The following is a 69,836-nucleotide window of genomic DNA, read 5'->3' as shown; positions in this document are numbered from 1 at the left end:
ATCCGGCTCCTCGACTGGGGAGGAAGCTGCGCGTCTTGCCCACCCGGTCCTCTCCAAAGAGCATGTAGAGCGGCTTCATCCCTGCTCTTCTGCTGCCCCACAGTGGACATCTGGAGTACTTCTATTCGCTCAAACCCGACCTTCCCTCAGGATATGGCCCAGTCCTGCAGAGTCCACGCAGGCTGAGCCGCATGCTTCAGGAAAAGATGAAAATCCAAGGCTTTCTGTGTCCCTCGGGTCCCCACCACTGCACTGGTGCCTGACCCCAATACTGGACTCTCAAAGTCTGGCTAATGGGGATGGATGCTGGTGTTGGAGATTTTATGGTTCCTTTTATCCCCTTCCCTCAGTCCCTTGTACCATGGCATGTGCCCCTTTGCTGTGGGAACCAATTCAAACTTTGTCTCTCTGACCTCAGTCTCCCTAACTTTGAACCAAAGCTCAAAGATATGTTTTCCCTGGCTTGTGGGGTCTTGGCCAAGAGTGTGGTTTTTTTTTTCTAAACATTTGAATTAGCTGTCAACACTTAAAAATCAGGATATTTCATGTAAAAATTCAGATTTCCGATTTCTGTTGCAAAGTGGAAAGTTCTGGAAACTGGGTGAAAGTTCTAGACCTTGCCCGTCTACAGTAGGTAGGGTCTGAGTAGAGAGGCTGCCCTGGGCCCGGCCCCAACATGTGGACAGGCACAGAACAGGCAAAAGGAGGCCCACAGCTTCCCTCTCCTTCTGACCCAGCTCCATCCCCTACTTCATCCACATTTGGAGGGACCTCCAGGACCACCAGGACAACTCTTCCAAGAGCTGTCTGTACCAACCCAAAAGAAATACAGTGTGGGCTCCAAAAGCAAGCCATGTATACTTTTTAGTTTTCTAGTAGTCACCTTCATAAAGTACAAAGAAATAGAACTAATTTGAATAGTGTATGTATTTAACCCAACATATGCAAAATATTATTTCAACATGTAAATCGTGTTTAAATTATTTGTATTTTATATTCATCTCCTACTGTCTTGAAGATCTGCTGTGGGTTTATAATCACAGCACATCTCAATTCAGACTGGCCACATTCAGAACTCTCAGCAGGGCTGCTCTAAAGACCCCCAGCCCCCAAATCAGCCACCCCTCAGCTGCTGGGAGGAGGTGTGAAGGAGGTGGGACCCAGGGAAGGAGCCTCAGCAGTTCCTGGAAGTGAACTTAGGGCAGACTGAAAAAGATGGGAAGACGCAGGCTCTGGGGGTGGCCATGTATGTCCCTTTGGCCCCTTGGGCTCCTCAGCAGGGGTGCAAGGGCACAGCCAGAGGGTAACAGAGCAGGGGTGCCTGGGCCCCAGGTGTTCAAAGTGGCTCTAGTTTGCCATTGTGCTCACCACCGCCTTTTACTCTCCCTACAATGAGGCCAAGTGTCAAAGGCCTTTTCCACACCTACGCTATCTCCTAATAAAGATGAAATAGAGAAAAGATGAGACAGAGAACAGAAAAGTAAACCACCCTGTGTTTATCTTTCAGTCTTCAGGGGGAGGATGAAAGGCCGGCATGTTTCAAAAAAGACTATGGTAGAGTGTAAGTCTCTGTGAATGTCAAGAACATCCCAGCATGTTTTAGGTGCCAACAGCATGTTGACTCTCCGCAACTTCTCACCCCACACCTAGTTTTCTGTTTTACCTTAGCTGCCCGGCCCCTATAGGTGCTTGAATTTTAACCTCCTAAACCAAAAAATAATAATAATAAAAGATCTCCAAGTTGCTCACATTCTTATCATTCCAGTAAGCCCCACAGGCAGACTGGTAGCAAGGAGAGGGAGAGTCAGGGAAACTATGCAGAAGCTGGCTACAGTGGGGAAGGTGACGGGCTGGGCCCTCCCCACAATGTCCACCAGGGGGCACCTGAAGCCTGGATGATGTGACGCTCGGGCCTCAGGTGACTGAAGCTCTACTGCCCGCCTGTCCCCCACCCAGTTGTGTGCCCACCAGCCTGGCCCTCTCCTCAGTTCTCTCCTCTCTCATCCCACAAGTTTACCCTAGCTTCAAAGGGTCTGTGCAGGTCAAATAATCTGGGAAAAACTTTAGGCTTAGAGTCTCTTTTTCCAGCCACACGCTGCCACCCCATGCCAGGCAACCCTGAGAAAATGACTTCCCCTCCTGGGCAGGGCCTCAGACCCCGTTCCTCACCTATAGAAAGACAACCTTCTTTCCTCACAGAGAACACACGAGAAGTAGGCGAGGTGGGGTAAGCACTTAACACATCCAAGAGAGGAAGAAAAAGCTGTGTGGAGCAGGGGTAGGGCCCGAGCAGGCAGGTGCCTGAGGACCCCACTCCCTTAAGGCCTGAGCCACCTGCTTCGGGGGGGCGGGGGGCACAGTCTGATGGGGAGTGCCCACACTGGGGTGACCCACAGACACGGAAGGGAAGACAACAAAGAATTCATCCGGGAAGGACTCCTGAGGGAAAGGGCAAGCATCACCACCTAGGGTTTATAGAACTCTTTCACATACATTACTGGGTCCCAGCCTCAAAGGCCCTAGGACGGGGCAGATCGTCCCCACATCACTGGCAGCAAGCTGAAGTTCAGAGAGGGTAGGCAGTATGCCACAGTCACAGACCAAGTGCATGGCAGAGTCGGTCTTCTGACGCTCACCCAGGACTCACCCCGGCTTAGCCAGGTGTCCCTATAAGGAGACGCCAGGTTTCTCTACCTAAAGCAGCACTTCTGCCACTTCCCGTCCCTGCACCCCTCCTCAGAAAAATTCTCCAGGGACACCATGGTTTCTGAGATCGAGTACAACTTTCTCAGCTTAGCATGCTGGGCTTCCAGGAATCATCAAAATATCCAGAAGATAAAACGGCAGGGTGAGAAGATATCTTGGTGACCACAGAGTCCAACAACTCGGTCTAAGAAGAGGGGACCAAGGCCCAAAAAGAGAGAGCTTTTTCCAAACACCCCAGAGCAAGTCAAGGACAAGACAGGGCTAGAAGCCAGTTTGCTTTCTCCAGCCAGCATTCTCTCTGCTCATCTTCTTGGCTCCTCTGGAAGCTAGGCACCTGAGACTCTACAAAGATTGGCTTCAGCTAATAGTAACAGCAAAACCCAGGATAACGGTGCCTCGGTGCAGATGGAAGTTTATCTCTCTCCCAACTTCCAGGCATGGAAATCATCTGTCCAAGGCCAGTATGGCATCCCATGGTACATGGACCAGGTCTCATCTCTCCTTTGCTCTGCCCAGGACGGCTTTTATTCCAGAGGTCACCTCATGGTCCAAGATAGCTGCTGAACTAGAGCCATTCCATATGCATTCACACCAGCAGAAAGGAGGAGTGAAAGAAACAGCTCACACTCTCTTCCTCTTAGGATACTTCCACTTCTAGCCCTTTGTTGCATGGCCACAGCTACCTACTAGGACGACAAAAGTATGTAGCCTTTATTTCAGGTAACCAAGTGCCCAAAGCCTTAAAGTGGAGTTCTAGTTATGGAGGAATTGGGGGACCACCAACTGTCAATGCTGCCCTAAGTCATCACTGAGTCCATCGTGCACAGTGACTCCTCACCTTGCCAGGTGCCAAACATCCCGTCCCCTTCCACCCCGAGCCTGACAGTGTCTTCCTCATCCCAGGTGACCAGTGACTGCTGACTGAGCAAGGGAAGTTGACTTTTCTGGGTAGTGCATTGTTTTCCGGGTAAGCTGGAAGTCGCTTCAGGCCAAGGACCCTGTCTTGGGTGTCCATGGATTCACTCCTGCCATCCTTGTTCCCATCCTCCAGGCACCGGCCACACACAGGTAGGCACATCTGCGTCAAACTTGGCCCCAAGTCTGCCTTCCCTCCTTTCCCAGGCACTTACAGAAGGCCTGATCGCTGCTGTGGGGGCAAGGCCATTTTACAGGTAGATGCCTTAAAAGACCAATACAAGAGCACCTGCGGGGCACAGGCAGTTAAGCGTCTGACTCTTGGTTTAGGCTCAGCTCATGATCTCAGGGTCAGAGATGGAACCTGGCATTGGGAACTGCGCTCAGCAGAGAGTGAGCTTCTCTCCCTCTCCCTCTGTCCTTCCAGCTCATAGTGTCTCTCTCTCTCAAATACATAAATAATTCTTTTTTTTTTAATAAATTAAAATAAAAGCCAGTACATCAGCAGCTTCTGGACTAGGCATGAGCAAATTGATTGGTTTTCCCCGAAAAGGAAGGAGGGGTTTCTTTGGTTGGGATTTGTTTTTTGTTTTTTTTTTAAGATTTTATTTTTAGGGTGCGTAGGTGGCTCAGTCATTAAGCGTCTGCCTTTGGCTCGAGTCATGTTCCCAGTGTCCTGGGATTGAACCCCATATCAGGCTCCCTGCTCAGCGGGAAACCTGCTTCTCCCTCTCCCATTCCCCCTACTTGTGTTCCCTCTCTCGCTGTGTGTGTCTCTCTCTGTCAAATAAATAAATAAAATCTTTTTGTAAAAACTGTATTTTTAAATGATCTCTACACCCCGCATAGGGCTTGAACTCACAATGTGAGATGAAGACTTGCACCTTCCACAGGGACCGGGCCAGCCAGGTGCCCCTGAAGAAGGAATTTTGAAATCTCAAAATGTGAAAAAATAATAATAATAATAATAATAAAATACAAAATAGATGACCATCACTATGGAAATGGCTCATTTATTCTTGTATTTAATAACTTTTTCCTGGACCACGGGCTGTGTGCCTACCACTCTGCTCAGTCCTGAAGATCATGAGAAACTAGGCAGGTGCAATGGGGTCTCTGTCCCTATGGTGTTTACAGTCCACCAGGCATGGCTCCCATGAATAAGACAGCATTGCGGATGAACAGACGGTTTCATTCTACAAGGAGAAAAATACAGGCTACTTTGAGAACTTATTATAGACGTAGCCCACCCTGGGCACACCTGGCTGGCTCAGTCCAAACAGCATGTGACTCTAGATTTTAGGGTCGTGAGTTCAAGCCCCACATTGGGCTAGTTATCGGGATGACTAACAATAAATAAAGAGAAAGAAAGGGGAGGGGAGGGGAGGGGGAGGGGGAGGGAAAGGGAAGAGAGAGAGGAAGGAAAGGAAGGTGGGAGGAAGAAAGAGAGAGGGAAGAGGGAATTAAGGAAGGTAGAAGAGGCAAGCCCACCCGGTCTGTGGTGTCTAGAAGGCTTTCCTGCAGATGCCACATTGAGGGCCCTGTGAAGAACGATATGAAACTCCTAAATGTGCATAGAAAAGGAATGTGTTCCAAGAAGACAGGACAGCCTGTGCAGTAGGCCCCAGCAGAAAAAGATGTGCTGGGAGCCAAGCCCTGAAAAGCCTGCACCACAGAATGAAAGAACACAGGAGGGGGTGGCCAGGAGGAGGCCTGAGCAGCAGGCAGAGGCCAATCAGGCCCAAACTGCCCGACACCCCCCACCCCCAGGGCAGGAGCCTTCGCTTGCATGTCGTCAACAGGAGGGGCTGCAAGCAGGAGACTAACCAAACCTGATCCGTCCTTTTAAAGGAGCACTCTAGCCAGGGGCCCATGGGAATCTTCTGTGAGCTGGGAAATGTTCTAGAAGCAGAACTCTATGAAGCGCTTTCTGCCTTTTACCGCCCTTACCGGCATACCCCAGCAAGAAAGGAACAAAGCCTTTGTTCTTTGATTGGCCAGACTGGCCCCACCCACTCTTGCGGGCCCAGAGAGGAGGTGTGTGACTGGCTGGCCCACCAGGACCACAGGCTGCAGCTGGGAAGGACAGTTGGGAAAAAAGTGGGAGGCAGTGCCACTGGCCGGATCAGGAGAGAGTTCTGTTACCAGAATCGGGGAGGGTATACATAAAGCAGCTAACACCCACCCCAGGATATGCCAAGTGGCAGCAGAGTGGCCGGCCCAGGGACTACCAACCATGTTCAGCCCTGTTGATCCCCAGGCCTCCCTTTCCTTCCTCCCTGGCTACTGCTCCCAGCACCTCCTCCCTTCCCAGGGCTATCATCTGTCTGGCCCTCACCCTGAGCTACTTTAAAGTCCCCCAAAGACGCAATTATGGCCCATCCTAGCCCAGAGCAACTTGGATGGGCAAAGCAAAACCTTAAAATGACAATGTATGAAGAGTGGCCCACAAATGCTTGGAAAACTCATTCTTTTGCTCCTAGAGGGTTAAGAGGTGAGAACAATAAGGAACAATGATTTATCTGCACTGGTCAAACGTGGGCCTTCTATACCTGTAGATTTCCTAGAAAACTAAAATTCAGTCCCATTGGTATTCTTTTCTAATACCAATCAAAAATTTAAATGTACCTGTACTCTGACTCAGCAATTCCAGGAATTATTCAGGTATCCCCACCACATACGATATGCCACAGACCCAAGCTTATTAACTGCAACTTTGTTGACAAAGCAGAAAATTTAAAAGACCCACCAACTGAGGATTGGTTACATAAACTGTGGCACTTGAACTATACGGGAATTAAAATTAAAACTTATTCATTTTTAATATTTTAATATATTATTAATATTTAAACATCATTTAAATTATATATTAAATATTGTATGTAATTCCTATTATTTAAATATTAAATATATTTAACAATAAATTTTAAATATTAAAAATTTTAAATTTAGGGGCGCCTGGGTGGCTCAGTGGGTTAAAGCCTCTGCCTTCAGCTCAGGTCATGATCCCAGGGTCCTGGGATCGAGCGTCGCATCAGGCTCCCTGCCTGGCAAGGGAGCCTGCTTCCTCCTCTCTCTCTGCCTGCCTCTCTGCCTACTTGTGATCTCTGTCTGTCAAATAAGTAAAATCCTTTTTTTTATTTTTTTTTATTTAAATTTAAATTTTTTTTAATTTTTTTAAAATTTTTTAAATATGGGATGCCTGGCTGCTCAGTCAATAGGGCATGGGATTCTTGATCTCGGGGTTGTGAGTTCAAGTTGTACTTTGGGTATAGAGCTTCCTTGCTTGCTTACTTACATATATACATACATAGCAGCTTGTCCATAAGTGGAATATTATGAAGCTTTGAAAAAGCAAGAGGCAGCAACTTACATACTAATATGGAAAGAACAAGTGTTGGGTGAATGTCAAATCGTGCCATATATTACCACATATAGTATAATACCCTTTGTGAAAAGTACACCTGTATACATGTACCTACTTGAGGGATGATACATACATAAACTCTACCTGAAATGAATTACAAGAAACAGGTAACGTTAGGGATGCCTGGGTGGCTCAGTCATTGAAGCATCTGCCTTCAGCTCAGGTCATGAACCCAGAGTCCTAGGATCGAGTCCCACATCAGTCTCCTTGCTCATAAGGAAGCCTGCTTTTCCCTCTGCCTGCCACTCCTGCTTGTTCTCGCTTTCTCTCTCACTATCTCTCTGACAAATAAATAAATAAAAATCTTTAAAAAAAAAAAAGACAGAAAGAAACAGGTAACTTGGTTACCCTCTGGGTGAGAAACCAGGTAGCTGGTGGGGAAGGAGGCCCCTTGTACTTAGAACTGTGTACAGGGAGAATGCCTGGGTGGCTCAGTCCGTTACCGTTAAACATCTGACTTCGGCTCAGGTCATGATCCCAGTATCCTGAGGTAGAGACCAGCATTGGGCTCCTTGCTCAGTGGGGATCCTGCTTCTCCCTCTGCCTCTTCTGCCTGCCACTCTGCCTGCTTGTGCTCTCTCTTTCTCTCTCTCACCCTCTCTCTGACAAATAAATAAAATCTTTAAAAATAAAATAATAAAATAAAAGAACTGTGTACAGGGAGACATCGTCCATTCAAAAACAAAAACAAGCTTAAAATTGTTCAGCTGTGTACGCAGTACAGACGATAAAATCTAGGATTGTATAAAAGCCCTAGACCAAGCATTGGACACCATTTCCATCACTTACAGTGTAACCTTTTGCAAATTCTACTTGCGTAAAATGGGGATTTTATTACCTGCCTCCCAGGAACACTGGAGAGTTGGAATGTGATGCAGCCCCAGATGTGCCATCAAGTAGGTACTTAAAAAAATGTTAGCTTCCATCCTTCCTCAGGGTCGTCTAAATGAGAATTGGGGGCCCAGCTCTTATATTTGGTGTCCCCTGAACGCTGAATGTGCTTGATCACATAGTGGGAACACAGAGACACTTCCTAGAAAGGAAGGAGGGAGGGGGAGGAAGGGAGGGAATTCCCCCCAGAGTTTTCCTGCCTTTCCCTGAGCAAACACCTGAGGTGTGGAAACACCAGGAGGCTATTGTTGGGGCCCTTAGATGCCCCCAACATGCCCACCTTGTGGGGGCGGGGCCTGATAAGATGGGTGGCTGGCTTCGAGAAGGATTGGGTGGGACACAATTTTAAAATATTGACTCAGGGCCTCAGGGGCCAAGAGGTCCCTCTCTCTGGGTGCCACGCCTGCTCTGGGCTCTGATACCACCCTGCCGCCTCCTGGGACCTGCTGAGAGTCAGTCCCACATGAACTGAAGGCTGCTTAGTCTGCAGGTTGTGATAAAAATGAATTTCTTACTTTGAGCTGTTGCCAAAAAATAATCATGTTCTAAACAATGGTCTTAGTTTGATCCTGGAAGAGGGAAGTCCTTTACTGTGACGGAGTCCAGAACTCTGGGCCTAGCCCTGGGAGCGGGTGGGGAAGTAGAAGGCCTGGGATCAGTCAGGAAGCAGCTCCATCGTCGAGCTGAGTAGCCAGGGAGATATCTGGAGAAGCCCGACTCTGAGAAGCCAAGGATCTGGGGACAGGACCCCTGAGACCCCATAGCAGTGCTAGAACTCAAGTTTCCTGCCCCCACTGTCCCCACAACTGTACTCTCTGCATGGTTTTTATTCTCCTTGTGCTTCAGAAGGTCAGAACTAAGTAAGGGTTTGTCCTCACTTTGTCCGGTGCTAAGGCGTCAGCGTGTCTGCCTGGAATCCCCGGGGTGGCAGTGGGGGGTGGGGGGGAGGGGGGTAGGACCAGAGGCCAGAGATGACCTGACCCACCCAGGTGTGTCTTCTCAACTTCTGGCCCCGCCCTAGACCCTGGAGGCTGCAGTTTCCACAAAGATGGGCAAACCCCTTTACACACTTCACAGAACATATACACACCCCTACCAACACAGCATGCCCTCCACATGCAAACACAGAAGGCACACACCCTTCACTCACTCAGCTGTATGGATAATACAAACACTGCATGTGGGAGCGCCTGGCTGGTGCAGTCGGTGAAGCGTCTCACTCTTGGTTTCAGCTCAGGTCAGGAGCTCAGGGTCGTGATCGAGCCCTGCGTGGGGCTCCATACTCGACGTGGCCACTGGAGATTCTCTCTTCCTCTCCCTCTGCCCCTCCTACTCCAGCTTGCACACTCTCTCTCTCAAATAAATCTTAAAAATAATGTTAACGCTGCAAGTAAAAGGGTGGCAAAGGAATGGCAAGGACCGGTGTCGGATGGGTGCAACCATCAGGGGAGCTGGGAAGAGCTCACTTATCAATGCCAAGTCCTGTGCGATCTTGGCTTCTAGAAACCGTGGGTGGGACACGTCCAATTGCTACGAATGGACTCTGGACTTCGGAAGAGGAAGGAAACCTGGGACTCCTTGGTCCCCCGCTGCAAAGGAATGAAGACGGTTAGAAGACATCGGTGGCCCGCAAGGAAAGGCCATGTGCCTGGCTGACGAGGAGGAGAGGCTGGGGAAGGGCAGAGTACAAACTCCAGAGCTTCCTCTTTCCCACTGGGCCAATTACTCAGCCCTATGTGCAAGCAGTCCTGGGAGGTCTGCAGAGAGGAAACTGAACTCTCTCCTGCTAATAGTATCTAAAACCCGCCTACCTGCCTCAAAGGGTTTATTGCACAGATAAAATGAAATGGGGTGTTTAAGAGCACATGCATGCCCAAGGTGTCACGTGGTTTTTTTGTGTTGTTTTTTTTTTTTTTTCAGCAAAGAGGTCTCTCTGGGAACAGCCGGAGAAGGCCAGACTTTCCTTCCCAGTGCCCCTCTCCATGTTCTAGCCATCCCCCACCCCAGCTTCTGAGTCCCAGGAGAGGCCTCCTGACCTCCTTTCCCTCACCCCATGGCCAAGGGCTGCACACAGCAAATGGGATGGGCAGAGCCGGCTGAGACTTTATTTGGGACAAGACACTCAAATTGGCTTTTAGTTGGAGGCATGGACAAGAAGGGGTACCCAGGGCAGCAGAACCGCCCCCAGGGGCAGGCTGAGGACTGGGACTGATTGAGTCTTAGGTGAGTCTCCTGTTCCCAATGCTTCCCTGCACAGCTCCTTCCCCCAAAGGCTCTATGGCAGCCATGAGAGCCGGGAGGCTGGGTGGGACCACAGTGGTTGTTCACTTGGACAGGACATCAGACGACTCAGACACCAGCTTCCCGTCACGGGTCTCAATCTTCTTCACCACCACAGCCTTGGAGGAGCTGCCACGGCTGAAGGACCCGGAGGGGCCAAAGCTGGACTGAAAGGAGCTCAGGCCATAGTTGAGGCTAGGGCTTGGGAGGGCCCCATAGGTCGAGCTCAGGCCACCTGGTCAGAAACAGAACAGCAAATGGGCACAGAAGGCCAAGCACACATCAGGCTCCATGCCCCCATTCCCTACCATCTGCTACATGGTTCCCAGGGCTGGGGAATTCACCCTGGCTCATGATTTTAGGATGGGTGGGGAAAACCGAGAGCTTTGAATTAGTTATGTGACCTTGGACAAGACCTCTAACTCGGCCCCAGCTTGCTCACCTGTACAAGAGGGAAATGACCAGTAGCTGTGTAAAAAGGCCCCGCCCTCCTGCCCTCCTGCCCTCCACTCCCCAGGCCGAGACACTCACCTGAAAAGCCGCTGGTGGTCTTAGTATGGATACTCATGTTCTGCATCCCAGACTCCAGCCTGTACCCAGAGGATACATGGGACATCAGAACCAACCCCAGGCCCTTGTCCCAGGACAAGAGGACTCAATTCCCACCCCTGCCCACCCCAGGTCCCAGGGCTAGAGCACCAGTCAGAGACCCCAGTACGCACCGGCTCTCCTCGCCCTCCAGCAGCTTGCGGTAGGTGGCAATCTCAATGTCCAGGGCCAACTTGACGTTCATGAGCTCCTGGTACTCGCGCAGCTGCCGGGCCATGTCCTGCTTGGCTCGCTGCAGGGCGGCCTCCAGCTCGGCCACCTTGCCATTGGCATCCTTAATGGCCAGCTCCCCGCGCTGCTCAGCATCAGCAATGGCAGCCTCCAGTGCAGCCCTCTGTGCAGGCAGGGGGACAGGTCAGCAGGTAGAGCAGAGTCTGGTTGCCTCCTCCTCCTGCACCCCCCCTCCCCCTCCCCTCTCTATTGGGAACCAGAGCCTCTCCCTGACCTAGACTAAGCAACTCCACCTAGCTCAAAGAAAATGCTACCATGGGCTTCAGAAGCAGGACAGGGAAACCTGAGCAGCTCCCAGGCACTTCCTTGCATAAACTTCTCACCTGGGACCCCATCAGGCATCATCCCCAGCCTAACTAACTGGACCACATCTCTGCTTTCAAAACTGCTTTAAAGCAGGAGAACCTGACCTTACCCTGATATATAAGACAGATAAAATAAAGCAGGCTCAAGGGAACCCAAAGGTTCCATCCTAACCTAAGCTATCTGTCCCACCCCTCTCTGGCCCGTCACAGCCCCAGGGACCTGCTCAGCACCGTTCCCCCCACCCAGGGGGCAGTCTGAGAAGTTGAAAGTCTGGTCTAGCATTCCTTTCCTGACCCCCGCCTCATCACTCCTTGTTGCCTTGTCTGCCCTCACCCAAGAGCAGACATGTCCAAGGATCCTCTCCCACCCCCAGCCCAGACAATACCTGGTTTTTGAGGGCCTCGATCTCAGCCTGGAGTCGGCTGATGCTCCGATTCATCTCAGAAATCTCCGTCTTCGTGCGACGGAGGTCATCCCCGTGCTTCCCAGCCAATGTCTGCAGCTCCTCGTACTGTGGATGTGAGGCAGGAGTGAGGCAAGTGCCCAGCTCAGCTCCCCTTCCCGTCCCCCCCACACAGACACACACACCACTGCCAGCCCTTTTCGCAGACCTCCAGGCACACGGACATCCCTCTCTCCCCAGCACCCATGCGGTGGGCCCAGCTCACAGCAGGCAGGAGAGTTTGAAATCCTGCTCCCACCTCAAGTACTAGGGCACAGAACCCGCCAGAGCGGAGGGCCAGCCTGTGACCCTGCTCTTCACCTTGATCTGGTACATGGTCTCAGCCTCAGCCCGGCTACGGTTGGCGATGTCCTCATACTGGGCCTTGACCTCGGAGATGATGCCGTCCAGGTCCAGGGAGCGGCTGTTGTCCATGGATAGGACCACAGACGTGTCCGAGATCTGGGACTGCAGCTCACGGATCTCCTGGGGTAGGGAGATGGCACAGGGGGTATGAGGCCCTGCCTTGCATACAAAGAGCCCCCTTTGGCAGAGGGACTTCCTTAGAGACAAGACAGGGAGGTCAGCAGAGGAGAGAAGATGGGAGCTAGAGCTGGGAAGATGGGTAAAGGCCTGACACCTGGAGGGATGTACAGATAAAAGTCAGCAAGGACAAAAGGCCACCTGGCTCCAGGTGAGTGACCCAAGGGGCAGAGCCCTTCCCCAATCAGCTGCCAACATTAACATTGAGCCCCTAAAAAGCTTGCTACAAAGCCCAAAGTTTTTGAACAAAGGCTCTGGGAACAAACCAGGTTCAAATTACAGCTGGGTCACCACTCTGTGATGACCACCTTGGACAAACTATTTCATTCCCAAACCCGTTTTTCTCATCTGTGAGATGGGGGACAAAATGTATAGAACAGCCATGTTGGGTTATATTGATTAATTATAATTATTCAGTGGTAAGACACTGTCTGTGGACGTGCTGGGGTTAGGGAGGAGCCTGATGGGGTGGGGGGCCCTCAGTCTTCAGGCCCCAAGAACATACCTCTTCATACAGCTGCCTTAAGAAGTTGATCTCGTCGGTCAGCCCTTCCAGGCGGGACTCGAGTTCTACCTTGTTCATATAAGCTTCGTCCACATCCTGGGTGGCAGGGAAAGGGAGTCTGAGCTGGGCGCCCACATAGGACAGCAACCAGGGGCAGCCAGTGACCCAGACAGAACCTTCTAGCTAAATGACTTTCCCACCTCACTCTGTAGCCTGGTCCTCCAGCCTCTGCCCCATCACACCTACATCCCCACCCAACCCCTTTACCTCCCTCTCCTGCAGCCCTCCTCCTCCTTCTCCTCCCACTCCAGGAAGTCTTCTGTGGCCACACCTCCAATTCTGCTCCACTTTCTTAACCATGTCCCAAGATCAATGTCCAGAGTTCTGTCCAAACACACCTAACTACCCCATCCCTGTCGGTCTGTCGGTTTTTCTATGCTGAATACCTAGGAGATAGCCAAATATCCCATTACTTGGAAACATTTAGGGACCGAACCCAGAAAGCCTTAGTCCAAGTCTCTAAGCCCCACCTCCGGCATCTGGTGGGGGAGGGAGGCTCCCTCACCTTCTTGATGAGGACAAATTCATTCTCCATGTCTGCACGCTCTTTGATCTCCTCCTCATATCTGGTGAGAAACAGACTTAGAATCAGAGGATGAAGGCAATAGGTGAGCTTGTCCTATGTATTTGGCGAGGCAAGGATATCTAGAAAATTCAGTCCATGAAGATGCAGGATACAAGGGCAGGTCTCGTCCTTCTGCCTCAACCAGCCACTCTCTCCCCACCCCACAACCACTGGTTATGGTCAGCAGGGAAGCCTGTAGCCAGAAACCTCTCTCTGAGACCACGAAAACACATGGGATCAGGCACAGGAAGAGGATCAGCAGCGGGGACTGACATGAGCCCTCAGGCAGAACTTTATGGGCTATGCTGGAGCAGGGCCAGGCCTATAAGTACACAACAGAGGCCTTTCCCACCTTGGGTTTACCATGGACGTATTAACATATAATCTGTTATCCTAACCCGGGCAGTTCTCAGATTGAGAGGGGGTGGCCGCTGTTCACAATTACACCTGGACCACAGGCACAAAACGAGACTGTCCTAGAAAACCTGGTCCTCTGATCACCCTAATTATACAGGACTGCACGGCCCATCAGGCACGGGGCCACAGGGTCTTAGGCAGGGCCAGCGGACTTCCAGCGGGTAGGGGGTAGGAGGAAGGAGGGCGACTCACTTATTCTTGAAGTCCTCCACCAGCCCCTGCATGTTGCCAAGCTCCACCTCCAGCTTCAGCTTCTCCTGGCCCAGGGTGTCCAGCTGCCGCCGGAGGTTGCTGATGTAGCTCTCGAACATGTTGTCTATGTTGCTCCGCGCGGTCTTCTGCTGCTGTAGGAGGCTCCACTTGGTCTCCAGAACTTTGTTCTGCTGCTCCAGGTGCCTCACCTGCAGAAGGAAAGGAAGAGCAAGAAGGTCCACATCGGGCTCACAAGGCAGGGGAGGGGTCTTGGGGGGAACCAACACTGTCTTTTCCTCTAGCTCACTTCCAGGGACGTCTCCAGAACCCAGAGAAATGGTTAACTGCTCTGGGAGGAATCCCCAGTGGCCTGAAAAAGACACCATAGTGAGTAGATTAGGGAGCCATGTCCCCCAAGAGCTGGGGCAGGAGGTTAGGGGGACGACAAGCAAGTGCGTGAAAGGAAGGGACGGGTGGCCAGGAGAGTTATGTTGAAATGGTATTTGCCGAACAAACAGGAATTATTTACTTCGACTGTATATTACAAATCAGTTAGAAGAGCCAAGTTTCGATTTACACTTTACATGAGATTGAAAAAGAAATTTAATTGCTTGTATCAAATAGTATCATCATCATCATTATTATTATATGGAGCGGCTTTGAGGCACTCCTACAGATTACAGAGAAACTGCAGCCCTTCGGCCTGAGAGCACTGGTCAGAAGACCTAGGTTCTAGCCAAAGGCTGCCACTAGCTAACCCTTGCTGAGCGACACTGAGTTGCTTCCCCTCTCTGAGCCTGGGTCTCAACCTTGTGGTGGCCTAGAGGAGCCCAGGCAGGCCTTTTCAGGAGCCTCTCTGGGCAGATGTCACTTTCAGCCAGACAAGAGGCAAGAGACTAGGCAGATCTGGGTGCAAACCAAACACCCCCCTCCCCACTGCACTCCCTGAGATTCTCCTCCAGGCAGGCAGAGGTCTCCCCCTCCCCCACTCCACCCCTGATTCCACAGCCCTCTCCTCCCGGCCCCCAGCACAAAGGGGTTCCTTGGGTTCAAGGAATCCAGATTTTAGCATGGAACTAAGGCATGTTAGAAAGGACTGATTGATTTTTGGATTGTATTCTTTAAGTAATCTCTACAGCCAACATGGGGCTTAAACGAACAACCTGGAGATCAAGAGTTACGTGCTCCACCAACTGAGCCAGCCGGGTGCCCCAGAAAGGAAATTTTCAAAAGAATAATAGACGAGTTCCAAGGGCAGGAATGCGTGGTCCTTAACTGACCCAAAGACATGACTTTTTTTAAATTGAGGGGACTTAAAAGAGAAAGCAGTCTGAAGGGTGTGGTCTAAATCCAACAAATTCTTCTCTATAAATCCTTTTCTTCCCCAAGTCATTCTGCCCCAAAATTATAAAAAGTAAATGATTTTTGACAGTTAGCCTTAATGGGCTGCTTAATATGGGGTGACTCTGCTAAGCTCTTTACATACATTATACGTTTGAATAGGCAAAACCTCTTTGATTTAGGGATTATCATGTCCATTTTATAGATGAAATCGGATTAAGCAAGGGAACCCCATCAAAGGAAAGGGCACAGCACGGTGAACCAGGAATTCCGACTCAGAGCCTGCCCTTCACTACCCACTGTGAGGACCCCAGAGCTAAAAAAACGCAGTCAAGGAGTCAAGTCGAGGGTGCCTTCTGTCAAGAAGCCCGCAAGCCCTCCCTAAGCAGGGGCCTGCCCATTCCCTAGGGGACTCCAATTCCTAAGGGTGCTACTCTGCCCCAGGATTTGCCTCCTTCCCTTCCCACAATGCCTCCAGGAGCCAGTCAGCAGGGAGGGGCCCAATCCTCCAGAGCGCTGGGGCCCCGGGGCCCCGAGGCTGCAAAACCCGGCTCGGAGTGTGGCTCGGAGCCTGGCCTCGGAAAAGTGGAGCCAGGCTGGGGCGGAGCCAGGGTAGGGGAGAGTGAAAGGGGGCCAAGGGCCAAGTTGAGGAGAGGGGCGTTGGCGGACAGACGCCTTATTTGAGGCCATAAACTCTGGGCTTGAACAGGACAAGAAACCTGGGCGGGGTGTCCAACGCCCGCAGACTTTGAATCCTGGATGGGCTTTCCTGAAGCCAGCTCCTGGCGCCCCCCTCACCTTGACCCCGCCCCCCAGAAGCTAAGAGCTGCCCCAGGGAGGGGAGCGCCTCCTCAAGACCGAGGGCCTCAGCCCCTCACCCCAAGACCGTGGGCTAATCTCTGCCACGCCCGGCCCCGCCCACCCCGGGTTCCCAGGGCGGGGGGCCAGGTCGTGACTCATCCCGATGCCCCCACACTCGGGGCCTGGAATGCCAAAGGCCTCAATCAATATTTGCCCTCTGAGTCAAGTTACCAGCTTCCTTATTCCACAATCCTATCAACCCCTTTTTAATTTAAAAAAAAAAAAGAAGAAGAAGAAAGAAAAGAAAAAAAGAAAGCAGAGGGTCACCTTTGGGGAGCCCTTGGGGCAGGACCAGGGAGAAGGGTTAACCTGGAGCAGGGCTCCCACACCCCCGTCCCACCGCTCAGGTGAGCAGGTCGGACTCTTCCAAGCTGAAAACTTCACAGACCAGTCAGAACTCGGGTAGGGGTGTGATGCGTGAAGGAGGAAGCCTCAAGGTTTAGAACCAGGGGCTGCCCGGCCCCTCTCCCCATCGCTGCCGGGGGTTAAACCAAAGGGCACGGGAGGACTGAGTCATAGCTAGAAGGGGGAGTGCGGCCACGGTGGGTGGGGCCAGCAGGTCGCCAGTGGGGAGCTGGAGAAGTGCCCACAGACAGGGCGACCAAGACACAGGTCGGGACCCCCAGCCCCAGGCACTGCCCGCCACGCGGAGTGGGGAGCCCTCACCTTGTCGATGAAAGAGGCAAATTTGTTGTTGAGGGTCTTGATCTGCTCCTTCTCCTGAGTGCGCACAGCTTGGATGTTGGGATCCACTTCCAGCTTAAGGGGGCTCAGCAGGCTCTGGTTCACTGAGACGGCCGTGATGCCCCCCATACCCCCGGCCCCGCCGCCATAGCCCCCGACCACACTCATGCTGCTGTTCAGGCCCCCCCGGAAGCTGCCGCCCACCCGGGAGAAGGCGGACGAGCTGATGCGGGAGCCAGGCCCGCTGGTGTAGGAGCGGCTGCTGAAGGCCCGGGGGCCGGAGGTGGACACCTTGTAGGACTTCTGGGTCACCCTGACGGACATGGTGGAGGCCGGAGTGGAGGCTGGAGTAGAGGCGAGTAGGCTGAACCTGACAGAGGTTCTACAAGGGGCCGAGAAGCTGCTTCTAGGTAGGAACAACACCCCCGGGTTGGCCCTTTATAAAAGAGAGCCCAGCCCATGGGGAGGATCCAACGGGTACCTGAGTGGCTAGGCCCTGAGGGGGCTGGGCCTAACCCGACACCTGCCACCTACAGGCTGGACTCAGGTGGGGGCAGCAGAGAGCTACTCCCACCCAGGAGCCCACTCTAGCTAGCACTGCCCAGCTTGAGGGGGCGGGGGCATTCCAGAAGTGTAAAAAGAGGGAGAGAAGGTCTGGCCTGGAGGGAGCCTGCTGTAACAAAGAGACTTGGTTGGGGTCACCCAGCCACTGCGGCCCCACTTCTCTCTCTGGTCTCCTTCTCTCCTTGGGGAAGAAACGCAAGGACTGGGAAACACAGCAGGAAAGGGATCCCAGAGAAGCCAACACCCCAAAGACACCACCTTATGTTCTTCTCTCCACTTAGTGATTATGAAATTCTTCCGAGGCTGGAGGACAGGGCATCTAGGTTCCAGATCCTTCAACCTGAAGCCAACCATCTGCTTTAGTCTCCCCTCAGTTATGGCTGTATTCTCTTCTCTGTATCTGGTGCAGTGCAAAGAGGCACTGGGTGAGTAATTGAGGAATGATGAACGCACACACTCACACACACACACACACGCACGCACGCACGCGCGCGCGCGCACACACACGGGGGCTGTCTTCCCTCTGGGTCTGTGGGTGCAAGAAACATGCAACAGAGCATGTTTCCTGGACACCACCTAGTGCCTTCCTCCCCTCCCAAGATCCTAGGATTTCCTGGGACCCTGTAGGCCTTACTCTGGGGCACAGAGAAGAAAGAACTAGGGCTGAAGAGAGAAAGATGGGGGAGTTCAGCAGAAAGGGAAGCTGCTGTTATTGCCCTTGCGGGAGTCGTTCCCATGGCACCTGGTGGGTGAATCACGGGGAAAGGAGGCAGGAAAAGGAGGCAGCACTGTGTGGGGTGGGGGGGAGGGCACTGATGTTAAATCAAGCTGGAGCCACCTGGACCCTCTTTCTTCTCCCAGGCCAGAGGAGATGGAGGAAGAGTCCCTGCACCTGTTTCCCTGAACCCATTATCAGAATGAGTCAGACAGCAGGTTGGAGCATGGCACACACCTGCATAAGTATGGAGAATGGGGAGCTGTGCACGGCACCCCAGGCCTGGGCGGGCCGGGTGGGGCAGGCTGTGGGTGTACTGCAAGAGCTGGGCCCTGGAGGCAGAGATTCCAGCAGCATTTAGCTGATGACTGGGGCTAGATTCTCCGAAGATCCCACAGGGCATGAAGTGGGGACTGGATGACAACAAGCTGGAGTCCCTTGGAGAAGAGGGACACACAGCCCCCAGCCCAGGGCAGGGAATGACCGTGACTGCCCACCTGCCAGGAGGGCAGATAGCTTCCTCCCCAGCCTTCAGCAGACACACTCATGCTTCACAGACACATTGACAGCTACTCAGAGGGACAGGAAGAACCAGAAGCCCCTCTCCCTGGGGACAGACATAAATCCAAAAGACACACACACACACACACACACGGAAGAGTTCCACTCAAACTGAACACACATACATACACACACACACAAAAGAAAGCACTTGTCCCTTCCCCAAACACAAAGCAGAGACTCCCAGAGGGGACACAGAGCCCACATTCCTTTCTCCCTTTCTCCCCTCCCCTCTTTCCTCCTCCCCACTTTCCCCAGACTTCTGGCCTCCTCTGATTGGCTGACCGAGCACGGGGAAATCCAGTTTGTACCTGTTTGCACCAGGCCCTCTCCCAGCCCCTTCAAACAATACTTAATTTCAAAGGAGTGAACTAAAAGCCTGCGCCCCCTCCCCAACAAACACCCGCACTAGCAAGGTGAAGAGACTTCTTCCAGAGAGCAAAGGGAGGGCGCGCGTGGGCCCACTGCCAAGCCTGGGACAGAGAGCCGGAAAGAGAAAGGGAGGGGCTGGTCAGACAGGTACGGCAGCCCTGGGGAGGGAGAACACCAGCTCCCCCACTCCTTACCCTCCCCCATACTGTAGTCCGGTGGACCAAGGAAAGGATAGCGGAGGCGGGGACAGATGGTACCTGAAGTCCTAAGCACAAATTAACAACCCAAGGCCAGTCCTGAAATCTCAGCCCCTCTGCCCCCACCTGCCTGCCTGGTTCCCTGGTTCCAAGAGTATCTTTGTTTAAAGTGAGGGCAAAGGGGACCACAAGGCCCCCTGTGGTTTTCAGGCTGCAGAGCTGGCCCAGATCTCAGTGTTTAGGGGAGCTTTCTGCTGAGGCAGCCCAGAACTATCTGGGGTAGAAGTGAATGCCCCTCGTTTGTCAGCTCCCTGTTGCCGGGAGACCCAGCCAACCCCTCCCCTGATGCCCCAAGCCAGTCTCAAAGCAGAAGAAGCTGAGCTGCCCTCTCCAACACCCCTGCCTGGGATTCCGGGGCGGAGGCAGAAGGGAAAGGCCCCCGGGGACTAAGGCCAAGTGATGAGGGAAGAGAAAACCAGCCTGGGGCAGCCACAGGCACAGCTCCTTATTAGGCTGACTCTGGCCACTGCGGTCTGCCCAACAAAAGGGAAAGTGTTTGCCATGACTGTGTGACCGGAAGAGCCAGATGACTCTGGCCTAGACTGCCTTTCCAGAGGACGAAAGAGGAGTCAGATGGCATCATTCTCCTGAGCCCTGGGCACCTGTGTCAGGCCAGGGGCAGAGGTGGGGGGGCAGGGCAGGGCTATCATCACGTAGTTTGCAACCATCCGGAAAGAGGGTCCAAACAGAGCTCTCTTCGGTGATCAGGACAGATGGCAAGATACCACACTCACAGCAGAACTGTGTGGTGTGTGAATTATAGGTCAATAAAACTGTTACCTAGAAAAGCCACAAAAGCATAAATTAGCCACATATACAACTGTAGGCCAGCATAGAGATAAGGAGATGGGGGGGGGGTGCAGAGTGGGGTGGGTTGTTTAGATGCCAAAGGCAAAGAAGTTCCCTGCCTCTACATCAGTACCAGGGCAGTGTTCCCAAAGCACTGAGATCTTACTTGAAATGTTACTGCTGGTATAGAAATAGCCGAGTTTAGCACCTGGGCAGCAGGAACAATTAGTTTGAGTAGGAAGCCACAGGTGTTGGGAACACCCATCAGTAAGCCACATCATGAATAATAAAGGTGATTTGATTGTTGATTCTTGTGCTGTGTACCTCAAGGCCAAAACTGTTCACAGTCAATGTTCAATAAATGGTGACTCTTTTTCTTCTTGATCAATGGCTCTGATGATTAAAGCCTGATGATTAAAGCCTGCCAGAATGGGAATGGACTGCCTAGAGGGGTGGCAAACTCCTGTCCTGAGAAATATGGAGACAAAGGCTTATTTACAGACTGTCCACTAGGCTCACAGTGGAAGGATTCCTAGGTCAAATAAGGGTTTGGACTAGAACTCCCAAATCCTCCCCACTCTGGGAGCCTTTGATCCATGTCCCACCACCACAGAGCTTTCCACATAGATTAGATGTCCACGAACGTTCTCTGAATTGAAACTGATTTGGGGGTGCCTGAGTGGCTCAGTCAGTTTGGCGCCTGCCTTTGGCTCAGGTCATGATCCCAGGTCCTGGGATGGAGCCCCATATCGGGGCACTTTCTCAGCAGGGGGCCTGCTTCTCCCTCTCCCTCTGCCTCCCTGCTTGCTGCTCCCCCTGCTTGTGCTCTCTCTCTCTCACTGTCCCACTCTCTGTGTCAAATAAATAAATAAATATTCTTTAAAAATTAAAAAAGAAAGAAACTTTGATTTTGATAAGACATGTGATTAGAAGTTATTAGAACAATGGGACTTCCTAGGTGGCTCCACACTTGATCTCAGCTCAGGACTTGATCTCAGCGTTGTGAGTTTGAGCCCCACATCGTACTTCTCTCTGGGTGTGGAGACTACCTTAAAAAAAAAAAGAAGAAGAAGAAGAAGAAGTTATTAGAACAAGTATGGGGACAAGGACAGTGAGTTCAGCTTCATCATGGAGTAAAAGAGACACAAATTCTTGTCCAAGAAGAAAAATTTGCCTTTATGCTTCAAGATTCTTCTCCCAGTCTAAGAACTAAATTGACGTGAGACACATTAACAGGAGAAATCAAATTTAATTACGTACGGGGAATCTGTAAGGTTTTCCCACGAAATAAACACACCAGGCAAAGTGGGTGTAAGGCAAGGTTTATTAAAGGTTCTCTCCGGTGAAGTTTCAGGGCCCAGGTGAAGGGGAGCCGAGAAAGTTGCACCAAGAGGAGGTGGGCACCCTCGGGCGAGGTTCCGCAACTCTGGAAAGCAGAGTGGGGGAAGTCGCGCCCAAGGCAGGGAGGAGGGGGCTTTTAAGAGGTCTTGGGGAAAGCTCTGGGGTCTTTTGGCAAGTTTCCCTTATTTGGATATCCCACCTGCTCATCGGGATCCCATTGGTCCACAGGAGCCCGGGGCGGGGGTCTCAGATTCCTGCTTGGGCCTTTGTTCTCCCTTCGGAGCTCAGGTCTTGTGGCGGGAACTTTCGCCATCTTTGATAGCCCTTTCCTGCCAGCCCAACAGAATCCTCATAAACATGAGAGATTCCAAAGACAGTTGGGCAAAATGAGGTGTATATGTCATCCTGAACTAAGGAGGAGGCTGTAGGGGTCTGGGACTTTTAAGGGGGATGGAAAGCAATTCACAGGAAGGTGAAAAAGAGTAAATATTTGGTAAACAAATGTTTGCTGGGCCATAAGGAAACCATGGGACACCAAGAGGAATTTTAACAGACTTTGCTAAACTCCTCCCTGTCTACCACCCCCAGTTCATACAGTAATCTGTGGCGATAGCTCCCTTCCTGGAGTAGGTCCTCTATCTAAATTCTTTAGGCAGTTAGGGGGACGTCAAAGTTTCCTTCCAAGTCTTTTGGGCCTCGATTGTTTTCAGCTCAAAATCATCCCCCTGCCAATGTGGCACATCTTGGGACCATTCATTCTGCACTCCCCACCCAACAGCCTGGAGAGGATGAGGTCTCCTGCCCACTTTCACATCCTACACCCTCATCTCCACATCTATCAAACTGGAAGAGGCCATCTATTGGGTGGGCTGTCAAGACGAGGTGGGAGGGATCAAGTTGGACTCTTTCCCCTTTACTCAGGGTCAGTCCAGAGCTTGCACACCAAAATCATCCAAGCTGTCATCCATCCGGATTTTTTGAAAGCTTCCTCCACTGAGCCAAGGCTGAACACAGACTTAAGTTCTGGTTCCACCACCAAGACCTCCAGGAATACACTCTTCTCTTCCCCGAGAAAATAGCTCAAAGCCCAAACTCAGATCACTGCAGGAGCCCTCCTTCGATGGTTAACATCCCTGTCTTCAGCGGATCACATGCCTGCCCCTCAAGAAGGAAAACAGAGTGACCAGTCCTCAGAGCTTGACATTCCACAGTGCTGGTCAAGGAAACAGACAGAAGCTAAGAGAAGCCCTGACAGGGGCCTGCTCATGGCTGTGAGGACAGCACTGTGGGGAACCTGAGTAATGGGACATGGAAGGCACAGCGTCACGGGAGAATGCTTCTCAGAAGGGATGAGTCCCTGGAGGAACCCTAGGGAAGGAGTCACACAGGCCCTCCCACAGCTCTGCTGCAGGAAAAACAAAAATTTCCCCAAACAGTGGGTTCAGGTAACCAGACTGGAGTGCAAGAGAGAGGAGAGAAAGCAGGACCTGAGGCTCAGCTGCTGCCCCCATGCCCACCCCCACCCTCTGGCCCTGAGAACTATCCCAGCCTGGGCTGCTTGGCAATGGAACTATTGTCCAGAAGTCTGTTGTTCTGAATTTCCTGCCAGGGAACCTGAGGACCAAGGTAGGGAGTAGGGGCTGGGACCCAAGGTCTTTATTTCCTCCTGCTTTTATTCACCCATTCATTCATTCATCTATTCATTTGCTTATCAGGCACCAGCCCAAAAAGTCTGGGGAGATAGCTTTTTGGTTCCTTTCACACCAGTTATGTACAAGTGAGAGCCTCCTTTGGCCAAGGCAAGGTGTATCCTGAAGGTCTCGATTGAACAGTGATCGTTAAGAGTCCTTCATCACTAATTCAGTGCATTGGTGGCTAACTATATACTGGGAATGTGCTAGAGAGAACTGGGTCCCTAATGACCTTCACTGGTCATTAATGACTTCAAATACTTTATTAAGGATACTTACATCGTACCAAAAAAAAAAAAAAAAAAAAGGCCTTACAGAGGTGCCTGGATGGTTCAGTCCATTTAAGTGTCCAACTCTTGATTTGGGCTCAGGTCATGATCTCCAGGTCCTGGGACCGAGCCCCCCATCAGGCTCCCTGCTCAGCAGGGTGTCTGCTTCTCCCTTTCCCTCTGTGATCTCTCTTGCTCTTACCCTTTCTCAAATAAATAAATAAAAATCTTTAAAATAATTTTTTGAAAAAGGCCTTATAAACATTAATTCCTTTAATCTTCATAAGAAAAGTAGATGTCATAACCACCATTTTAACCAGATGAGGGTAAGAAACATGCCCAAGTGCTAGAAACTCTTTCTCCAGCTGCACACCACTGTATCATACTTCACTGCTGTGATGAGGAGCAAGGAAATTTGTATGTTGGGTTAACAGCCAAAAGACAGTCTTCAGGGGTGCCTGGGTGGCTCAGGCGCTAAATGTCTGCCTTTGGCTCAGGTCATGATCCCAGTGTCCTGGGATTGAGTCCCACATCAGGCTCCCTGCCTGTGGGAAACCTGCTTCTCCCTCTCCCACTCCCCCTGCTCGTGTTTCCTCTCTCACTGTGTCTCTCTCTGTCAAATAAATTAATAAAAATCTTAAAAAAAAAAAAAGAGAGAGAGAGAGAGGGTCTTCAGGTCAGCAAACCAGCACTAGCCAGGCAGGGCCTAAGAGAAGGGCTGAGGATGAGAGGAGCAGAGCGTCAGCACTGGGTCCAAATGTCCCCCAAGGAAGCCGGAGGATGGGGAAGCATGCTGAGGTGAGCTTCCTTACCCTCCACGTTGCCTGAAGTCACTTTTGTCTGGTATGAAAACTTCTGAGTCTCCATTTTTCAGCCCCCTCCGCCTAGCCCCAGATGCTCAGGAAAATCTAGGGCTCTGCTTATAAAGGAGATAATCCACACCACATGGGGTTGGACAAGAACATTTGAATCTCTGCTACCCTGTATCACTAGAGAGTTCCAGTTTAGGCACACACTAACATGCTAGCCCAGATACCCATCCCACCCCTGGGTGAAGAGAAGGGTTCCTCTCCTGCTCTCTTGATATGCAGGAGCAATGACCTTCTATGCCTGATACAGAAAAGCAAGTGGCACAACACTGGGAAGTCCTGCAAAGTCATGCACAAAGCATAGTCCTCTGAGAGATGCTCTACCTGTCTCCATCTCATCCAGGGATAGGGCCAATGCTTAGGCCATTCCCAACCTTCTCCGCAATCAAGAATCATGGTGTACAAGAAATGATCATATGTATGGCAGGCGTGGGTCAATGAAAGGCTCAGCTTGAGACCAGAGGGGGTCAGGCCAGAGGCTATGGCTGCCTGAGGCTTCTGCTCAGACATTCAGAGAGCTGATTGGCCCCAGGACTTCGCATACTTACAGTCTCTCCAGCATGGTGGCTGGGACACTTTGGCTTGGGGACACCAGTCTGTTTTGGGGAGGTGAGAAGCTACAGGAGGAACAGGAAGGAAATGAGTGCCAACAGCTAGAGCACAGCCCTCCTTACAAAGAAGGCTCAGGGATCAAGGATACCCAGCAAGGGGAGCCATAAATACCTAGGTATCTAGGCACATGCTGAGGTTAATCACCCACCATAAAAGCAACCACAGCCCATGGAGAGGCAGGACAGAGGATCAATCTCCTCAAAAGCGAGCTGCCGCAATGCCAGCCTTGCCCAACCCCACCCTGCCTGCTGGGGTAGGAGGAAGTGAAAACAAGGTGTCACTGCCCAAGTCTCGATTTCCTCCTCTGATGTTAGGGGTTGGTCTCAACAGCCTCTAATATTTCTGACCTTCCCAAGAACATCCACAAGTTTTATGATTCTACAGATCATTCAGAGATTCTAAGGAATTTGGCTTCAGCCCCAAAATAATGATGATTTTCCTGTGAAGGGGAGAGGTAATGACAATAAACAGAGTTTTTTATTTTTTGTTTGTTTGTTTGTTTGAGCAATGGCTGGATTCTCCCTGGGTATATAGACACACAAAGCTGGACTCCTGCCCCCAGGACACACAGGAGGCAGGTGCTCTGCCGGGAGGAACAACCCCACCCATGCCCACCCACCCCCACCTGTGCACACACAACCTCAACCTATACAAGCCATCTCCGGACCCATGCACACGCGTGCCTATGCAGCTAGTCACTTGTCCTTGGCCTGCAGACACACACACACACACACACACACACACGTTGCCCTCACGTAACTGTGTGTGCCTCCCCTCACCTTGCCCACCCATCACAGCCACATACATATCACTCTTCAGTGTACACCACCCCACTATGCACAAGCAGCCGTATCATCCACACCCCAACACACAGATACACATGATTGCTCACAACTCCTGACTGCAAGTGACTGAGATCCAACTCACACGGGTTTCAGTGTAAGAGATCATTTATTTGCTCACACACCTGGGAGGACCAGGGGTGCATGTGACTTTTGGCATGGCCAAAATGAGGGGCTCCAGGACGGCATCAGAACTGTCTTCCTCTACTTTTCCAGTTTTCCTCCGTGTTAGCTTCCTTCTGGGGCAGATCAGCCCCGTGCTGCTGCAAGGATGACCACCAAAGAAGGACCTCCTCCCCAACCCTTCCAGCTAAAGCTGCAAGGCTGACTCTCACAGGGCTGGTTTAGGTCACGTGCTCATCTAGGAACCAATCGCTATGGCCAGGACCAGAAGACTGCAAATCTGGACTAGACCAGATCTTGCTCAAGGCCAGTCCCTGGAGAAGGGCGGTCAACCCCACCCAACCCATATAATAGAAGGGACCGGAAACAGGTGATTCACCAAAAAAGGTGGAAGAGATGTCTGTTGGATGGATTAAAAACAACAGGTGTTCACTGCCTACACTAACCTGAATGTACACAGAGAAAGGAGTGGAAATCTAGAGGGCCACAGGGGTATAAAGATATGGGTGTGCACACTGAGCCCTTGTATAAATATAAATTCTGCCTGGCCAAAGCCTACCTTTGTCAATGTACCTTATCAGTGAATATTGATTTCAGAAAAATAAGTGATCCAGACATATGCTGCTAGGACTCCAAAGGAAGGGAAGAGCTGTTTTAAAATAGGTCTGGGCTAGGGGCGCTTGGGTGACTCAGTCGTTGGGCATCTGCCTTCGGCTCTGGTCATGGTCCCGAGGACCTGGGATCAAGCCCAGCTTCCGGCTCCCTGCTCAGCAGGAAGCCTGCTTTCTCCCTCTCCCACTCCCCCTCCTTGTGTTCTCTCTCTCGCTATGTCTCTGTCAAATAAATAAATTAATTAAATTAAAAAAAAAAAAATAGGTCTGGGCTAGGGGCTCCTGGGTGGCTCAGTTGGTTAAGCCTCTGCCTTCCACCAAGGTCATGATCCCAGAGTCCTAGGACTGAGCCCCACATCAGGTTCCCTGCTCCACGGGGGGTCTGCGTCTCTGGCCCCCTCTACCCCCACCCCCCACTTGTGCTCTGTTTCTCTGACAAATAAACAAATAAAAAAAAATTTTTAAGATTTTATTTATATATTTGAGAGAGACAGAGATGAGGAGAATGCACGCATGAGCAGGGAGGGGGCAGAGGGAGAAGCTGACTGCCCCTGAGCAAGGAGCCTATCGACACAGGGCTCCAATCCCAGGACCCTGGGATCATGACGTGAGCCAAAGGCAGATACTTAATGACTGAGACACCCAGGCACCTCACAAATAAAATCTTTAAAGAACAGGGAAAAATTATAATAAAATAGATTTGGGCTTGACTGAGTTTTCACAAAACAAGAGTATGGATGAAAAGATCTAGGAACGTGAGGACTCACTGGACCAGAACCAGAATCCTATGGAATGAGAGGAAAGACCGGTGGTGAGGAGGCAGGTGGGACTGAGGGTTTCAAAGGCAAGACAGTTTATCCCGTACATTGCAGAGTCCCGTGAAGGTGTGCGGCAGGAAGGTGACAGGGTGAAAGCATGAGGTGAAAGCTTGAGCAAGAGAAAGTGAACTGTGTAGGCAGGTGAGATGGCAGAGGCCAGACTGGAGAGGGGAGGGATGGGCGGCGGTGTGGGGCTCTTGCAGAAGGCTCCTGAGGAGCTGTGTGGTATGGCAGGAGCCGTGGAGTGGGAAGGCAGGCATAGAATCGAGCTTTGGTAAGAAGGAAGAACCAACAGGATGTGGAGGTTGATTGCAGGGCCAAGTCCAAGGTGAAGGGAAGCCAGGAGATGACTCAGCTGTACTTCTGGCAGCTCCCTGCTTCCCCCTAGCACCTTCTGCTCCTGCCAGATGGGTGCATGCACTTTGTGCATTTGTCGTAGCTGCTGGACCTCCCCCTACCATCATGGTCAGCCTACCCGCATCAGACCACACCTCCTTGCAGAGAGGGCAGAGTCTTCTAAGTGTCTGGTTCTGATCTCCGTGCCAGCCTCTGCCTGGCAGGGCACCAGCCCAGCGTGAGGGACGTGGAGTGAATGTGCAGACCCTCCCTGGAACAGGTGCTTTGCCCCTGCCTCCTTACCACTGTTCATCCCAGGTGCACACAAGAGCACACCTTCCCTGCGGCCACAGCACAAAGAGGCCGCCACGAAACCCTCCACGGTCCTCGGCAGCAGACGCAAGCGTGGGAGAGCCCATTTGCTCGCCACTGACCATGACGGGAGAACTGGGTCTGACTCTTGTCTGACTTGCAGACGCAAGCGTGGGAGAGCCCATTTGCTCGCCATTGACCATGACGTGCCGGGAGAACTGGGTCTGACTCTTGTCTGACTTGGGGTGGGGGCTGGATTCATGGAAGCCAAAGCAAGGAGATGCCTGGGACCATGGTGGGGAGGGGGGAGAAGAGAAGCCCTCGAGACAGACACACAACCCCAGGACAAAGGATTTGAGTCCTGGAGGAGAAGAGGCTGGACCCCTAGGAGAAAGGGGGGGGACATTCATCTTCACAGCCCAGGAAAGACAGATAGAATCAGCAGGGAGAAGCCCCAGAGACTTGTCCCTGGGAGCTAAGGCTTTCCAAAAGTTCGAGCCTTGTGCAAGTGGAATCTGCATCATCTTCTGGGAAGTTGTGACTTGTTCTGCGTGAGGATGGGCTCAAGCAGAAGGCCACAGGGATTCTAGCATCAGGGGGGCGTGTTCTGAGGGCCTACGGTGGGCACCGTGCACTGCACCTCCTTTAAACTCACAAAAACCTTCCCTGTTGGGCAGGGAAAGAAAAGTGCCCCCAAGTTCACTCAGCTGTGAGGAGAAGAACTGGAATCTGAACCCCACGGATTCCTCATGGCTGGCACTGTCCCCACACATGTTCCCCTGTCCCACAGCCAGGGGTGACAGAAAGCCACAGGAGAATGAATGCAATCAGAAGAATTGGGGAGGTTGCCTGGGTGGCTCAGTTGTTAAGCGTCTGCCTTCCCACTAACATCAAAGTGTCAGAGCTCTTGCCTACATTATTGGATATCCTTCAGCTCCGGTCATGATCTCAGGATCCTGGGATCAAGCCCCACTTGGGGCTCCTTGCTCCCATGCTCAGCGGGGAGCTTGCTTCTCACTCTCCCCTCCCCTAGTTTCTGTTCCCTCTCTCACTGTGTCTCTCTCTGTCAAATAAATAAATAATCTTTCCCAAAAAATTTAAAAAAAAAAAAGAAGAAGAAGAATTGGGGAGCCACTTCCTAAGCATGTGAAGTTGGGCAAGGGACTGAATCTCTCTGAATGTTCCTTTTTCTCAGCTGAAGATGCAGACAATGGCAGCCAGCCAAGAGGGTTGAGGTAAACAGGAGATAGGGGACCAGGGCTTGGCAGCAGCAGGTCAGTCAGTGTTAGCTGGACCCTAGCCACCGCTCCATGCTTATCCTAAAGCCTCCCTCCAGCAGCTTTCCCCACCCAACCCCCACCGAACCCCTACCCCCCCACCCCCCCACCCCGGCCAGCAGCCCCTTCTCCCCATCCCACCCCCACCCGGAACTTGTGCCGACACCCACTTTGACACAGTGGCCTTGTAAGAATTTAAGTCCTGGTCACCCCCTTGCAGGATGGAACAGCATCTCACTCATTTTTGTGCCCTCCGAAGTGCCTGCCCAACCGACGGTAGTAGGTGCCAAGGTGGGAAAGAGTGCCGGCTGGTTCCAAAGGGCTGAGGGTCACTAGAGGGAGGTGGCAACTGGGGCCATAAGGAAGACTCTAGAAGAGAGTAATAAAGGGGAGCATGCAAAAATCTGCCAACATGCAAAACAGAAGCTTGCAAATCCAATTCCTAGGGAGCCAGCCATGCAAACTGACCCCTGCCCAGGGAAACAGCTTGCCTTTGCCCTCTTTCAACCCAGGGCTCCGTTCCCTGCCAGCGATGGTGGCAGTGATGGCGGTGGTGGGAATGGTGAGGCTCATGGGGGCAGCTCTCATTTATGGGGTTCCCACTAACATCAAAGTGTCAGAGCTCTTGCCTACATTATTGGATATCCTAAAATAACCCATGAGGAGGATTCCATTAAGCCCGTTTCACAGGTGTGGAAACGGAATGTCCTTCAGGACTTGACCTTGAGTCTGGAGTAAGTCCACACCTGAGCATGCTCTTTCCAGCGCTGCTCTCCCATAGAGTCAGTATCCAGTTACCTCCATCGAGGGAAGCTGTCCTGTGGATAAGCCAGAAGAAATGGTCCAAAGACATTTTTCCTCTTTTAGTTAGCAATTTGAAAAATATATGTTGTATTCATTTGACTAGTATTTGTAGAACCTCTAGATACCTTTCCTACTGAATGGATTCTGACAGACTTAGGGGACCTCTTCCATGAAGGCAGGGACATAGTCTTGTTGTTGGCCAGATTTACAGCATTGGAAAATGCCTAGCAGGCACTCCACCAAACATAGGATGAATGAGTTCACAAATGAGCAGCTCGGGGTCCAAGAAAGCCCTGCTACCTACCACTCAGTGACCAACCTACCCCCCACCCCCAGATTCCCTGGTCTCTAAGGCTCAAGCGACTCATTCATAGGTCTTCGGGCAAATCTGCTGACCTGGAAGGTAGGAATGGGCTTGGAAGGTGGGGCAATGGGGGGCTAGGCCAATTTAGCCTCAGGAAAGTATTAGTCAAGCTCCCAAGGGCAACAAGTCATGTATTTCTGCCTTCCCAACAGAATTCAGACTAAAGCCATCTATTCCCCAAGGCCAGGGGCTGCCTCATCTCCTTCCTTGACTCCTCAGGTTTCCCAGGTGATTCATCTCAGGAAACTAAGAGAAGCCTGGGCTGTGGAAGCAGCCTCCAGCCCCTAGGAGGCAGAGGAGAGAAAGTCCTTCCCAAGGAGAGGGCCATTTTCCTCCCATATCTGTGCTTCTGACTCGGAAGAGTCCAGCTGCAGAAGTCAAACTCCCCAGGCTTCCTCCTAGATCCATGGGTCCGTGGTTCCCATGGCTCGCATAACCAGCCACACTGACCCTCCACCCCCCAGCCACCCCCTCCCGCCCATGGCTGGACCCTGTTCCTCGTAGCAGCCAGCTCCAAAAAAATCGCAATCTCTCTCCCCCCACCCCCTGTAGGTCACCAGCCTAGGGATCTAGGGATTCTCCTTCTTTCTCTCTCTCTCTCTCTCTCTCTCTCTGTCCCTCCAGCCTGGCTCTACCCCAGGTTCCTCCTTCAGGAAGCCCTCCCAGACCTCCAAGGCTTTCTTTCCAGCCCTCTAAGCCCACACTATGATTAGACACCCTCGGCTCTGACCTGGTCTGCCAGACTGGGGTGTGGGTTCAGGCACCTCCAGGGGACTAGGAGTTCCCCTAAGACAGTAAAGACAACTTTTAATCCTTATGGAAACTATGAAATAAACATTATCTTCATTTTAGAGCTGAAGGAACAGTCTGGAGGTGAAGGAAAGCTTGGAGCAGCTGGTAGAGGCCGAACTGGGCCCTGTCTGCCTCCCAAGCCATGTCCCTCCTCCCTGCCTCCCTCTCCCTCCAAGATCATACCAGATGTCAGGCACTCCCCACACCATAGACTTTTTATAGCCCCATTCAATCTTCACACGTAAGCCTACAGGGAAAATACAGATAGCCTCATTTTACACCTTTACGATAGGGAAGCTCAGAAAGTTTCAAAATATTCCCTAAGGTCACAAAGCACTGGAGTGTCACAATCAGAATTCAATTCAACCCTTCTAGCTCTGAAACCCAAAGTGAGGTTTCCCAGGTCCCCGGGTCTAGCCAGAGCCAAGCTGAAAGAGGCAGGAGATAGCCATGTAGATTCTCCAGGCCAGCATGAAAGTCTTGACTCCTATCAGCCAGCACCTCTGATAAAGGAAGATGACTTCCAGAAGGGAAGCCCTGCCGAGTTGGCCCCTACTGATCTGGGAAGACCCAGGAATTCCAGAACAGCTGAGAAGCTGACTGGCATACCTCCCAGCTCTCCATCCTTCCTCCTCACCCTGGGAGCTGCCACACTCTCAAGTCCTTTCACTTCTGCACTTCCTACTGCCACTCAGTGATCTTGGATTTGTGATTAAATGAAATGAAGTGGCTCTGATACTTATTTTTAAACAATCCTTAGAACAACATAGAATAGCTGAAAAACATAAACTTGGAAATCAAATCATATGTGTTCTAATCTCAACTCAGTCTCCGAATTGCTGCGTGACCCTGGACAAGTCACTCCCCCCTCTCTGAGCTACAGCTGTGTCTGTATAAAAAAGGAGCAGTACCATTTATTTCTGGAATTCCTTTAATTTCATTTATATTAATTTGGTTTGGGGGTCTCTGGGTGGTTCAGTCGGTTAAGCATCTGACTCTTGACTTCAGATCAGGTCATGATCTCAGGGTCATGAGATGGAGCCCCAGTGACTGGGGCTCTGTGCTGAGCAGGGAGACTGCTTCTCCCCCTCTCTCTACCCCTCCCCACCCAATCAATCAATCAATCAATCAATTTGGTTTTTAGAACTTTGAATTTCCCAGAGTTCCCTCTCTGTGATCATTTCTTCACAGCAGAAACAGCAGTGACCTCTGAATCATACTTGATTTGGGCTCTCAGCTTTTGTTCGCTCGTCTGTCAAGCAAATTATGGGATAACAGTAGTTGTCAGAGTTTTTCTTAGCCTCCTAAAGTCCCTATATCAGACCCCTACTGTGATGAGAGAAAACCGCAAACTCTTCTCCAGAATCTCCCCCTTCCTCTTGTCTTTCATCTCCCTCCCTCCGAAAGGGCACTGTGGTGAAGCACACTCCCCCCACACACACACTCTGCAGTCACTGGTAGCTCCCTCCTACCGCAGGACTAGGCAGAAGACAGATGGGACAGCATCCTCTCTTTCACTGAGCATTGAAAGGGGAGAAAGCTTAGACTAGAAGAAGGACTGGCTCATCTAAGGAATCCTAAGAGTAGCAATGAGTGACTAGGGCAGGGGGTACTCCTTTGAAGGAGGTGCCGTGCTAGAACTCCCCACTCAGACTTCGATGGGGCCAGGCCTGCCCAGAAGCCAAGGAATGGAGGAGTGTGGGGGCAGCAGGCCTCCAGGGGGCAAGAGCACAGTCTGGCTGGGACAATGGGGAAATGACCCCAGGGAAGGAGGTCTGGCAGGTTCTGAAAGTGTTGCTCTCAGAGGGTCTGTAATTCCTAGCGGGGGCTGAGTCAGGCAGGCAAGGTCAGGCCCCCAGAGGAATGCAATTAGAGGTATAGGTCTATAGAAGAGACTCCCTCACTAGGAATGGGCCCATCCAGGATCATAAACCTTATCTCCCAACCTCTGGAGAGCAAAACTGGCTATCTCTGGGTTCCCAGGAACTCAGACTGAGTCAGAGCTGGGGGGCTGCCGGGATGGTGGGCCTGGGCAACATGCCTCCTGGGTGTGGGGTCCAGCAGAAGATGGGACCAAAGGAGGTTGGGAGCAAAGGGGGAGAAGAGATAGATCAGGAGGACTGGTCCCAGCAACGGCTAAGGGTGTCAAACTCCTACTAGCCAGCTCCAAGCCAGAAATGTCCCACGCCCCCAACCCCAGCCAGGGAAATTCTGTCGCAGGGCTGGACAGCACTGTCATCTCAGCCTCCTGCTACTGAGCTCTGGGGTTTGCGCCCAGCTCGAACGTAATGGGTCCTCTCTCTCTGTCACCATTACCTATTTCTCTAGCTTTTTTTTTTTTTCTTTAAGATTTTATTTATTTAGGGGCACTTGGGTGGCTCAGTCATGGAGCTTTTGGCTTGGGTTGTGATCCCAGGGTCCTGGGATCAAGCCCCACATCGGGCTCCCTGCTCAGCAGGAAGCCTGCTTCTCCCTCTCCCCCTTCCCCTGCTTGTGTTCCTTCTCTCGCCTTCTCTCTCTCTGTCAAATGAGCAAACAAAGTCTTTAAAAAAAAAAAAAAAGATTGTGTTTACTTATTTTAGAGACAGAGCCAGTGAGTGGGGGGAGGAGCAGAAGGAAAAGGACAAGCAGACTCCAAGCTAAGCCCAGAGCCTGATGCGGGGCTCAGTCCCAGGACCTTGAGATCATTATACCTTGGCCAAAATCAAGTCAGATGCTTAACCGACTGAGGCACCCAGGCACATCTCCCTCGCTTTAAAAACACATTGACTTACCCTTCCTCTTAGAGGATGGGAGCAGGACCCAAAATGCAAAGGACCCAGGTTCTAGCTCAGACCTGTCTTCCCCACCACACCCATACCCTGAGCTGGGCTCCCAGTCCCTTAGAGGGCTGAGGAGGCAGGAGGCGGTGTTGCCTTGCTCTCTGTGTCCCTGAGAAATTCTCTACCTCCCTGTGATGTTCCCTCCTCCTTCTTGCAGGCAGGTGAGATGGGTCCTGGAGACCTGCGGGTGTGAACCGGCCCTTTGCAGAGTGGAGGGGGAGCTGACGTCACCCGGCCTGAAGCGCCAAGACATGTACGCATCCTCCCTCTGTCCCTCTGTCTCATTCCCCTCTAACTCCCCCAGTAGCTTTGCTCTAAGTTGTCCTCTGGCCAGGCTCAGCCAGACTGATCCTCCATAAACACAACTTTGATCCAGTCACTCCCCAGTTCAGAGCCTCCCATTGCCTTCGGAATAAAGGTCAAACTCCTCCTCTGGCTGAGCTGAGCCCTGCCTGGCACTGGCTGCCTCCCTGCCCCAGCCCTGGGGCCCTGCCCTTCCCTCCCACAGTACCTCCCTGTCACCTGCACCTGCTGAAATCTTATCCCTCCTGCCTGCCCTGGCTCCAGTACACCCCATTCATTCTGCAAACATTTACTGAATGAAAATCACACACCGGGCATCTGCCCACACAACCTGCCCTGGTCACAACTGTTGGAAGTCACCACTCCCACAGAGACCCCCCAAAACGAGCCTTTGTTTTACCCCTGGGTTGGGTCATCCTTGCCTGAGCACTTCCCTCATTGGAAACCTGATCCACAGGCATCTAATATGCCTTGAACATGGGCTAATGGGGCAGTCTCCCGTATTTGTCTCATTCGGTCCTCACAATGACCTTGGGGGTTCAGTGTCATTACGGTAAATTGCCCAGCAACTAGTAACTGGGTCTTCAAACAGAGTCCCCAAATTTCAAGTCCAGGGTCCTCACACCAGCACCTACTGCAGGCTCAAAATCAGGCTCCTGCCTTATACATTTCTGTTTTGCTCAGTCCCCAGCACAGAAATTGGTTCAATTCACAGAAGGAAGGAATGAATGGTTCTCTGATTCTATTCTATCCCAACGAGTCCTCATCTCCCCTCTGATCCCTATTTCCTCTCCCCCACATTCCTTTTTTTCCTATGTCCTCCTCTCCTTCATCCTGGGCCCCCAGGATCCAGAAGATAAGGGAGAAAAGAGGCTGCGATTATTCTCATTGATACCAGGTATTGGATAGGCCTTGGGAAGGTCTCTACAGCCCAGAAACAGCCCCAAGGAGGTAATCCAGGTTGGGAGGACTCCTCCCTACACCCCACCACCCAGTTTGATAGACCAAATGAGTCCCAGACCTTATCTCCATCCCTCTCCAATTCCAGCAGGAAATAGGCGGGGCAGGTGGGGAGCAGGCAGGGGCAACCAGATAACAGTGAGGTGGTAGAAAGAAACCTAAATTCGGTGACTCACCACCTTGTGCCTTCCCAAGAATTGGGGGGGTGGGGGGGAGGCGCTGCACGCTTGAAATTCCAGCCCAGCCCTGGAGAGACACTTGCATGTCAGTAAGCTGGACAGGAGGAGGAGGAAGTGCTCTGTTTACCCCAAACTAAAGGGCAGCCATGGCAACAGAGGCCAGGGCCATCAGTGTAGGGAGCAAAGGTCCCAGCCAGAGTAGGGCCCCGGATGCCAGCCTGCCAACTGAGCCTACTACCCAGACCATGCTAGCCAGGCCTTCTCTGGCCGAGCACCCCCTTGTGGCCAGCCAAAGCTCATCCCGAGAGCTGGGGAAGGGCAGCCCTGAGAAAGAAGCCACCCATTTTACAGACTCACATGTGTTTTCATCCCCTCCCCTCCCCTTCCGGGTGCTTTCTCTCCAGAGGCCAGACACAGACAGATACTGAACCAGGGGGTAGCTCTTGGCCTCTGCTGGGACAAGGAAGGAATGGGGAGCTGAGCCAGCTGCTAGGAGGGGCAGAGTGGAGGTGTCAGTCCAGGAAGGCTTCCTGGAGGAGGACAAGACAGAACAGAAGGAGGGCGTCCCAGGCTAAGGAAAAGGCAGAAGAGAGTGTCTCCTCAGCTGCAAAGATACGTCATCACACCTCCCCCTCTGCCAGGCACCAGACTCATAAACTCCTGGAGTCTGAAGGGGCTTCCATGGCTGGCACCCACTGCTTAATGCCCCCCTTGCCTGTTGTCTGTATTCACAGTCACCCGTAACTCCTTCTTGGAGGTGGCCCTCGCCGTGCTCAGGGCCAGGTCTTCTACATGCACTCTCAACTCTACCCCCTGAGAGCTGACTCCATCAAGCAGCTCCTCTCTCAGTCCTGCTACCCCATGGCCACGGATTTCTCCCCTCTTCCTGTATCCATGTGCAAGTCTCTCCTCCTTAAAAAAAAAAAAAGAGAAGAAGAAGAGTGGGAAGGGGAGAGGGAAGGGGAATCATCCTTGACTCTTGACACCTCTCTGTCCATAGCCAAGCCTCTCAAAGAAGAGACCTCGTTCATCCTCAATTCTCACCTCACCCTATCTAACTCCCTCCAGCCACCAGCCATGAAAATCTTTAAAACCACTAATGATCAGGGACACCTGATCATTGACTTAGATCATGATCTCAGGGCCTTGAGATTGGGCCCCAGTCGTTCTCTTGTGTTCTTGGGGAAGTCTGCTTGAGATTATCCCTGTCCCTCTACCCTCTAACCCTCCCCCCACATTCGCATGCTCACTCTTGCTCTCTCTTTCAAATAAATAAAGGAAATCTTAAAAAAAAAAAATGCACTAACGATCAACTAATAGCTGAATTTGGTGGACTCTTTTCAAGTTTCTCTTACTTGACCTACCTAGGATATTGGACTGGACACCACTGACCTTTTCATCTTTCTTGAAAGACTATTTCCTTGGCCTCCTGACATCTTCTACTTTCAATCCCTCGGGCCATTCGTTTGCAGTCTTCATTCTTGAATCCTCTCTATCTGACCCCCGCCTGTATCTGTCAACCTTTATCTTTTTGGTGGGCCACACACACTCATTGGCACAATCACAGATCACCAACATCTCCCATATAACTCAAGAGGCAGGAAATTCAACCACATGTAGTCAGGAAATCCATCCACAGAGGTCAGATCGAGAGCCTTGGCTTTAACCTCTTCTGGTCAATCTCACCCACTTCCAGGGTGATGGCTCCCAGACTCTCGGGAGCGCTGCAGAACCACATTTCCAAATGCCACCTTAGATCTCACCCAAGTCTCAAAATTAGTAGGCTTCAAACTGAAATCATTCTATAACACCACCTTCCTGGCCTCACTTCCTTTCATAATTCCCATCTGATGGACAACATCACCCTTCTAAAATGAGAAACCTAGGAGTCACCTGAAGAACTGAGGTACTATACTCTACTTCATGTGGTTGTTATGAAGCTAAATCATGATATCTATAAAGCATGTAGAATTGTGCCTGCTACATCACAGGTGCTCAATGATTATTAGTCATTATTGTTAGTATTCTTACTTCTTCATTCCCCATACATCCAATTGGACACCAAGACCAGCCAACTCTAACTTCTGAATTTCCCTTGAATCTATGTTCTTCCCTGTATTTCCACCTATTCTCCTCCCTTAGCTGAGGCATTCATTATCACTTATCTAGATGGTTACGGTAATCTCCAATCTTGTCCCTTCATACTTTTACAAGAGAGTAGTCTTGCCAAAAAGCAAAATGATCATGGCGCTGTCTTGCTCCAAGCTTCAATGTCTCTCCAGATTCTGAAACAGTACCCAGCTGCCTTTGGTGCACCCCTGGGGAACTTGTTATAAATGGACACCCAGGGGTGCCTGGGTGGCACAGTCCATTAAACGTCTGACTCCTGGTTTTGGCCCAGGTTGTGATCTCAGGGTTATGAGATTGAGCCTCGCCTTGGGTTCCAGGCTTAGCAAGGAGTTGGCTTGAGATTCTCTCTCTCCCTCTCCCTCTGCCCCCCCACTCATACTTTCTCTCTCTAAAAATAAATAAATAAATCTTAAAAATTTTTTTAAAATGGAGGCCCAGACCCCAATACCAGAAAATATTATTCTGCAAATGGGGGTGCCACTTGGGCACCTGAATTCATAACATGTTCCCCAGCATACCTGGTGCAAAATAAAGTTGAGTACCAGGGAAGTACAAACTCTTCATAGCCTTCAAGGCCCTTCTTGATTTGGATCTCACCAACCTTTCCCACTTCACCTTCTGCCTCTTACATTTTTCTGCTACCTCTTGGTTCCCCATATATTTAAGAAATATATATTGATTGCCCAATAAGTGCAGGCACTAAAAACCCAATGATGAGCCAAATAGACATGGCTCCCAAGCTTACAATCTAGTTAGAGATAGCAACCTAATAATCTCAGTAAATACAGTAAATATAATAAAGCAATAAACATAATCTAATAAAGCAGTAAATGTAGACTGCTATAAATTATTATAAATTTTTTAAAATATTTTATTTATTTGACAGAGAGAAATCACAACTAGGCAGAGAGGCAGGCAGAGAGGGAGGAGGAAGCAGGCTCCTTGCGGAGCAGAGAGCCCGATGCGGGATCATGACCTGAGCCAAAGGCAGAGGCTTTAACCCACTTAGGCCACCCAAGCGCCCCTATAAATTATATTAATAAAAGAAACACGATCCTATAAGAGTATATCACAAAAGAACATGACTTAAATTTGAAAGAATTAAGGAACAGTACTTGAACTGAACTATGAAGTATAACTTTTTAAAATTAATTAATTGATTTTTTTAATAAACATATAATGTATTTTTATCCCCAGGGGTACAGGTCTGTGAATTGCCAGGTTTACGCATTTCACAGCACTCATCATAGCACATACCCTCCCCAATGTCCATATCCCCACCACCCTCTCCCAACCCCCCTCCCCCCAGCAACCCTCAGTCTGTTTTTTGAGATTGAGTCTTTTATGGTTTGTCTCCCTCCCAATCCTACATTGCATCTCCACTTCCTCATATCAGGGAGATCATACGATAGTTGTCTGTCTCCAATTGACTTATTTCACTAAGCATAATGCCCTCTAGTTCCATAGGAGGTATAACTTAGTAGAAAAGGCTGCAGTAAGAAAAAAAGAATGATCTAGATATAGTGCATTGCATGTGCAAAGGTCCTGGATGAGCAGGACGTTTCCATATATTATCTGCTCCAGATATTATCTCTCACCACTTCTATTCAGCATCATACTGGAGGTGTTAGTGAGTGGAATGAGTCAAGAAAAATAAATAAAAGTCATAGAGATCACAAAAGAAGAAATAAAGCTGCCTATCTACAAATGAAATAATAGTTTATGTAGAAAATCCTAAAGAATATACGAAAAGTCACTAGAACGAATAAAAGAATTCAGCAAGTTTGCAGGATAAATGATCAACATTTAAAAATCAGTTATATTTCTATATACTAACAATGAGCGATCGGAAATTTAAATTGAAAGCACAAAATCATATATAATCAGATTTAAAACATAAAATATCTTCTAATCAAATAAAATATGTGCAAGATTTTTGTGCTGAAAACCACAATACATTAATAAGAGAAATTAAAGGAGATCTATATGAATGGAGAGATATACCAAGTTCATGGACTGGAAGACTTGATACTGTTATAATGCTAATTCTCTCTCTGAATTGATCTGTAATTTAATGCAGTCCTAATCAAAATCTCAGTACACTTTTAAATAAAAATTGACAAAATTCTAAAAATTTATACAAAAAGGCAAAGGGCCTAGAGTAGCTAAAACAATTTTGAAAAAGAAGAAGAAATTTGGATTCATACCAACTAGTCTCAAGAATTGCCATAAAGTTACAGTAATTGAGACAATGAGGTATCAGCCTCAGGACAGATATATATCAATAGAACATAAGAGAGCCCAGAAAGAGATTCACACAATGGTGCCAAGGTAAGTCACTGGAGAAAGGATAGTCTTTTCAACAAATACTGCTAGAACAATTTAGGCATCCTCATGGGGGTGGGGGGAAATGAACTTCAACCCGTCCTAGGCAAGAATCAACTCAAAACATAAAATCTAAAACTGTACAACTTCTAGAAGGAAATATAAGAAAAAGTCTTAGTGATCTTGGGTTAGGTAAAGATATCCTAGATTGAACACAAAAAACACACACCTTACAAGAAAAATTGATAATGGAATTTTATCAAAATTAAAACTTCAACTGTTCTTTTTTTTTTTAAGATTTTTATTTATTTATTTGACAGACAGAGATCACAAGTAGGCAGAGAGGCAGGCATAGAGAGAGGAGGAAGCAGACTCCCTGCTGAGCAGAGAGCCCAATGCAGGGCTCCATCCCAGAACCCCGAGATCATGACCTGAGCCGAAGGCAGAGGCTTTAAGCCACTGAGCCACCCAGGCACCCCAAAACTTCAACTGTTCTAATGGCATTGTTAAGAAAATACTAAGATAGGCCACAGATTGGGAGAAAGTATCTGCCAAACACATTAACTCTAATGAATCACAAGCCAAAATGTAAAACGTAAAACCATAAAACTTCTAGGAAAAAAAATAGGAAAGATCTTTGTAACTTTAAGATAGGCAAAGACTTCTCAAATACAGCATCAAACCATAATTCATAAAATAGAAACTTAATAAATTGGACTTCTTCAAAATTAATAGCTTCTCTTCAAAAGGCAAGGTCAAGAAAATGGAAAGGCAACCATAGACCAAGAGAAAATAGTTGTAAATCACATATATGATGAAGAATGTAAATCCAGACCTATAGGAAACTCTCAAATTTTAATAATAATAAAACAGAATGGGTAAAAATGGGTAAAGATTTGAATAGATACTTCATCAAAGAAGAGAAAGAGATAGCAACAGAAATCCAGGAGCAGAGGCCCAACATCATCAATCATTAGGAATCACAAATTAAAGCAACAGTGAAATACCACTAAGCAATCACCAGAAAAGCTAACATTACAAAAAGTTGTTTAAAATAAGGACAGACAATACAAAATGTGTACAGGATCCAAAGCCACTGAACTCTAAAACATCACGGTGGGAACACAAAATGATACAACTACTTTAGAAAATACTTTGGCCTTTTCTTACAAAGTTAAACACATACTTATACAACCTTCTAGTTCCATTCCTGGGTATTTCATCCTAGAGAAATGAAAATGTATATCGACACGGAGACCTATCTACATCAATGGTTACAACAGCTTTATTCATAATTCATTCTAAAAACTGAAAACAGGTTAAATATCCAGGTACTAGTGTATGGATAAACAAATTATGGTACCTCCATAGGGTGAAACACTATACAGCAGTAAAAGGGAACAAACAACTGTATTCCTTTGTCAAAACGCAAAGAATTCCATCTCTTAAAAAAGGTGAATATTACCATATGCAAATTATACCTAAAAAAAAAAAAAAAATCTGGGGCACCTGGGGCTCAGTCAGTTAAGCCATGGCCTTCGGCTCAGATTGTGATCCTGGAGTTCTGGGATCGAGTCCCACATCAGGCTCCTTGCTCGGTGGGGAGCCTGCTTCTCTCTCTCCCTCTGCCTGCCACTCTGCCTGCTTGTGCTCTCTCTCATTCTGTCAAATAAATAAATAAAATCTTTTTTAAAAATCTGAATTGTTAAAAATCACGGGAAAAAAATTGATGCAGGAAGATTGCAGGTTCAGCCTGAGATCTGATAACTTTGTGGTGTTTTCAGCTTTATTTTGTTTTTAAGCAATCTCTATGCCCAATGTGGGGTTCAAACTCACAACCCCGAGATCAAGAGTTGCATGCTGAACTGACTGAGCCAGCCAGGCATCCCAGATCTGACAGGTTTAAGATTATTTTGAAGGCTCCAAGAGGGGATACTATCCCATGACCAGCAGGTGACACAGACCTGAAATTCAGAGGAAAGGACTGCATTAGACCCTGTTTGATCTGGAAAGCCTTCTCCTTGACCCCCTCATCTCCATAGCAAGTTCTTACTCATTTTCTGAAGCTGTCCAAGCATTCCCTCCTCCGTGTCCCCAGTCCTTCAACTGAGAGACTATGAACGCCATGAGAGCAGCAAGCTACTCTGGATTTTCCTCACGGTGCCCCCAGAGACTGGAGCATGTCTGCATCTAGCAGGTGCCCTACAATCGGTTGGTAAATGGATGAAGCACTCTCTCCTCCCAATGTACTTTAGAACTTTTCATAGCACCTCTCACACTGTATTTTGTTTCTTCAGATATCTGTCCCCACTAATAATGATCTCCTTGATTGTTATTATTTATTTGTGTTTATCTTTGTATTCCAAGCTCACAGTGGAGCTGAACCAAACTAGAGGCTTGAATCTCCCTGCTGATGGAGAGCCGAGGAGAAGGAGGCAGGGGAGAACCCGTGAAAAACACCTGTTATGCTCCGGGCTCCATTATCAGCTGCAGTTCGTTTCCTGCAGCAACCGATGAGGAAACCAAAGCTCTGAGAAGCTCACTAACTTGGGCACCGCACAGGATCGAGGTCACTCAGAGACAAACAGCAAAGCTAGGACACAAACCAAGTCTGTCTGATTCCAAAATCTATGCTCTCTTCCCACCCTCTCTTTTCCTTGAGATCCTTAACTCCATGAATTTCAGCACCTTCAGCTACCCTCAGTGCCACCACCTGCTCTGACCCAAACTCCAATATGCCCTCTCTCACAAGCCACATCTCATTCTCCCTTGCTTTCTAGACGGCTGCTTCCATCCATCTTGCCGGGTCCCAGCCCCTGGGCTCCTCTTCCTCCAGGGAGCTCTCCTGGATGCCTTTACTTCTCCACTCAGCCCTGCCCAGTGGTCTGGCATTCTGGCAAAGTTTTAAACTTCGATTTCTTCCCCCCTAAGTTTCCCCTGTCCCTTCCCTCTGTCTTTCAGTGAGAGATCCCCAGGGTAGAGATTGTTTCTTGTGTACGCAGTCTCATCACAGGGCTGCACTGTGTAAACTCTGCGTAACCTCTGCCAGGACCTCAAACTTTTTACATGTCCTTTCCTGCCTCGCAGGGTAGACCTTGTATCCCACCGCATGTGTCACAGTCCCCTCTGCCTCTGTCCCCTCTTCGAGCTGGCTGAGAGGCAAGAGTATATAGGGGCGACATGTGTCGAGTCCCAGCTCTGCCACCTACTCATCCTATATTACCTCTCAGCTTTCAGATCAAATGTTCCTTCCCACAGGACCTCAGGCTAGGTTAGTCCTGCTGCTGATTTCGAAGCAGGTGCTATGTGCTTGCATTGTTCCCTGGACTTGGCCTGGCATCACACCAGCCCCTTTATTGTTGCCACTGGTTTAATCATTGACTAGCCTTGCTAAACTGTACCATCCTCGACAAGCCTTCCAGCAACCTCCTTACCCCTAACAGCACATCATACCCTTTTCTCCTTTCCCTTGCCTCCACTTCGTCAGTAACCACTCACTCACTCCCCAGCCCTTCACCACTTGCCCTCCATCTCCATCACTATCTGGAAGTGCTCTTGTCCTCAGCCTTCCTGATCACTCTGTGTATCTGCCCCCTGGACAGCTCCTCCTTGAAACTCCTTCTCCTTGGCTTTCATGACCTCTGTCTTCCTAGGAACTGGCAAGTCTGGACCTCCTCCCCCTTCTCCTCTCTTTTCCTTCTGTCTCTTCCTCCTCCTTGCCTTAGCTCTTTGCCCACTTCTTTGCTCTGATCCTTTTCCATAGGCCATCTCATCTATGGGTTTTCCCCCAAATCTTTTAGGTGGGTGCTCCAGACAGGGCCCCCACATCTGGCTATGCAGGTTGCTCAGTGCAAAGGCCAAGGAGACAAGGATGAGGCTGACTTTTTCCAGTCTATGCAAAGGCCCTGAGGACTAGCATTAGCCTTGTGAGTTGCAGTTCCTAGCCCCTGCCTCTCCCAAGCTGTAGCCTTGCTTTTCTAGCTGCTCACAGGATAGTTCCCCCAGATGCTGCTAGTAGAACTGCCAAGTCCAAAGTCAAAGTGAGAGAGACCGATAGAGACATGGCCACTGACAGGATGATTTTTTTCTGTTGGTTTTTTTGCTTTTAAGATTTTATTTATTTATTTATTTTAAAAGATTTTATTTATTTATTTGACAGAGAGAGATCACAAGTAGGCAGAGAGGCAGGCAAAGTGAGAGAGGAAATCAGGCTCCCTGCTGAGCAGAGAGTCCAATGCAGGGCTTGATCCCAGGACCCTAAGATCATGATCTGAGCCGAAGGCAGCAGCTTAACCCACTGAGCCACCCAGGCACCCCAATAGGATGGTTTTGAGACAAGTTCTCATCCACTTGGCTTTTCCATTTTACCTCCTTTTCCATAGACTCATAGTCATAGTGGTCCCTGCCCTGTGCCCAGACTGAAAGCAAAGAGTGATACGCAGGGAGTATAAGACTAGAGAGCAGTGAGGACAAAGTAAGGAGCCTGGGAGGAAGAGGAGTAGATGGGACTGTTGGGTCCCCCAAAATTGGGTGCCCCAATAATGGGTCCGTAATTAAAGGAGCGAGACTGATACAAAGCGAAGGTCAAGCAAAGCTTTATTTCGTGCCAAGCATCAGGAATCAGCCCGACCAACAGACCGGTTGGGGCCGCCCCTACAGAGAGGATGACCCCTCCCTGCTTTCCAGACTAACTTTTATAGAGCAAAGGCCATGGGGTTGGGCCTGGCCCCACACAGGTGACCAAGGAGATTGTAACACACACAGGAAACTCCACAGTGATGCTAGGTAACCAATTGAATTACAATTTACCCTAGTAGACATTTGATTTAGCCTATCACACCTTGGTTAGGATTGGCGCCAAAAGGCTCCTAAAGGGCAGGGGCCCATACTTCTTGATAGCTAGGAGATTGTATGCATGCCCACTGATTGAATACCTCCACCTGGCCTGACCCACCCTTGTATTTGTACTTTGTCACCTGGGACCGGTTTCCCAGACTTGCTTGCTTTTAAATAAGTTCCCCCGGCGTGGGGGGGGGGGGCAAGGTCAATTTAAGCTTTATAGCAAAATGGCAGTTCAACCCAGGTGGGGCTGCTCTGGCTGAATAGGACAAACCAGACAAGAGAGGAAATCCACTGGCTTCTCAGCTGTCAAAGCTTGTCCCACAGAGTATTTGAGTGGATCCTTGTGAAAGCTCTTGGAGGAGACATAGCTATTATTTTTATTACCAAGGACACGAAGACAAGTACATTTGCCCAAGATCCCCCAGCCAGCAGTAGGACCTTCAACCCAGGTCTTTTGACACCAAGGGCCATGTTCATCCCCTTCGCCCACCCACTCCTCAGTAGATTGGAAAGAGGTAGTAGGCTGAGGGATGGCATCGAGGTATCAGGGTTGCACCTGAGGAGAGACCAGGAGCACCAGGGTCCGAAGGGGAAGAGCTCATAAAAGCAGGAGAGGACATCCCTGGTGGCTGAGAGCTGACTTCACCAAATAAGGCTGTAGGGGGGCCCCGGGAGCTAACGGGGCTCTGGAGAAGGGCCAGATGGTCTGGAATCCTCTCTGAGCTTTAGCCTTGAAGTTTCTGGGCAACCACATGCTGCTCAGTGCTGATCTTCCCTTCCTTTTCCAAAGGGAATAACCCCTTGGGTACAAACCCAACCGAAGCAATGCTAGACAAGCACCCGAGCATTCTTTGACCTTCGCAGCCCTGGGAAAAAGGGACTGGCCTGGGCCTTCAGAAACCATCCCTGACCCCACACTGGACAGGCAGTGCCAGGGCCTTCAAATGGGATAAAGACATCTCCAGAAAACTCCCAAAGTCTTGAGATACCGAGTTGCAGTGCTGCACCTACCCCAGCGGCAGCCCCCCAATCCTGCCTGCATCCACAGCCTATCTAGCCACACTTGCCAGTACCCTAGCCTCTCCTGGCTCCCCCTTTTCATTAATCGCTTAATTAAAATCTTTTACAGAGATCCCCTTACATGCCAGATGCAGGGCTGGGACAGAGGTGTCCCACTCTGCCCCACACTCCTTTCTCCAGGGTCCTCCACAGCTCTGCCCCCTAACTCCCTACCTCAGCAGCTCTGGGCCCTCTAGGCAGTGAAGGGAGTTGAGGGGAGCCTCCCAGGACACGCTCACTCTCACTCACCTTAACTGCCTCCACCTTCCCCACCACAGGGTCCTCTCCTTTCCTCCAACACACACTCACACCTGTGGGAAGTCCTTTCTGAACCACCTTTCAATCCTTCCAGAAGATGATGGACATCATCCCCTCCCTGTTTGGGCACTAGACCCTCCACCCTCACACCTCAGTTGCTATTCTTTTTTTTTTTTTTTTCCATTTTAAGATTTTATTTATTTGTCAGAGAGAGGGAGTGTATGGCAGGCAGAGGGTGAAACTGGCTCTCTGCCAAGCAAGGAGCCCACCACTGTTCTGAACACCTCCTTCCTCAGCGCCCAGCAGGAAATTTCCAGCCTAAATGATGAAGCAAAAACTAAAGGACTGCAGGGCCCCGTGACCCTCCCTCATCCCTAACCCCCACCATCTAGTTTCCCCTGGGCTGTCAGCTCCAACCCTCAGACAGAGAACGTGGGGAAGAGGAGGAAAGGGCTGACCTCCTTATCAGGGTCATCTCTGAGTTGACTCAGGAGTTAAAGCTGCCTCTCAGGTTCCCCACTCCCCCTCAGCAGGACACCAGACTGTGGGGTCTGAGTGGGGGCAGGGAACATTTCCCCTCTCTCAGGAACCCCCTCTGCTGGGTGTCTGTACTCTTAAAGCTTTCTGTCTTTAATCTGGAAGCCTCTCACCAGGCCAACTCCTGCTCCACATCTCCCAGGACCCATCTCTTAGACACCTATTCCTCCTTCCCCCTTGCTACCCCCTCCCCGGACTCCAGAGCCCCAGTGCCCCCCAGTGCTGGTGATCTGTGGCCCAAAACTCCTCCCTCACACCCCCAGCTCTCCCCAGGCTCTCCCACAGAGTGAAAAGGCCCTGAATCACAGAGCAGTCTGGATATGGTGGAAAAGGGCAGGCCGGTGCTAGAAGGCTGAGGTTGGTATTTGCCCGATGCTGCAAGAGGTCAGGAATGTGGCCATTGACATCAGCTATGGGAGATAAGAACCAGCTGGCAGCTCTCCCCCTCCGGCCCTAGACTGAGCCTCCACAGGCCTCAGAAGGTCCTGAGCAGTTGAAATGGGGTAGGGATCAGAGAAGCATCTGGGAAGGGGTTTGGTTAAGAATCCTGGGATCTGGGCCTGATCCCTGATGGAATTTAAAGTCCCCCAGAGGTCTAAAGTGACTTAGACCTCTTATCATTGAACCATCTTTACAATTAAATGGATCCCCCAACCTCTACTCTCCTGGATGTGTTAAAGACTTACTCTGCAGTCAGTAACTAGTATTTGTTCCATGAAAGAGTGATAACACTCACATCCACCATTCACCCAAGGAAACAGACTAGATAGGCTTTACTATTCTCTCTTTACAAGGAAAGAGACTGAAGTTCGGAGTGAAGTGACTTCCCCAAGTTCACACAGCTAGCCAAGAACCCAAATTGGCTGACTTGAGGCTTAACAAAAAGAGCAAAGGCAATAAGCACATGGCATGTGTAATCCACGTATCTTATTGTGCAATTCCACACCACATGACAATTCTGGAACCCAGCAAGGCGAACAACAGATGAAAGCAGGAGGAACCCCTTTGATGTGTTGGGTACCTCTATCTCCCTGAAACCTGCCATGCAAACTGAGCAGAGACTTATTTGTCTGCTGTTTTGCATGTCTTTGCCTTTTGGCTTCAGCAGGCCCTGATCCACCCCTAGCCAGCCCCCATGGAGCTCAGGAGGCTTCCCCCAGCAGAAGGCAGCAGGCCTGAGTGAATCCCGGGCCAAGTCCTCCTTCTGAGCGGTGCCTCCCCTCTGGCGGGTCCACTGGACCAGCTCTCTATCCCTTCCTCTCCCAGGCCTGCTCTCATGCCTGCCCCCATCTCTCTGGTTCAGCTGGCAGCTTGATAAGAATCAATAGGTCCACTCTGGAACAAAGAGCACAGACCAGTGTCTAAAGTCAGGCCCTGCTGGACAAACAAGCCGCTCATGGTGACAGACTGGAAGGCCCCGTCCCTCAGGATTCCCCCAGTTCATTCAACTGGGGGTGACCAGCAGCCTCAGAGGCGCAGGAAGCGATGTGACCTTTTTTTTACTTCCATCCTTTCTACCAACATCCTGATGTGAGCTTCCTGGAGGAGGGAGCTCCCTGGGGACCGGCTTGAGATCCAGAGAGCCTGCCAAGAGGATGCAGGGGAAGGAAGGGACGCAGGGGAAAGCGGGAACCTCCAGAAAAAATCCTAGTAAGGATGGGGCCAGGGCCGGCCAGAAGGGCTGAGTCTCAGCTGGAAGGTTTCTAGGCACCCTTGGCTATTGTCTTAGACTCTGCACCGTGTGGGACACGTCGTCGTGGTAGTCTGCGTAAGGGATTTCAGCCTGTGTTAGTCACTGCTGTTCTTCCCCATCACAACTCAAGCAGGGTCTGACACACAGTCGGTGACCGACAAGTAGCTGTTGAACTGTAAAGTGCTCAGAAAGTATTTGTTTCCCCCTCGGGTGTAGGTGAGGCTGACACACAGGTGTTTGGAAGGAAAGAGTATCCTCTATTGAAATCACAAAGGGTTCCCCTGAGGGCAGGCTTCCAGGGGAGAATCAGTGGAGGGGAGAAGCACAGGAGGGAGGGGGCTCAGAGAATCGCTTTGTTTTCAGGGGTCTGAACCTACTTGGTGCAAGAATCTGTGAGTGTTTGACAATACACATCTGTATGATGCGGGCGTGAGTGTGTGCTAGTGAACACGGGAACGTGGGTATGTCTGGCAACCAAGTGTGGTGGGGTTGGGTGTGTAAACCAGCAGATTCGAGATTAGGGTTGAGCTACTCTTCTCCGGCCCCAAACTTTTCTTCCCCGGGACTCCTGGGGCTCCAGGATCGCCCCCAAGATCCTCTCCCCAGGTGGGAATTTGGGCTGCCCCTTGAGGATAATTACAGAGATTCACACCCGAATTCACTCACTCACCTCCTAAAACCCCCAAATTCCAACCTGCCAGGACCTCCTCTACCTGGGGAAGGGGGGCATAACAACGTCATTTCCTGCCCCGAAACTACACATCAAGGGCCAACTCCACCTGCCGCCCTGATCGGTCCAGGTTATTCTCCCCCTTTCTGGGGGGTCGAGGGTGGCCTTGGCAGGAAGGTGCTGGGGGTGCTGGGGAAGGGACGCTGGGGAAGTGCGGGAACAGACAGCGGATTCCCGCCGCGGTCCACCTGTGGCTCAACCTTCTGCGAACGCGGGGACTTGGTGGCGGGGGCGGGGCCTGCCCGGGCAGGTCCCCACCCCTTCCCTCCGCGATAAAACTTCAGTCGCAGACCCGGCACGCTTCCTGGCCCGAGCCCGAGTCCTGGCCTCTCATCTTACTCTCCGAACAGCATGAGCTTCACCACCCACTCCACCTTCTCTTCCAACTATCGGTCCCTGGGCTCCATGCAGTCGCCCAGCCACCGGGTCCGGCCTGTCAGCAGCGCGGCCAGCGTCTATGCAGGCGCCGGAGGCTCAGGCTCCCGGATCTCCGTATCCCGCTCCACCAGCTTCCGGGGCGGTTGGGGGTCCGGGGGCCTGGCCACGGGGTTGACCGCCGGGATGGCCAGGGGTCTGGCCGGCATAGGGGGCATGCAGGGCGAGAAGGAGACCATGCAAGACCTGAATGACCGCCTGGCCTCCTACCTGGAGAGGGTGAGGAGCCTGGAGGCAGATAATCAGAGACTGGAGGTGAGAATCCGGGAACACCTGGAGAAGAAGGGACCCCAGGTCAGAGACTGGGGGCATTACTTCAAGACCATCGAGGAGCTGAGGTCTCAGGTAAGGGCCCCCGGGCCCCCAGCCTTGTTTGACCTTCCAGTTACCCACTCCCTGCCTCTTCCTCCCCCTCCCCCAAAGACAGGAATTTTGATAGGGTTCGGTGCCCTGACTCCTTCCCCTTTTCTATCTCCACCGCTCTCCCTATTCCACAGGGAGGGGTTTGGCGCGGCCTGCATTTCCATGCATACCCCTGGCCATAGGAACCCCTTAGGGCGGTGGCTGGGCATAGAAGGGCCCTTTCCTGGGAGATGGCGGAAAGGGGAGGGGGCAGGTTTTGCAGAGGAAGTCTGCATGAGAGGAGGTGTGACAAGGCCACATAAAGAGGACCTGGACACTCTGGCTTTTGGCCGAAGCAGGACAATTGGAGGGTTAAGCGGATGTGGCTAAGGCTGAGTCATCTGAAAGTAAACAGGAGGCCTACCTGTGGGAGGGGCCAATAGGGGGAACCGGGGGAGGTGAGCAGGTGCACTAGGAAAAAGATATGCCAGGAGAGGACTGGCTTACTTCAGGGCAGGTGGGCCAGCAGAGGCCCCCCAAAAAGGGCAGTGGGAGACCGGTGGGAACTCTGGAATTTGGGACTCCAGGAAAGGAGGGAACAGTGTGAGAGGGCACAGATGGTAGGGGATAGGCGGACAAGGACAGTAACCTCTAGCTATTGTGGGGGCTTGGAAGTTTTCACTCATACACATAACACCTTCCCACACTCAATGTCCTCCACCATTAATTTCCCGTTCATGGAGCCTTCTGCCTGCAATCCCCCAGATTTTTGCAAGTTCTGTGGACAATGCCCGCATCGTTCTGCAGATTGACAATGCTCGTCTTGCTGCTGATGACTTCAGAGTCAAGTAAGCCTGGGAGCGCTAGGGAGCCGACTGGTCTGTTCCTGGCTGGGTCGTTCAGGTGGGGGCTCACAGTGAGATCTTCAGCTGTGGTCAGAGCTGGGCAGATAAGAGTTAGGCTACAACAACTTATTCATTGATATTACCCAGTTTAAGAATATTGTCCCCCAAGTACTGAGAACGGTGCTCAGAAAATTACCACCTGATCCTGACTCTGGGTGCTGGTTTGCTGTGGCCCTGGGGGCGCTCTTAGGCGGCATGGGCTGAGAAGGTTCCAGATCAGAGATGAGGCCCCTCTGATTACTTCTACTCCCACAGGTATGAGACGGAACTGGCCATGCGCCAGTCCGTGGAGAGTGACATCCACGGGCTCCGCAAGGTCATCGATGACACCAATGTCACTAGGCTGCAGCTGGAGACAGAGATTGAGGCTCTCAAGGAGGAGTTGCTCTTTATGAAGAAGAACCATGAGGAGGCAAGCAGGGGCCACTGGTCAGGCCAGGGACTAGGAGGTCAAACAAGTCTGGGGGGGGGGCACAGACAGGAAGGACAGGCCACCTGCAACTTGCAGGGACCGTTAGAACTACAAGCCTGGGCTCTTCCTAACCAGACTGCTGCCCTATTCAGTGGGTCACCTGAAATGCAGCATGATGAGGTCAAGAGGACATGGGTGAGAGTGTGAGGAGAGGACAAAAGATAGAAGCAGCCAGCACCTCGTGTAAGGGCTGACGGAGGAGTGAGAGTGGGTGGATCTGGCTGGGCTTCCTGGAAGAACGCACAAGGAGCAAGTTTGTGGAGCACGGATAGACGGAGGGTCAGAGCCAAGTGAGGAGAGAGAAACCACCTCTGGGTGGTAGACTGGGGCAGGGGTGGGCGGCATTTTATTCACCTGGAGTAGAAAACTCAGAACTGGCATTGCCCAGAGTACAAAACCAAGAGTCTCCTCCATTGCTCTCTCGGGCTGATCCCCAGACTTCCTGCGAGGAGGAACCTTGTCAGAGCTCTGACCCTGAGTCTCCCCTCACTCTGATCTTCTCTCCTTCAGGAAGTAAAGGGTCTACAGAACCAAATTGCCAACTCTGGGTTGACCGTGGAGTTGGATGCCCCCAAGTCTCAGGACCTCAGCAAGATCATGGCAGACATCCGGGCCCAGTATGATGAGCTGGCTCGGAAGAACCGAGAGGAGCTGGACAAATACTGGTCCCAGCAGGTACACGAGGGGAAGGGATGGGAGCCAGGCGAGGCACAGAGGCCCGAGGCGGTGGTGGGGAGGCCGAAAGAGAAGAAAGGTCCTGAGGACTCTACCTACCCTGCAGATTGAGGAAAGCACCACAGTGATCACCACACAGACCTCAGAGATAGGAGAGGCTGAGATGACCCTCACGGAGCTGAGACGTACCGCCCAGTCCTTGGAGATCAACCTGGATTCGATGAGAAACCTGGTGAGAGCCCTCACTTCACCTGCTCCTACTGCTCTTGGCCCTGACCTCTGTCGGCCTCAGACCCAATCCTGTCTCGGCCCAGATCCCACCCCTTCCATCCTAAGTCACGTGCTCCGAAAGCGTGGTTTCTCTTTGCACTTTCCACTGCTCCTACCCACGACCCTAGTATCTGGCATACCCTAAGTATTCCAAGAAGTTTCCAAGAGTGAAGGGATGAGCCATCCGGGATTTGGACTGCTCTGCTGAAACTCACAGAGGCTCTGCCTCCACTCCATCTTGAGGCTCACTTGATCCTCCTCCCTGTGCCCCCACCACAGAAGGCCAGCTTAGAGAACAGCCTCAGGGAGGTCGAAACCCGCTACGCCATGCAGATGGAGCAGCTCAACGGGGTCCTGCTGCACCTGGAGTCTGAACTGTCCCAGACCCGGGCAGAGGGGCAGCGCCAGGCCCAGGAGTATGAAGCCCTGTTGAATGTCAAGGTCAAGCTGGAGGCTGAGATCGCTACCTACCGTCGCCTGCTGGAAGATGGGGAGGACTTCAAGTAAGTGGGGCCCTTCTCCCACCCTCACAAGCTGGAGTGGAGATACACTTCTCCACAAAAGCATCTTTGGTAAGCCCCACCTTGTGCCTGTTCATCTGTATCCACTGAGCACTGGGCGGGAGCTCTGTTCAGGCTCCTACATCTCCCAAGGGAGTAACAGTGGCAGGGGCTCCCCCCTCTAGGTAGAAGAAGCCACCGAGTCTTGCCCCAACCATACGGTTTTTTTTTTCCTCCCCTTCCCTCGACTCCTTGCTATTCTGACCAGCTATTTATAACTGGGGCTTGGTCTTCTGTTAACAGTCTCAGTGACGCCCTGGACAGCAGCAGCTCCATGCAAACCATCCAGAAAACCACTACCCGCAAGATTGTGGACGGCAAGGTCGTGTCTGAGACCAATGACACCAAAGTTCTGAGGCGTTGAGGGAGCAGAAGCAGGGTACACTTTGGGGAGCAGGAGGCCAATAAAAAGTTCGAAGGTCACTTCGTGTCTCCCTTGACTGTTTTCATGCTGTATATAGATGCTCTGACCCATGAGTCCTCCCTCTGATCAGGTAGAAATCATATAGGGGATGGCATATAGGGGGAGGGGAGTTCGGCCAGAGGAAAGGTCTGTGTTCTCTTCTGAGAACTCACCTTCTCAGAAAGAGGAGGGTACTGTTGATGAGAATTTGTCTTTTCAGATTAAAAAAGGGATAAGTAACATGCACAAAATCTAAAAAGAAAGAAGGAAATAAAATTAAATATTTCCCACGTACTCCAACCACTGTCAAATAGTTTCTTAAACTGGACAGACACGAACACATTTCATTTTATTCTCTATCTGTAGGGTCACACCATTCTACAAGCTCAAGTTCCCAAACCCTTCTTTCTTTACCTCACAGAGTGTCCTGGGCACCTTTCTCAATCACTATACGTACACCTGCCTCATTTTTTTCACCCATTTGAGTGGACTCTTCTTCTATCTCCATTTGGAATCCATACGCATAATCCATTTTCCAGAAGGAAGCTCTAAGTCCAACAGTGAAGTGGAAAGCTCAGAACTGTGGTAATTATACCGTCCATCACCTCTCCTATTTTGCTAACAATTTTAATGACTTTTTTCCTACCCATCTTGCAGCCAAATGTCTAGATCACATAAATCTTCTCTTAACTTGCAGCAAAGAGGAATCACCACACTCCAACAACAGCTTCAGCTGTGCCATGTCTAGTCATGGTCAACAAACCAATGTGAGAAACGATGTCCAGGTCTTTCTTGGCCTTTGTCTTAATAATTAGTCCTCCATCTGGTTTGAGTGATATCATAGAACATATGACATCATTTTACCTAAAACTTACTGCATCTGTATAGGGATGCCATTGGGATCCTTTTTAGAAGGATCCTCAGAATGATTTTCTCTCAGGTGTCAGCAATAAAAACTTTTATTTGGTAGTGAAGGGCTGTTATATTTAATCCATACATCGTACATCCCATTCTTGTTAACAGCTGCCGATACTATAGCATGTGGAGTACAAATTTACCTAACCCAGGTCTTTTCGTGATGAATATCTTGGTGTCCAGTAGTTTGGTTTTTGCAAAAAGAAGTTGTGATGAGAAAGAAAGAAAGAAAGAAAGAAAGAAGTTGTGATGAATGTTAACTAATATGCTGTTAATATCTGTAACTAATATGCACTAATACGTGAGCAGATCTATAGAACAGATTCGTAGATATGGTATGCTGGGCTACCCTATTAACAAATATTTAAGAAGTACCTACTTTATGCCAGGCCCTAGGCTAGGGCACTGAATATCTGTGTGGTAGACAAAGTGAGTATTGCCCCTACCTTGTCAAGCTCACAGCCTAATGGTTAAAAGTGTGTGCACTTTGGGGGCACCTGTTGGCTCAGTCAGTGAAGCATGTGACTCTTGATCTTAGGGTTGTCCGAGGCCCATGTCCGTGTAGAGATTACCTAAAAAAATAAAATCTAAGGAGAAAAAAGTGTATTTTTAATCCATTCCCTCAACAAATACTTACTGAATACCTACTATGTACCAGCCACTCTTCCAGGAACTAGAGACATATCACTGAACGAATAAGACAAAATCACTATCCTCATGAAGTTTACATTCTGGTGACGGAAACAGATAAATAAACATAACATAATGTGCTAGCAGGTGATAAGTGTCCTGGGCCTGGGAAGAGCCCCCCAGGAAGGTCATAGCAGGGAGAATTCAGGAAGGGAAAAGGTGATGCCTGAAGATCCCAGGATAATGAATCTTCCATCAAAATGAAAAACAGTGGGGCGCCTGGGTGGCTCAGTGGGTTAAGCCGCTGCCTTTGGCTCAGATCATGATCTCAGGGTCCTGGGATCGAGTCCCGCATCGGGCTCTCTGCTCAGCAGGGAGCCTGCTTCCCTCTCTCTCTGCCTGCCTCTCCATCTACTTGTGATTTCTCTCTGTCAAATAAATACATAAAATCTTTAAAAAAAAAAAAAATGAAAAACAGGGGCACCTGGGTGGCTCAGTCGGTTAAGGGTCTCCTTTCAACTCAGGTCATGATCTCAGGGTCCTGGGATCAAGCCCTGCATCAGGCTCCCTGCTCAGTGGGGAGCCGGTTTCTCCCTCTTCCTCTGCCTATTACTTTCCCTGCTTGTTCTCTCTTTCTCTCTGTCTCTGACAAATAAATAAAATCTTAAAAAAAAAAAAAAAAAGACTGTGAACAAACAAACCAAAACAAAATGAAAAACAGTTTTTAGCTAAAATACAGCGTGTTGAGTCTCCAATCTCTAAAACAATGGGTTCCTTGGTGGACAAAAGCTAAAGATACCCCTGCTTGAGGTGCTCTGCCTATGGGAGGTCCCGAGGACAGTGCGGCCTGGATGCTGGTGGGAAGCCCCCTGGAAGGACAGGCCAGAAGTCTTCAGCACCATAGGGCCCTGACAGGCTGCGAAGGGAGCAGAGTCGGGCAGCTTCCTGGAGCTTCTGTGAGTAGGGACCCTGGCTGTCTCTGGGCTCCTGGGTGCTACTATTCAGAGGAAAACATCCTAGCTGAGAACATGGAGCGCTGGTGAAGGGCTTCTCACCCTTCTGAAGCCTACCTTCCCTGAATAACCGCCAGCAGTTACCTGTCTCACCTCTAGATCCCCGGTGTCTCTCTGGCCCCTACTCTTCCCACACCCTCCTCCCCACTCTGTGTTGAGTGTAGAGTCCACAGGAGACAAAGATTGGGGACCAAGTGGTTGAGTTTTACCTTCTGAAATCTGTTTATTTAACTTTTTTTTTTTTTAAGATTTTATTTGAGGTGGGGCACCAGGGTGGCTCAGTGAGTTAAGCCTCTGCCTAAGGCTCGGGTCATGATCTCAGGGTCCTGGGATCGAGCCCCGTATCAGGCTTTCTACTTAGTGGGGAGCCTGCTTCCCCCTCTCTCTCTGCCTGCCTCTCTGCCTACTAGTGATCTCTCTCTCTCTCTCTCTCTCTCTGTATCAAATAAATAAAATCTTAAAAAAAAATAAAAATAAAAGATTTTATTTGAGAGAGAGAGAGATAGCCGGAAAGCATGAGCAGGAGCAGTGGAAAGGGAGAATCAAGGAGCCGATGCAAGACTGCAAGACTCCATCCCAGGACCCTGAAGCCATGACCCAAGCCAAAGGCAGACCCTGAACTGACTGAGCCATCCAGGTGCCCCAAGAGATCTGTTTAGGAAAGCAATGAAGTAGTTTTCTTACCCATGCATGTCCCTATTTTCCAGATGTGTAAGCGTGATACTAAATGTGCTTGCTCTGACCACACCGAAGCCCCAGAGCTGATGAGGGCCCTGCCCGCCCTCCGCAAAGACTTGCATGGGGTCCTCCCTGTAATTTAGTCAAGAGAGGTGCAACCTTCCTAGGGCCCCTAAAACGGAGAGACAGATGGCCAAGTAGCCAGATGCTGGCTGCCAAGTGACCTGGGGTGCAGACCTGCAGGAGGCTAAAGCAGAAAGTCCCTTGGCAGATCCCAAGCCACACTTGAGGCTGATTCAAGCCAACCAGAGGGTAACCCAAAACGGTGCACCTGACATGACTACCCCTCCCATGGGACAATGTCTCACAGTTCCCAGGGCGCTAATGCATTTGATCCCCATTACAATCCTGTGAGCTATGCAGGGCAAAGGGTGTTACTGGCTCTCACTCAGAGAAGAAAGCGCTGAGGTTTCCAGCTATCATGTGACCTGCTGGAGGCCACAGAGCTAGAAGCTTAAAGCACAAAAACCACAACTCCCAATTCCCAGCCCCAAGATCTTTCTTCCATGTATTAAAACTTAACCCAGGGGTTCTCAATCTTGGTCATGATTCCCATCACCGGAGGCATTTTACCAACAACACCATGCCCCCTGGCAAGTGTTAACATTTGATTTTGGTAATTCCAACTGTCAGGCAAAGGGGAGACTCAGATCCCAGCTATACCCAGGGTCAGCACCATGACCTTCCCTCCTGATGCAGGCCCACATGTGTCTGTTTTAAATTGCATGTGCCTGGGAAAACTCAAGGCCTCTCGGGCAAACCTCCTCATCTCCCATTTGGGAAGGTGATCTCATGAGGGACAGCCCATCCTGTCCCCTGAGTGCCAAAGGGGAAAATGAGCAATTCCAAGGTGATAACATAGAATCATCTGTTTCATCTCATCCATCCTCTGTCTAGGTACAATCCAGCCCAGATACTAAATTAACAAATGCTTATGGAAGGCACAGAAAGACAGGTATCATACAGTGAAATTTGGGGTTTTCTTTTTTAAGACAAAAACAGCTAATAGATAGATAGATAAAATATATATTCATATGTATATATACTTCTTTTTTTTAAAGATTTTTATTTATTTATTGGACAGAGAGATCACAAGTAGGCAGAGAGGCAGGCAGAGAGAGAGAGGAGGAAGCAGGCTCCCCACTGAGCAGAGAGCCCGATGCAGGGCTCCATCCCAGGACCCTGGGATCATGACCTGAGTCGAAGGCAGAGGCTTTAACCCACTGAGGCACCCAGATGCCCCATATGTATATATACTTCTATCTGCAAAACTCTCTGGAAGAATACATAAGATATTTAAATTAATGATTAACTCAGAGAAATTAGTGTAGGGAGAAACAAAAGTGGAAGGGAGATTTACTTTCCATTGTGTATCCTTTGTACTTTTTGGGTCATATATTACTATTACAAATACTAAAAGAAATTTTCTTTGTTAGTTTTATAATGGTACAGGAACGTACAGCTTTACACAGAAGGAAATTTTGCACCCATTTTTGTTTCTGACTCACCCCATTCATCCAATCAGTCATTGAATAAATAGTTACTGAGTTCTTAGTATATACCAAAAACTGGTCTAGGAACTGAAGATACAATGGCTGACTAAAACAGGCAAATAATCCTTGTTCTTGTGAAGCTCACATTCTAGCAGATGGAGACAGACAACAAAGGATAAATGTAATAAGTAAATTATATTGTGTATTTGGTAAGTGTTTTTGGAAAAAATAGAGCAAGGTATGTGAAATAAGGCGTTGGAAGGTGGGGCACCTGGGTGGCTCAGTCAGTTGAGCATGTGCCTTCGGCTCAGGTTGTGATCCCAGGGTCCTGGGATCAAGTGCCCTCATTGGGGTCCCTCCTCGGGGGGGGAGTCTGCTTCCTCCCTCTCCCTCTGCCTCTCCCCACTGCCCGTGCATGCTTCTCTCTCTCTCTTTCTCTCTCTCAAATAAATAAAATGTTTTTTTTTAAAGAAATGTTCTCAACTCATTTATAAAGTAAGTAAGTAAATAAAAGGAGTTAGAACGTGTACCAGTTTCCTATTATTGCTGTAACAATCATAACCTTAGTGGCTTAAAACAATGCATATTTATTATCTTACAGTTTAGGAGGTAAGAAGTCCTAAAATCAAGGTGTCAACAGGACTGCATGCCTTCCAAAAGCTCCAGGCGGAAGTGATGTCCTTGCCTTTTCCAGCTTCTAGAGATCACCTGCATCCCTTAGCTTGTGGCCGTCTCTCTTATCTGCAAAGCCAGCTGCACATCTTCAAGTCTTACTTTCTTTCTCTGACTTCAACCACAAGTCTGATCTCTTTTTCTATGAGTTTAGCTTTGGGTTTTGGTTTATAAATGAGGTCATACAGTATTTGTCTTTCTCTGTCTGACTTATTTCAGTGAGCATGATGCCTTCAATCTCCATCCACATTGTCACAAATGGTAAGATTTCCTGGATTTCTTTTAAAGATTTTATTTATTTATTTGACAGACAGAGATCACAAGTAGGCAGAGCACCAGGCAGAGAGAGAGGGAGAAGCAGGCTCCCCACCGAGTGGAGAGCCCAATGCGGGGCTCAATCCCAGGACCCCGGGATCATGATCCAAGCTGAAGGCAAAGGCTTTAACCCACTGAGCCACCCAGGTGCCCCGATTTCCTGGATTTTTATGGCTAAATTATATCCTATTGCATATGTATGCCACAACTTCTATAGCCATTCATCCACCAATGGACCCAGGTTATTTCCATGTCTTGGCTATTTTAAGGAATGTGCTATGAACCTGGGGGTGCAGTTATATTTTTGAGTCAGTGTTTTCATTTCCTTTGGCTGTATTCCCAACAGGAGAATTGCTGGATCTTATGGTAGTTTTGTTTTTAAATTTTTGAGGATCCTCAATATTCTTTTCTATCATGGCCGTTCTTGACTGGGTCTGAAGGCAGGGAGGTCTCAGTAACCACATTTAACGGCAAAACCATAACTTAATTTACCATTTGGGGATACCTGGAATGACTGGTCTCTTGAAAGTAAATCTTGGGCAGACTCTACAGCTGTTAAGATAGACGATTACAGTGGGAAAAGGGAAACCAAGGGCTCTCTGGGGGTGGTTTGGCTGCTTTGGCAACACTGGTGAGCTTAGAGAAAGGAAAGGAAAGTTCCAAGTTTTAAATTCTTGGGTCAACTCTGGAAAACGATATAGAGGTTCCTCAAAAAGTTGAAAATAAAGCTATCCTATGACCCAGCAATCACACGACTGGGTATTTACCCCAAAGATACAAATGTAGTGATCCAAAGAGGCACCTGCACCCCAATATAGCAGCAATGTCCATAATAGCCAAACTATAGAAAGAGCTCAGACATCCATCAACAGGTGAATGGATAAATAAGAGGTGTTGTATATAGGTATATACACAATGGAATACTATGCAGCCATCAAAAATGAAATTTTGGCATTTGCGACGACATGGATGAAACTAGAGGGTATTATGCTAAGTTAAACAAGTCTATCAGAGAAAGATAACTATCATATGATCTCACTGATATATGGATTTTGAGAAAAAAGGCAGAGGATCGTAGGAGAAGAGAGGGAAAAAATGAAACAAGATGAGACCAGAGAGGGAGACCACCCATAAGAGACTCTTAATCTCAGGAAACAAACTGAGGGTTGCTGGAGGGGAGGAAGGTGGGTGGGATGGGGTGGCTGGGTGATGGACACTGGGGAGGGTAGTTTTGTGGTGAACGCTGTGTATTGTGTAAGACTGATGAATCACAGACTTGTACCTCTAAAACAAATAATGCATTACATGGTAATAATAATAATTTTAAAAATCTTGGCTCGAGAGGACCAGGCTGCTTCTAAGACTTCCTAAATGAATCTCTCAACTCCTATAGCCCCAGGGCTGATGGAGCTAAAGCCTCACACTGCAACATAAGTTGGAATCACAACCAGGTCTTACATGAAAGCCAGGGCATTGAGGAGGAATCCTAAGAATGGGAAAAGGAAGTTTGGGATATACTTGAGGATGCTGAGTACTCAGACCATCCTAAACCTCACTGACTAGGAGAGGCAGCCCCGCCTTCTCTGTCTAATAAGGCTGGTTCTATCTTGCTTGGAGACTCTGTAAGAGCTTCACCTGAGATAGTTAACATGTAATAAATGACTCGTACAAAATCTGACCCTGGAGTAGACTTACAAGCCAAAAAGAAAAAAAAAAAAAAAAAGCAAATATTTTGTCAGTTTATATAGACACAAACTTGGGGAATTCGTATGGAGTTGGATTCTAAGGGTGTTGAACCAAAAAGGTAGACACTGTTTTAGATGGGGCTGAATTTATTTATATGGGTTTATTTATATGGATTCAGAGAATCCAAACTCAGTGAGCTAGCTTCAGCAGCCAGGAATGATTTTATCTCTTCCTTTAGTTGATTAGCTAAAAGTTGGTCTCAGGGGCGCCTCGGTGACTCAGTTGGTTAAGTGTCTGCCTTTGGCTCAGGTCATGATCTCGGGGTCCTGGGATCAAGCCCCACATTAGGATCCCTGCTCAGTGGAGAGCTGGCTTCTCCCTCTCCCTCTGTCTGCCACTCCTTCTGCTTGTGCTCTGTCTCTCTTTCTCTCTGTCAAATAAGTAAATAAAATCTTTAAAAATAAATTAAAAATCAAACCTGGCCTCAGACAGACTGTACAATAAATGAAGCTGAGATACCAGAAACCCTATTGCATAATTCAGAGAAAAGAATCTAAAGATTTAGCAAGAAAGGAATGTTGGAATGGATTTATCACGTACAATCTACTCACTCACCCCTGAATAATTCCCCCAAGCAGGCCTAGAGAATATCCCCATATTTCATTGGGAAATATGCTGTTAAGAGAAACACAGCATTCTTAAAAAGTGCTGTGCTAATTTTTCTCTGGATGCTCAGGGATGAAGATGGAAGGACTGCTATGGAAATGGGCTTCCTGATTTTGATAGCAATGATGGGATCCCTGCATGGCAGAGGCCAGGTGGCAACAGCTGACCACCAGAATCAAAGTGGGTATGGTTACCTTAAAGGGCAACAGGGTCAGCGCCATAATGAGAAGGATCTGACCCACAGGAATCTTTGGCAGTAATGACCTGATCACAAGGTTCTAGTTTTAAATTAAGTGTGGAGTCTATTAAAGTCCTTTCTTAATGCTCTACTGTAAATGTGACTACTAGTGATGTACCTGGCTGGCTTAGTTGGTAGAGCATACAACTCTTGACATTAGGGTCATGAGTTCAAGACCCACACTGGGAATTGAGCTTACTAAATAAATAAATGTGACCACTAGAAAACATTTTAACCATTTACAAATCTATACAAAGAGGTATACTCAAAAACACTACCAACTCAGGGCGCCTGAGCGGCTCTATCAGCTGAGCATCCGACCCTTGATTTTGGTCCAGGTCATGATATCAGGATCGTGAGGTGGAGTCCTGTGTTAGGCTCCACGCTCAGCACAGAATCTGCCTCAGATTCTTTCTCTCTCTCCCTCTGCCCCCCTCCCCGCACTGTCTCTCCCTCTCTCTCAAATAAGTAAATAAATCTTAAAAACAAAAACAAAAATGCTCTACTACCAGGGCACCTGGGTGGCTCAGTCAGTTAAGTGTCTACCTTCGGCTCAGGTCATGATCTCAGGATCAAGCCCTGCATCTGGACCACTGCTTGGCAGGAAGCCTGCTTCTCCCTCTCCCACTCCCCCTGCTTGTGTTCCCTCTCTTGCCGTGTCTTTGTCAAATAAATAAATAAAATCTTTAAAAAAAAAAAAAAGAATTCTCAAACTCAGTGGCAAAAAAAAACCCCAGTTTGAAAATGGACAAAAGATATGAAAAAACATTTTCCTGAAGAAGGTAAAACAGGCTGCAAATAAGCTTGTGCAAAGATGTTCAACATCACCAGCTGGAGAGAAATGCAAATTAAAATCACAGTGAGATATCACTACTCACATATTGAAATGACTAAAATTAACAATAGACAAAACCAAGTGCTACAGAGGATACAGAGAAACCAGATCACTCCTACATTGCTGATGGGAACGCAAAATGGCACAGCCACGCTGAAAACGGTTTGGCTCTTCCTTAAAAATCTAAATATAGGGATTCCTAGGTGGTACAGTCAGTTAAGCATCTGTCTTTGGCTCAGGTCATGATCCTGGTGTCCTGGGATCAAGTCCTACATCGGGCTCCCTGCTCAGTGGGGAGTCTGCCTCTCCCTCTCTCTCGCTCTTTCAAATAAGTAAATTAATTTTTTTTTAATCTAAATGTAAAACCCAGCAATTGCACTCCTGGGCATTTACCCTAGGGAAATAAAACTTATGCTCACACAATAACATGGGCAGGAAAAGCAACTCTATTCTTTTCTTTTCTTTATTTTGGAGAGAGAGAGCATGTGGGGTAGAGGAAGAGAAAGTCTCAGGCACACCCTGTGCTGAACACAGAGCCCATCTGGCTCCATCCCAGGACCTGAGATCATGACCTGAGTCGAAACAGAGAGTCCCACGCTCAGTGGACAGGGCCACCCAGAAGCCCTGCAACCTTATTCTTAATAGCTAAAAACTAAGAACAATCCAGATGTCCTTGAATGAGAGAATGAGTGTTTCATCTGGGACACATCAGTGCAGTAGAATACCATCCGACAATAAAAAGAAATGAACTATTGATAAAAGGCAATGGCCTGGATGAATCTCCAGGGAATTATGCTAATTGAGAAAAGTCAGTCCCAGAAGATTACATAATGTATGGTTCCATTTATAGAACATTCTTAAAATGACAAAATTCTAGAAATGGAGAACTTAGTGATGGGGGAAGGGAGGTTAAGGAGAAGATGGGGCCATAGGAAAGTGAGTGTGGCCATACCAGGAAAACACCAAGGATCCTTTGGTGATGAAAATGTTTTGTATCTTTTCTCTTATCCTTGTCCTTATCTTGTCTGTCATAGAATACTATCATTTTGCAAGATGCTACAAATGGGGGAAACTGGGTAAAAAGTAGGTGGGATCTCTCTGTATTATTTCTTTTTTTTAAATGTCTTTTTTTTTAAGATTTTATTTATTTATCTGGCAGAGAGAGACATCACAAGTAGGCAGAGAGGCAGGCAGAGAGAGAAAGGGGGAAGCAGACTCCGTGCTGAGCAGAGAGAAAGACTCAGGGCTCCATCCCAGGACCCTGAGACCATGACCTGAGCAGAAGGCAGAGGCTTAACCCACTGAGCCACCCAGCGCCCCTCTCTGTATTATTTCTTACAACTGCATGTGAGTCTATAATTACCTCAAAATAAAAGTTTAGTTTTTAAAAAATTGGTACATAAAATGTTTTGCGTTTGTTTTCTCTAAAAAAATTTATAATGCAATTCTGCAGGCGCACACACACCCACACCCAAGATCTTTGCCCTTGAGTGTTATGATAGGAAAGAGCCCGGGGCCACATGGTTAAGCACCTGCCTTCAGCAGAGGTCATGATCTCAGGGTCCTGGGATTGCGCCCCGGCTGGCTCCCGGCTCAGGAGGGAGTCTGATTCTCCCTCTCCCTCTGCCTCTCCACTGGGCTCACGCCCACGTGCTCTCTCAAATGAGTAAATAAAATCTTATTTTTAAAAAAGGAAGGGGCACCTGGGTGGTTCAGTTGGTTCAGCGACTGCCTTCAGCTGGGGTCATGATCCTGGAGTGCCAGGATCCAGTCCCATATAGGGTTCCCTGCAGAGCAGGGAGTCTGCTTCTCCTTTTTACCTTCACCCCTCTCATCCTCTCTCTCTCTCATTCTCTCTCTCTCAAATAAATAAAATCTTAGGGGAAAAAAAAAAGGAAAAAGCTCTCCCTTAAGAGACTGGAGGGAGGTCGCAAGTGCCCTGGAATTCACCCTGGGTTTTCCCAGGAGTTTCAGGACAAACTGGAAATCAGGAGAGCCCTCAGCTGGAGGCAGGGTGCTGGTGAAGGGGCGGCGGGAGGCACGGCAGCCCTGCCCCTGGGGCACCAGCCTGAGCCGGGCTACGAGGATGACCAAAGCTGAGCCCTCAAGGCTGGGGACACCCGCCAGCACCGTGGGGCCGCGCGGAGGTGACTGGGTGGCGGGGAGCGCAGCGCCCTTCTGGGTCCGCCGTGGGCTGCTTCCCAAGGCTGTGAGGACGCAGCGGGAGAGAAAGAAGGGTTTAGGCAGGAGCGCCGCTTCCCCACGCGGCTTGCTCGGAAATGAGCCGAGACCGCGAGTGGCGCAGAGCTAGGGCAAGAGCCCCAGCTCTTCTAAAGAATTTTTGAGATCTAGGGTTCCTCTTCCAGCCCAACCCAGCTCTATCTGGGCCAACCTCGCCGCGCGCTCCCGGTAGTCCTTCTCTTGGTTCCTCCCCACACCCCATGCGTTCCCACCTTAGCTTTGGCTTTAAGGGGAATCCCACCCCAACACAAAGCTTTTTCAGGTTCTTCCAGTTCCTTCCCCTCACCCCCCACCCCCCCACCGCCCCACCGAGTAATTCGACCTTGGAGGAGGCCTGGGATAGGTCAGTTTCTAGGCAGAGAGCAAGGCTGGTGTCTAGAGCAGCGCGTTGGCCCGAAGCTGGCTGAGGGAATAGGGAGGGAGATGGGCTCTGGACCCGGGAGTGGCAGAGGCCTGAGCTCCTGAGAGGCAAACATTGGGCTCAAATCTCTGGTGAGCCACTCACTAGCTAGGTGACTGTGGCAAGGTTCCTTACCTGTCCAGGTTTAGTAGTCTTTGTCCTAAAATAAGGCTAAAATAGTGCTTCTTGGGGTTGTTGAGAGGATTAAATTAATTAACATATGCAAAGTTTTAGGACCCTGGCTAGCCCAGAGTAAGTGCTTAGCTTGCTGTTATCATAAGTAATTGAGGACCCACCAGAATTCAGCAGTCTTCTTCCCAGGTTCCATAACCTCCCCTAACTCCTTCTCTCTCTGGAAGTCCTGCCATATAACTTCCGGAAGGTAATACCCATTGGTTACCAGGAATGAGAAGGGTACTTTGCAGACCACCCCCCTACCCCAAACCAGTACCCTACCAATGGCCCAGGTGCCTTTTCCTTCTCCAAGCCCTGGGGAAAGCCTCGGCTCTCCTTGATAAAGGGAGCTAAGGAGAGAGATGTTCTGGCTTCCGTGGGTCTGGATGGCCCATCAGAGTGAGAAAAGCTGGCAAGTTCTAAAATCTAAATCCAGTCCCAGTCCTGTGACTACCTCTGTGACCTCGAGTCAGCCACTCCCTGGGTCTCAGTTTTTCATCAGTGAAATAAAGACATACATTTATTTATTTATTCTTCTCCTTCTTCTTTTTAATGGGAGCTCTACACCCAATGTAGGACTTGAACTCACCACCCCGAGATCCAGAGTCAGATGCTCCACCAACTGAGCCCACCAGGCATCCCAAGACATTCTCTTCTTGAGCCCGCATTAGATGCGAGACACTGGCCTGGCCTGCCCTGTTTGAAGAGTGGTTGTGAGGATAACCCAGAATAATGCCGGAGGAAGTGAGTCATGAAATTCCATCCAGTTCCGTACATTCTACAATCCTCACAGTGTAGGAGGCCTTCCAGATCCCCCTGCGCTTGTCTTCCCTCTCCTCCCACCTACTACCCATGTCAGCTCCAAGACATTAGGGATTTCTGTCTGCTCTGTCTTCAGTTGTAACCCCAGCGCCTAGCACCATGCAAACAGGTGGTCAATAAATAGGTTGAATGAATGAATGAATGGTTCAAACTTGGCCTCTCAAAGTAGAAATCCTCTTCCTGGCCTTCCCAACTTTTTCTGTGTGAAGATTTTAAAATAGCCCTGCTCCCTTGGGCATGCTAGTTAATAGAACATTGTCACTCTTTCTACTGGGCCTCCCAAACTTCTAGACCAATCCTGCCCTCTAGGGTTACACAGAACTCCCTCTTCCATAAGATTTCATGTGTGAGTGATTACTCCTCTCCTAACCCAGGTAGAGGGAGTCCTGAGCACTGTGGAAGGATGAGCTCCGCTTCTGGCCTCAGCCCCACCTGCCCAGGGATGAGCTGGGGGAGCAGGTCTCTACTTGGGAACATCTCAGGGAATTAGAATTTCAGTAATCCTCGGGTCTTGGGATACTGTCTCCACCGAAGGCCTGATCGGAACATGTTGAAGTGGCTGGTACTATAGCAGGAGGAATTTAGAATAAACTGGAGATCTGAAGGCATTGCAGTGCTATGGGCCCAAAGCCCCCAGAGTTCTCCACATTCCCCCACCAACTCCAGGTGGCAGGGTTGACCTGCCAAATTGACTGACCTTTCTCCATCACTCACCCCCTTGACAGATCTGAAGCCATTCATTTACACTGTTGAGCCACTCCCAGGCCCTTCCCACACATGCCTGTGTTTGAGTCCTGCTTTGTGTCCAGTGCTAGAGCTAATGATTTACAATCAAGGCCAGATGAAAAGGCTGGGGAGCGGAAGCCAAAAGAGGACAGGAAGGCAGAACCTTTAAAGCAACCCAGGTTTGAGGAGTGAATTCCAGCCCCTTGTGGCCCGTGGCTCCACCAAACTAGTTCCCTTTGCCGATTCCGCTGTCCCTTTCCTTCTCCCCAGTGCCCCTGCAGTCTCTTCCAGGAAGCCCTCCTCACCGGCATCCATCACTGGCTCTGCCCCCATCACCCTGCTCCACCCCCACTGACGTCAAAGCAGTGTTTTTCAAATGTCCCAGTATGAGCACAGAGATTTGATTAATTATCATGTTTGTAATAAAATGAACAGAATGGGGTAGAGTAAACTAGATCAACTTGCATACCCCGTGAAGAACAAGGGAAGGGTGAGAACTGCTATAGTATTTGGTGTAACTTGAGAGACACACCCCACCACCACTACGGCAGAGTACTTGGTTCTATCATTTTGAAGGTCTAGTCTGGGTCTGGGTATCGAACTTCCCCATTCCTCTTGTCCTTCTCCTGTCTCTAGGCACCATCCAATGATAGAGCTTTCTGCAGTGAAGAAAATATCTGTGTTGTCTAATATGGTAGCTAGCAACCACATGTGGCTATTGAGAACTTGAAATATGGTTAGGGTGACTGAGGAAATGATTTTTTATTACATTTAATTTCAGTTAATGTAAATAGCCACAGTAGAGGTGAGTGGCTAAGGGCTACCGTATTACCATATTGCACAGGACCATTCTGGATGTAAGCTTCCCATGGGCAAAGACTGGGCTGCTTTGTTCACTGTTATACTCCTGGGACTTAGCACAGCTCTAACGTGGGTTAAGTCACCAATAAATGGGCAAGAGGGGGGGAGGCAAAAAAATTAAAAATTTAAAAAGTAGCCCTGACCAATAGCATTTTCCAATTTCCATAGTGTAAATACTCCCACAGTGGTCAATTTCAAGCTACTGGGGGTTTAATGCTGGCAAGCTAAATTTCTGAAGTTAGCCATCAGCTCTCATCAGTTTTTGAATGAATGAACCACTAAAGGAACAAAAAAAAAAGGAACACTGCAGGCAGAACAGCCAAGGGAAGGAGGAAAAAATCGAGGAGAGGGACATTTTCAGCTGTCCATAGCCATCCTTCTCCCTCTGTAGTTCTTCTTTGTACCAAGAAATAGAATGGAGTGGCGGCGGGGAGGGTGGGATGGCTGAACTTCCTCGTTCTGTGGCCCCATTCCACCAACCCCCCAGCTTTAAGAAACCCCCAGGTCTTTCCCGCCTAAGTCATTCTGGCTAGAGGAAAATTCTCTTAACAGCTACAAAAGTTATTGATTGAGCATGCAAGCGTGTGGAATGAACGCTATTGCTGCTATTACCAGGTGGCTTTTACCGGTTTCCCCCAGAAACAGAAACTACACAGTCTCCCTCAGCCACTGAACCAGCCCCTGTGATGGAAGAGTGTGGAACCTTAAATCCCTGCTGTCATTTAGGAATGCTTAGTGCAAATGTTTATGGGCTTAAGGCACCATTTCCCCCCTTCTTTGAAGGATTTTACAGTCCTCTGGTCCTCTGCTGTGGTCACTCCTGCATTCCACACATGTTCAGGGAAGGAGGGGCAGGTGCCTACTTTGGGGATAAGCTGGACCCAGGTGGAGACCCTTGGTCTCAGCCCTCAGTGATTCAAACACTGAGCATTCAAACAAAAAATTCAAATAACAAAACAGAAGACAAGAATATGAGAAAGCTCAGGAGGTGAATTTAGAGCCAAGGAATGGCAGGGCAAGCACATGCTCCAGGCGTTCTGAGCAGGGACGGTGATCATGACTCATGGCAGAAATGGAACTCTCGGGGATGCTAGGATTTGTGCCGTGGGAAGGGCGTGAATTCCAGATGAGAGAATAAGGAGAACGTAGCCCCCGGAGGCTCAACTGCCCTGCCTAGCGCATAGTAGGGACTCAATAAACACATGTTCTTAGGGTCCCAGAAAAATCTGAGTCTGCTCTTGGCTATAGCAGGAGCAAGTGAGCGAGGGTGGGCAAATGCCAGGCTTCAAGTAGTACATCTCAGGGAAATAACCTTGAGCTGGCAAGAACAGCAAAGACACACAGAGAACTGAGCTGAGCCAAAAGTCTGGAACAAAAGGGTCTTGTACCAGCAGCTACTCTCCAGGATTGCCAACCCCCCCCCCCGCCCCCCGTGGCTGCCCCAAGGCCCCAGCTCTAAATAAGGAAGTCACATCCTACTTGCAGAACATGGCTCTCTCCAGCCCAAAACCCTGCTGCCCCCCTTGATGTTGCCTTGAGCCGTGTCCGGTGCCAGACCCAGCCACCCTCTGCCCCTCAGAGCTATCAGATCCCTCTGTTGGTAGGGATGGATGGCTGGAGGGTCATAACCCTGGGCTAATCAAAGCCTTCCTGGGTTCCCCTGGAGCTCTTTCAGGTGCTCCCATCCAGCCCTTCTCTGCAAGTTCTCCAACTTACTCAAGCTCCTATCAAGTCACACAATCACCCTTCCAAGGCAGTCTCTTATTGTTCAGCTCCTACCCCAACAATTCCAAATTCCAGAAGCTCTGGAGACTAAAACTTCTCCGTCATTCACTTAACATGCAAAACCTGACATGGGACTCTTTATAGTTTTTACATATCCAATTCAGTGTGACTATTTCCAAGTTTCTTTTTTTTTTTTTAAAGGTTTTATTTATTTATTTGACAGAGACAGATCACAAGTAGGCAGAGAGGCAGGCAGAGAGAGAGAGAAGAGGAAGCAGGCTCCCTGCCGAGCAGAGAGCCCGATGCGGGACTCAATCCCAGGACCCTGAGATCATGACCCAAGCCGAAGGCAGCGGCTTAACCCACTGAGCCACCCAGGCGCCCTATTTCCAAGTTTCAATGTAGAAATAAATGTTCATGTGTCCGAGCCCATAATTCCAGGGGCCACTGGGGTTTTACTTGTATATTACCTGCACTACATTTCCTTTCTAA

General features: G+C 49.7%; 2 protein-coding genes and 1 long non-coding RNA gene across 6 annotated transcripts; 1 reads left to right on the top strand and 2 right to left on the bottom strand.

Annotated features, from left to right (window-relative positions):
* Positions 1 to 10,017: 10,017 nt before the first annotated feature.
* On the bottom strand, positions 10,018 to 17,408 carry KRT8 (keratin 8). Its single transcript, XM_004774671.3, has 9 exons — positions 16,958 to 17,408; positions 14,090 to 14,298; positions 13,421 to 13,481; positions 12,856 to 12,951; positions 12,129 to 12,293; positions 11,751 to 11,876; positions 10,942 to 11,162; positions 10,751 to 10,809; positions 10,018 to 10,454 (listed from the first exon to the last, which is right to left on the bottom strand). Exons 1-9 carry the CDS (start codon positions 17,297 to 17,299, stop codon positions 10,264 to 10,266), a joined length of 1,470 nt encoding a protein of 489 aa, XP_004774728.1. The 5' UTR covers positions 17,300 to 17,408; the 3' UTR covers positions 10,018 to 10,263.
* Positions 17,409 to 21,036: 3,628 nt separating this feature from the next.
* Positions 21,037 to 35,762, bottom strand: LOC101692606. Of its 3 annotated transcripts, none has more exons than XR_200965.3 (4): positions 31,478 to 32,068; positions 30,081 to 30,152; positions 29,505 to 29,703; positions 21,037 to 21,282 (listed from the first exon to the last, which is right to left on the bottom strand). It is a non-coding gene; the product is annotated as an uncharacterized LOC101692606 (long non-coding RNA). The 3 variants fall into 3 exon arrangements; XR_006604622.1 differs by lacking the exon at positions 31,478 to 32,068 and adding an exon at positions 35,556 to 35,761 and having other exon boundaries at positions 21,038 to 21,282; XR_001176684.2 differs by lacking the exons at positions 21,037 to 21,282; positions 31,478 to 32,068 and adding an exon at positions 35,556 to 35,762 and having other exon boundaries at positions 29,484 to 29,703.
* Positions 35,763 to 49,387: 13,625 nt separating this feature from the next.
* On the top strand, positions 49,388 to 53,214 carry KRT18 (keratin 18). 2 transcript variants are annotated; one of them, XM_004774670.3, is made up of 8 exons: positions 49,388 to 49,598; positions 49,662 to 49,912; positions 50,675 to 50,757; positions 51,070 to 51,226; positions 51,797 to 51,961; positions 52,068 to 52,193; positions 52,511 to 52,734; positions 53,035 to 53,214. In XM_004774670.3, exons 1-8 carry the CDS (start codon positions 49,484 to 49,486, stop codon positions 53,153 to 53,155), a joined length of 1,242 nt encoding a protein of 413 aa, XP_004774727.1. In that variant the 5' UTR covers positions 49,388 to 49,483; the 3' UTR covers positions 53,156 to 53,214. The 2 variants fall into 2 exon arrangements, with proteins under 2 accessions (XP_004774727.1, XP_004774726.1); XM_004774669.3 differs by having other exon boundaries at positions 49,388 to 49,912.
* The last annotated feature ends 16,622 nt before the right edge of the window (positions 53,215 to 69,836 follow it).

This window comes from Mustela putorius, unplaced genomic scaffold (genome assembly GCF_011764305.1).
Source record: "Mustela putorius furo isolate JIRA1106 unplaced genomic scaffold, ASM1176430v1.1 tig00537227_pilon_pilon_pilon, whole genome shotgun sequence".
In the NCBI taxonomy this organism is placed as follows: Eukaryota; Metazoa; Chordata; class Mammalia; order Carnivora; family Mustelidae; genus Mustela; species Mustela putorius.
This window is presented reverse-complemented; position numbering and strand designations above follow the sequence as displayed.

What these genes read in the sequence shown, in the direction of transcription:
- KRT18 (XM_004774669.3), top strand. Translation starts at nt 49,484, where the DNA reads ATGAGCTTCACCACCCACTCCACCTTCTCTTCCAACTATCGGTCCCTG. An exon ending in GCTGATGACTTCAGAGTCAA is followed by an intron (nt 50,758 to 51,069) that starts GTAAGCCTGGGA and finishes CTACTCCCACAG; the next exon opens with GTATGAGACGGAACTGGCCA. An exon ending in TGGATTCGATGAGAAACCTG is followed by an intron (nt 52,194 to 52,510) that starts GTGAGAGCCCTC and finishes CCCCCACCACAG; the next exon opens with AAGGCCAGCTTAGAGAACAG.
- KRT8 (XM_004774671.3), bottom strand. Translation starts at nt 17,299, where the DNA reads ATGTCCGTCAGGGTGACCCAGAAGTCCTACAAGGTGTCCACCTCCGGC. An exon ending in GTGGAGGACTTCAAGAATAA is followed by an intron (nt 13,482 to 14,089) that starts GTGAGTCGCCCT and finishes GTTTCTCACCAG; the next exon opens with ATATGAGGAGGAGATCAAAG. An exon ending in TCGAGGCCCTCAAAAACCAG is followed by an intron (nt 11,163 to 11,750) that starts GTATTGTCTGGG and finishes CTGCCTGCACAG; the next exon opens with AGGGCTGCACTGGAGGCTGC.